This window comes from Vicia villosa, linkage group LG7, assembly GCF_029867415.1.
Source record: "Vicia villosa cultivar HV-30 ecotype Madison, WI linkage group LG7, Vvil1.0, whole genome shotgun sequence".
Taxonomy (NCBI): domain Eukaryota; kingdom Viridiplantae; phylum Streptophyta; class Magnoliopsida; order Fabales; family Fabaceae; genus Vicia; species Vicia villosa.
This window is the reverse complement of record NC_081186.1, coordinates 84,669,707-84,731,360: the sequence shown is the minus strand read 5'-3', so window position 1 is coordinate 84,731,360 and position 61,654 is coordinate 84,669,707. Positions and strand designations below refer to the sequence as shown.

Sequence of the window (61,654 nt, the reverse complement as noted above, 5' to 3'; positions counted from 1 at the left end):
TAATTTTTAAAAAATTAAAAGCATAGCTTTCATCTATTTCATTATAAGTGTCAATTTATAATATATTTTTATATATTTATAATATCTCTAAACTTTCTAATATCTCTAATTATTTGCTATATAGAAAAAAATAAAGTAAGAAAAAATAAATAATTAAGAATACTATAAAATAAATGAATAAGAATTAAAAAAAACACATTTTAAAAATACAGAAAATAGCGATTAAATGGCGATTTTAATTTATATGCTGAAATATGTGTTAAAAAATATAATAACAAAATTAAATGCATAGCTTTCATCTATTTTATTATAAGTATCAAGTTTATAATATTTATTTGTTATGTTGAAAAAATAGATAAATTAATAAATCATAAATAATTAAAATATTATAAAAATAAATAAGTAAGACTTTTAAAAAATAACATAATTTATTTATTATGTTATTTTAATTTAAATTCTAAAATGCATGTTGAAAAATTATAAATTTTATTAAAATATAGGTTCTAAAATTAAAGACAAAAAAAATAAATACTCAATTTGTGAAACAAACCCTATACATGACATAAATTAACATTTTTCATAATTAAAAAGAAACACAACCTTATAATATAATACTATGTGAATTAGTGTGAGAGACTAACCAAACAAGACCTTATAATAATATGTGAATTAGAAAAACAAAGAAATTACAGAAGTTCCCACCAAAGCAATGCATTAATGAGATTCCTGACATGCATTTAATTTGTAGGGATTATTATAAATGAAACTAATTTCGATATTGAAACACTCTATGTTAACCTATCTTCGCATTAACTACCTCACATGATTCAAATTCAAACCTTCCTTTTCATCTCTTTCAAAATAAAACAACTCCCCTTTCATGCTTTGACCGTAGGAATAGTATCTTTGTGTTTTCTAATGTTTCCTTCAACTTTCAACCCTAGGTATGGAAGCTGAGAGACTGATAAATTAATTTGTCGTTTGGTTTTTCAAAAATCACAAATTTTGAAGGTAATAAAATATGGCTGAAGAACAGACATCTCACCATGTTGGAAGAAAAACATGAGCCCTTCAACGTGAGAAAATTTAATGAGCATCGATGTCATGAAGATTCATTTTCGAGATGCATGTTGTTGAATTTTTTACGGATGCTTATACATTTTGATTATTATTTTTAGTTATAGGTACTAGTATTACATTAATATTTAGGGTTTGATCTTTAAACTATCAAATTAAAACTTTAGGAGTATTATCAAATCGAGATTCAAATTAGAAGATGTATTTTCTAAATTGTGATCAAGTCTTATTTTAAATTGTAGAGTCTATTAGAAATAAAAATGTATAATTTGTAAATTATTATATAATCTATTAACTTCTAAATAATTTTGTTAACCATTTAAGTTATAAATCAGAGGAAAAAAAATCATCGATATACGAATTTGAAAAAGAAAACGGTTAAACTAAAATTAGGTAATGATTTTTATATAATGAAATATGATTTATCATTGTACTCTCTGTCCTATAATGAGTGGTTCATTTAGAATAAAATAATGTCTCAAAATGAATGATTCATTTTAATTTCGAATACATTTTTTTTCAATTCTAACTCTAATTAATTAAACTGTCATCATTTCCAACACATGATTAGAGGTACTATAGTAAAAACATTATTCTCTTTCTTACATTTTTGTATTTTCCTTAATATGTACTCCCTCCGTTCCTTTTTAAGTGTCGTCTTAGGAGAATTTTTTTTCCTATTTAAGTGTCGTTTTATAATTTAATGTTATAATTTGTCATTTATACCCTTATTTTTTTAATAACTCCACCTCAAATTTTTCAATTAGTTATTGGAAAAATAGAGTGTATGATTGAATTTATTTAGAAAGAGAAAAATAAATAAGGGTATAATAGGAAAAGTAACTCTAATAATCCACTATCTTGGTTGAAGAGTTTTTTGCTAAAACGACACTTAAAAAGAAACGGAGGGAGTATGAAATAATGGGTTGAATCACTCATAGTAGAATGAAGGGAGTAAATCGAGAATAATCACAATGCACGCAGTCAGAGGGACTCCCTTCTACAATGACGTATACTTACATGTATCATAATTATAGTATGGTTATGTCTAATTAATTAATACTCTACAAAATATATAAAATATAACTCTTTTTAATTATATAATATTGATTTGGCTCATGTTTTAATGTTATTACGAAGGTGTCTTCTATCTCCTCTACCATCCTTGACAATCTTAACATATTATTTGGTTAAGGCATTGTGATGTCAATATTGTGTTGTGGGGCAGAACAACTAACTTTCGTGCTTATCACCCAAAGCAACTTTCTCAACTATGTCTAACTGATTTAAAATTTGGTGGATGAGTACACCCATCGATTTCAATTGCTCCATCACTAAAACAACAACAACATAATACATAAATATAAATACACAAATAACAACACGAAACAAAAAATTTTAAACCAAACATATATTCACCTCAATCACAACTCGGGTACACTTCTCTCGCATCTCCTCAGTCAACTTCTCTCGCTCTTCCTCGGTCAACATATTTCGCTCCTCTTGATGCACCATTTCCCACACTTTCAGGATCAACATCTCTCGCACCTCATGGATCAACCTATTTCGCTCCTCCTAGTTCACCATCTCTCACACCTCCTAAGTCACTCTCTTCTTTTCTAATGCTTTTTGTATCCTCTCATCAACCCTTTGATCATCAACTACCTCTTCAATTTCTTTCTTGCGCATTTCTTTGGTGATGATCTAAACAATATCCTCAAGCCGACGTCTCTTCCAAGGCCACAGACATGCCCTCCATGATCCTCGGTTTCAATCGCTTCTACTAATGTGTCATAATATTATTGTGAAACAAAGGTACCATCTTTGGATTTTCAACCAGTAAAACCTATAACACAAATAAAAGTTCATTTTTACCAAATTGAATTAACTAAAATAAGTAACGTTGAAAAAAGTATATACTTACGATCTTTTCAAAAAAATTGCATGAAGCCTTTGTTGTGAACTCACCTCTTTGTCTTTGGCATGCTCTCTTCCATTTCTCATGGCGTGATGGTGGAGTTGAGTTGTGATTAATGTAACACCCCGAATTTAATTAAATTGGTTAATTAAATTATTGAAGGATTTAAATACTTGATTTAGTCGAATTTGGGTTGTCGATGTTATTTAAGGGCGTATTTGGAATTATAAAAATCGAAGTCGGATAATAAGAAAATAATATTAAGAATAATATTATTTATAAGTCGGAATTATTATATTGAAGGAATTATTATTAAAGGTGATATAATTGATTATTTGAGTTATATATTTTATTGGGCCTAAAGTGATTTTGGAGGATATTAAATAAAGAGAAAGTTTAAACTCTAAGCCCAAATTGGATTTTATATTAGGGTTTTAGAGAATTGGAAAGAGGAGAGTTGTCACAATGAAGAGAACAAGAAGAGAGGAGAAAGAGGCAAGGCTATGGAGAAGAAGAAGGGGCTTGAAGATTTTTCATATATGGTGTCAATTGAAGATGCAATTAGAGACCCATTGAGTTGCTTCCATTTATAAGGTAAGGGTGGGGTTCTCTTCCTATAATGGGGCTTATGAAACTTTATATGAGGGGATTTGGGTTTGTAAATTTATTGCATTGGTTGTGTTAAATTGTTGTTTCTGGAAATGAAAATTTGTGTTGTTGTTATTCGTATTAATATATAAATGATTATGAAACTATGCTATTAATTGTGATTCTGGAATAACAAATTAATATGAGCCATGCCGGTGCGAATAGGCCGCGACAGACGACCCAGCAGCACCTAGCCATTGACGTCGGCAACAAGATGTTGTACCATGATTTTTTTACATTTCGTTCCATGTATGTTTGTTTCATTTTGTGTGGTTTGATTATTAGTATAATATAACATTATTTTAATAACATTATTTTAATTACAAGTATAATATATAAAGTATGACATAAAGGTTAGTTAATCATATAATATGTTTGTTAATTTAGCAAACTGAGGAATAATTAGTAGAATTGTTTAACAAATGTAAAACAGTCCCGTTCGATTAAAATAGTCGAATTAAGCGGTATATTTAGTTGTCCGGAATTTGATGAAAATTGACGTAGTAGCTAAGTTTAATTAGTAGATTAACATGGTGGTGTTATTTTGTTGAAATTGTGATATTTTACGAATCGACTGAAATTGTGTTTGGTTTAAATATTCTTTATAAATAAATTATAATAATTTAATAGAATTGTCAATAGAGTTGTAAGAATTGTCAATAGAGTTGTTAGAGTCGACAATAAGTTGTCAGAGTTGTTTTGAATTATTAAGAGTCATATTTTTATTTGTCTTGAGTAATTCTGACATGTTTAGAGTTGTCAGTGTATAACGTTGGTGTTTGTTTTTTTCATTGGAACCTTAACAATTCATATCTTTTGAACCGTAACTCCGTTTGAGTCTCCGTTTGAGGCGTTAGAAAGCTAGCGTGATATTCTTTTCAATAAAAATGGTTTTGAGCAATAGAATGCTAGAAATTGGAAATGGAGTAGAAATTGAAGTGAATTAAATTAATATAGTGTGATTATTAATTGGTTGATTAAATTAATAGTTGAATTAATTTCAATGTGTTTAACTGATTGGAATATAATTTGGAATTAGATCAACTATTCGGTTTGTCGGTAAATTACGATATTTTGAGAAATTATCCGTAATTGTGTTTTGGCGTGAATATGTATGTTGAGAAATATATATTATTATGTCAATGATGTTGTTTTGATATTGATTCTCTGTGGGTAGTTGGATAGCATTAATTTTAATGATTAATTGCTTGATTTTAAATGTGTATGTTCATATATAATTGGCAAAATGAGAATTAACATGAGATAGTATGGTTACTAGTGTTAATTGGATTTTGTGAATCGTAATTGATTAATTGACCTTTTATATGTGAATGATATGTATGTGTTGTGAATGTTGTGTACAATTGGTGGATAATTCATCGAGTTGAATTATTGTGATATGCTAAATATTAAGATGGTAGAGATGATCTTAATTGCATATGTTTGATTAACATTGTACATACATTCATATCATGGATGCCTTGAAACAAAGGTGGTTTGCTTTGAAACATAAGCGAGGCTTAGATTCTAAAGTGAATCGGAAGCGGTAAACTATATGTTTACATTTGGTGGCTTTGATCTTGTCCGGATCTGAAGCGTGGCTGGATTCTATATGAATCGGAAGCGGTGGAACTTTGGGTCCACATTGGGTACCACATGCATAGAGTCACATATCTTGCATTGAGTCACATTGAGGTTAAGTGATGTTTGAATATATGTATTTATGTGATTGTCATGTGTACATGAGATGTGATAATTGAAATTGGTGATGTTTTGATATATAATTGGTTAAACGTGTGAATATGTGATAATGATGGATTGTGTATATAGTTGGGATAATAGTATTGAATCTTTTGAGTATTATACTATTGAATTTTGTGCTTACTTGAATATGTGAAATTTATTAAATGATACTATTTACATGATTATGGCTTGTTGGGTGATGAAAAGTATGTGAGATTAATGAACTGTAGAAGTATGATGTGTATAGTAACTATTGATACTTGTGATGTGATGATTTTATATGTCTGTATCCTAATATACAATTTATCATACGCCCACTTATATGATTTGATATCTCACCCTTTTCTCTTGTTTCGCCGTTGCCTTTATATTGGCAACGTGCAGGTATTCAAGTATGAAGATTTATTTGCCGTTACTCGAGTCGGTTGTCACTCTGATACGTAGCACTCTGGGGGGAACGATTTATATTATTTATGATGTTGCTATTTAATTGTTTCATTTTGGTTGGACAAAATAATAAGTTACTCTGTTTCAAAGGTGCTATGTATCCGCTTTATGCGACGAGTTGATTTGTTTTGTTTTGATCATGTGACGCCTCATTTGTTTATTGAGAAATTTTAAAAACTCTGATTTATATATATTTATCGGGTAGAAATGGGGTGTTACAATTAAGGCTTATAAAAGGATCTCCCAACTCTAATTCTCTTTGTTTTCTTTTTTTCTTTAATCATTATATGTTCTAGTTTTCTTTCTCTATTCTCTTTTCTTCTTTGCCTCTAAGCCTAAAATTCATGAGTGCTGGGAGACTTGACCAACTTCTCTCAAGTGTCATTCCCAATAAATTTATACATCTTATATGATAGATGTATCAAAATAAATAGTAACTATAATAATCTCATGTTATCGTTAAATACTTTGAGCCCATAATAGTATTTCTTGAGTTAGAAATAACTACAAAGAAATATATAAAAATCATTTTAACAAATAAATACATAAAATTCAAGTGATCAATGTATCAAATATAATTAAATATACCTATGTAATGGTAAACACTCTGTAAAGTCCCCCAAAAGTTCCAAACATTTTTGTTCCATCTTTTTATATAATTCCAACAAACAAAAGCTCATATTATAAATATCGCTTATTTAAGGGGTCAGGGAGAAAAATGTGGTATACCACATATATCACAAATTAGGTATACGTCATATTTCACAAATGCGGAATATATCACAATTAAAAAACAAAATAATAATAATAATAATAATAATAATAATAATAATAATAATAATAATAATAATAATAATAATAATAATAATAATAATAATAATAATAATAATAATATGTACCACGACTTTTACTTTACATGAAATATGCAAAGATAAAATTTCAATTGATTTTGAAGATTAAAGGAAATGCACTGTCGGAATAAAATAGTTTTTATCACCCAGTAAAATTTATCATGCATCCATATCATGTCAATATTTTACAAATCAATGTGTGATTTAGTGAGATGCACGTCTCTCATTAGTTGACATTATAAGAATATGTTAGTATCTGTACATATTTTTTTTCTCTTTATTTTGATCACAATTAATTCTCTTTATTTTGATCACAACTAATTCTACTGCATTTTTGTAGTGTATTCCAGATTTTTGGATGTCTTGAGAGGTTTCGACAATAAATATTTTTAAAAAGTCTTAAAATATTTAACGATGAATTTTAAAAAGATATACTAATTTTAGTGGCTAAGGTGCTAACTAGATTTCGAGAAGTTTACTTTTCACTCACAATTTTAATTTTATCTGACACCTCTACAATTCTCCATAATACCTAAATTACTTTTGTCAAATTTTTATCAAAAAAGAGTGAACAAAAAATATGTAGTACAAGTTAATAAAGCGGTATAAACTGAAAAATCCATTAGTATATTTAAAAAGTCCGATATACATTTTATCGGTTTAAAAAAAATGAATTTAACAATACATGTTTATTTTATAGACCAGACATGTTTTGTAATTTTTTGGATTTTTGAAAAATTCGATCATTCATATTTGATTGACCAAAAATCCGGTATGCTTTTTACACATGTATTTTAGAAGTCCAGTCAAAACTCATAGACTGTTGAAAAAATCCGATAAAAATTCATGTAATTCCCCAAAAATCTCAAAAATTTAATAAATGTGAAAATTTTCCAAAATATGTAAAATTCACGAAGGATATTAAAATAAAAAGCACAGTTAATATGGAGGTGCCAGGTTAAATTATGGGGATGGCAGGTTAAATCTTAGATTTCTTAACTTTTAAAAAAGTGAATCCTAATTAAAAGATAAAAGGCCCAAAAGAAAATCAAAAGTCCAAAGTGCAAGCTTGATAATCTTTTAGTCCCACCCCATTGCTTGGAAATTAAAATTTGTTTTTCCAACAACACTTTTGTCTCATTAATCCTAGGTCATAGACTTAACAATAAAAACTAATTGCTTCCGGATGTTGGCACTCCGAGGACTAAGAATATTCTAGAATGTTCTCTTTATGGACTTGCAAAATGATCTTGATGAAATATGCAATAGTGTCACACTACACTACACTTGAAGGTGATGCAAAGTCTGTTTATTATCTCCAGGATTGCTACCAGTTTGTGGGGTTTTGGTTGCTTCTGTCTCCAAATATTGAAGGAAATCAATTACTAAAGGATCAGTCCAAGGGGCTCCAAGTGGAGTGACCACCTTTAGATATCACTATTAACAAGCAGTTTGGATTTTCCTGACATAATAACAAGGATATTTCTTGAATATAGAATAATACAAATGAACTTGTTAATAAAGACTAACTTTGGAGAAATGAACTTGTTAATAAAGACTAACTTTGGAGAAATGAACTTGTTAATAAAGACTAACTTTGGAGGTTGGATAGTTCGATTAGTTTGATGTAAGGGTTAGAGGAGATGATACTAACATTTCGGAAAAAGAAGAAAAAAAAAGACTAACCCTACTTATATATAGATAGACATGGGAGAGAATTAGCAGAATCATAGCTTAGTTAATCAGCCAGCATTAATAGTTAGTTCATCTTTTACAAAAGAAAAAATGTCGGTAACTATCTTCATATGATCACAACTGTTTGTTATATGAAGATCAGACAGCTCACATTTTGACTCCATGTACTAAATCGTGACTGCATCATAAGCTGATGTTGAATATGGGTCAGCTGATCTTTATCCAACAACAACTACAAGATTATAACTGCAGTGACTGCATCATAACACGATTCATTGCCATCAGTGGCAGAGCCAAGAATTTTAAGCAGTATGGGCAAAAAATTTATATTATTGGTTATTGATCTGTTTTCATTTTCACACCATATTTTTACTAATTTTGCCCCTAATTATATCCCTGATTTTGTCTAAAAATCGACTATAAAATTGGAGGGAGTACAAAGAAAATAGGGTTGAGCCCGGGCCCGTGCCCAGACTCGCTGGGCCTTGGAACCACCCATGTTTGCCATGAACCCAACCCTATCTTATCAATAGAGTGAGGTGCCATAAAATAATCCACTAAATCAGTTGTCAGTGATATGTCCAACCGAAGAGTGTGCTTGGTACTCATGAAAATGAGATGGTTGAAAAATTGTGATAACATGCTTGGTATTTGGTAATATAACAGAGGATGGCTTAAAAGAAAATAGTAACAAAAATAGTGTTGTAAGCATTTGAATTTCAAAAACGGAAATTTTGTAAAAGTTACGAAATCACGTATCATCTTATCTATACCATGTCTCAATAAATTAAATAAAAAAAATCATTGGCTATATTCAATATTTATACTCCATCTCATTTACAGTTACGAAATACATTTTAGTCGAGAATGATAAGACTATATTCCTTGATTTAAAATATTGCATACCTTGATATCTTCACGAGGAATTCCCCTAGAAGGAGCAATCGGATCATTGGCTTCCTGGAAAAAAGGAAGTGATCAGAGTATATATTATTGTGTTTTATACAATACATGGTGCAAAGTTCTAACCAGTTCATTAGATTCGGGCTATTACCAGTTGGGTAACAAGTAACAACATAATAGCTCGATAGCTTTATCTATATTAACTAATATTAGTCCCATTTGGGGATTTACTTCACATATAATTCAATACACTTTCTTCTTCCATTATCCCATTTAAACTTCCCTCTTATGCAGCACAAATAGCATATGTAAGAATGAAATCATTACCAAATCTTTTAAATGGCATAGGTCAAACATGTACAATTCAAGTATTTTGCTTTTATCGTTATCACCTTTTGATTAAATTCAAGTCAACAATTTATATATAATTGAAAATTGAAAATTGAAAAATTCAGATTAAAAGCCGTAGTGCAATTTCCTCAGGATTAGTTATATCTTATTGTAACATCCTCCTCCCTACCAAACACATACACATACACAACAAGTGAATTTTCATTATGAAGCAATCAAAAGGAGTTTATTATGAATTCTTTCTTGCTTAAAGAAAATCTGTTTCTGGAAATAAAATCGGTGTTTATATATGTTAAAGAAATGTCCTTCAGCCTAACTCATCTCTTCAAAACCGGCTAATAGGGTGAAGATTGTCCTTAATTATAAAGACATGTTCAGACCATATATTGTCTAATATGGGACTCTTTAACAATATATATGTTTCTTAAAATTAAATCTAACCCTTAGGCTATGTTTGTGAGTTTGGAGGGAAAGCGAGGGGAGGGCTTTTAAAAGATAAAAGTATTGAGAGGAAAGAATTGAATGATTTTGGTTGGAAGGGTTTTATAGGGTTTGCTTTTATTCATAACACCAAAAAAAACCCTAATATGAGGGAACTCAAAATTTGTATTGAAAAGGGACTTTGGAGGGTTTTGTAGGATTTACATAAATTTTCAAAATGTCTTTTATGTTGTTATAGTATTCGAAAAATTAAAAATATAGTAATAATATATCTTCCCCTCTCCTCCATACTCCCAAACATAACCTTAATTTATAAAATAAAGATAACATTATTATTATTTAAGAATATAGAGTGTATAATTGAATGAATAAATGAACATTGCAAATGACATTTGACAGTTGTTGATTTGTTTTCAAGTTTATGCAAGTACATATGAAGAGAAATATATATAAGAATTTTGTACCTGGATGCAGAGCAAAGGTGTTTGAACATGTTTAATGGAATCTGAACTGCTTGAATTAAAGTAGTATTCATCGACAGAGTTGAATCCAAAAGAAACTGCAAAGTCTCACAGAATAATATATACGAGCATATAATAGGTGAAAATTTGGATGTATCTAGGACACGACGGGTTAGAATGACCACCACGGGTTAGTCCGTCGTCAAATTCCCTAACAGACTTAGCATTGGCGACTAGTGGAATGTTATATTGGGCACCAATATCTTGAAAGAGTAAAGCATGTTTGTGAAAAATGTTGCGGAGATCCTTAGAAAGAGCCTTGTCATAAATTTTATTAAAGCCCTTACGAAAGTCTTGATCTGAAAGAACCAAATTGAATGGATTGCACAAAGATACAGCGCCAGAAAGAGGAGAATTGTGTGACTCCTGACCCAAGTATCGAACAAGAATATTTGCACCAAGTGACCAACCAACTGCATATAAATTAGCCTTGGGGTATCTAGCAGAGACATGGGAAACAACTTGGCACATATCTCCTAAAAAGGAAGCAGAATAGAACTGCAGAACAAAACGAAACATATATATTAGTAAAAAGGAAGAAAAGATATTAAAAAGAAGAAGAAAATGAAGGAACTGACCTGAGGAGTAGTGACGGGGCTATCTCCACATCCACGACTATTGAAGACAACAACACGCCAACCTTTAGTTGCAGCTCTAACTAACATGTTTCTAACATAAGATTCCTGACTACCTCAAGTTAAGCCTGGCTGCGTGCACAGTCATTAAACAAACAAAATCAATAAATGAATTTGACTAATAATAAGTGTAAACCAACAAGCAAAATGAATTTGACTAATAATAAGTGCGTGTAAAGGAACCAGCAAAATGAATTAAACAAACAAAGGAACGAACCAGCAAAATGACAAGAGGAGCGTCCGGAGGCAAGCGTCGGTCGTCACCAGAAACCCAATCGAGAGCTACGGAGCCACCATCTTCAGTTCTGAGGCACTCACATCGGAGCTTCACGTCTGGGGTTGATCGGAAAAAACCGCAAAGATGGTTTCCACGTGGCAGTTCTATCCGAGCAAGAGGAAAGGTTTGTATGGGCGACTGAGTTGAGTGAGAGATGGGAGGAAACGGTCACGTGCGCCTCCCATGATTTCTAGCGAGGGATGCTCGGCGAACATTCTCGCGTCAACGGAGGAGTGGAAGGATTTGATTTCTGCATTCTTGTATGGAGAGCAAACAAGAGGAAACGGCGTGGGTCCCACCAACCACCTTGTTGTTGCTACACTCATTACACTAGTAGTACAACTCACTCTGATAGGCATCCTGTGTATATTTAATAAACCACATTCAACTTTTATCATGTAAGAAATTATATAAATAATTAAGTTTCAAAAATGAAGAAAAAAAAGGTACACTCCATTTGAGATGATGGAGCATGCACCTAATTTATGAAGGATGTGCAATCCATTTAATATATGCACGGTATACAAACCATCTCAACTAGTGCATAACGTTCACGTCTCTTCCACATCCGACACCATTCTGGAGCGTATTTTTCCATTGACATAAGCCCGTTGGGCGTCGACTCTAAGGAGATGCCATGGTGATAAACACATTGGGTTGGCCGGGATTTCCCAATGCATGTCGAACTGCATTTTCACCCGGTCACTATGGTGTATCTCCACAATGTTGAATCAGATGATCATAAGTTTTGTAGTTCAAATTGTTTCATCCTTGGGATCAGTTGATGGTTTAATCCCATATAGGATTCTTGCTGTAATTCCTCCCTCGTACACAATGTTAGACAACAACATCGTATCTAGAGGGGGTGAATAGATCTCTAAGGTAAAAACACTAAATAAAATTTGGTATTGAAAGTTAATAGAAAATAGTGCTCGCGAAAGGTTTACTATAAATCGATTAAATCGTCTATACAAACCTGAAGGATAGAAAAACACTTAGAAAGGGGGGGTTTGAATAAATGTAGCTTTAAAACTTGTAAGATAAAAACAATTTGCACAATGATTTTTATCCGGGTTCATTGTTAACTAAACTACTCCAGTCCACCCCTTTGGAGTGATTTACCTCACCTGAGGATTTAATCCACTAATCACACTTGATTACAATGGTTTTCCACTTAGACAACTGCTAAGTCTTCTAGAGTATCCTGATCACAACCTGATCACTCTAGGAACAAACTGCTTAGACAACTTCTAAGACTTGCTAGAGTATACTGATCAACAACCTGATCACTCTATAACTTACAACTTAATGTAAACAAATTCTTTTAAGAGTTAAAATGCTTCTTATAAAGCTATTATCACAACTGTGATTTTCTCTTAAGTTTAAGCTTAAATCTCACTAAAATATTACAACAGCAATGTAGTGAGCTTGATGATGAAGTTTGAGAGCTTTTGAATTTTGACAGCGTTTCTGTATAATGCGCAAGTGTTATGTTAAGCTTCTCATCAGAACTTCATATATATAGGCACTTGAGAAGATGACCGTTGGGAGCATTTAATGCTTTGTGTATTCCGTACAGCATTGCATTTAATGTTTCACTCTTTTGTCAACTACCTCGAGCCTTGTTTTCGCGGTGTCTACTGACGTTGCCTTTAATAGCTTCTAACATTCCTTTTGTCAGTCAGCGTAGCCTGCCATCTAGTACTTGTTTCTGATCTGATGTTTGTGTAAACAACGTTTGAATATCATCAGAGTCAAACAGCTTGGTGCAGCGCATCTTCTTGTCTTCTGACCTTGAAGTGTTTATGAGCGTGATACCATGAGAACTTCAGTGCTTCTACTTCTGATCTCAAGTTCTTCTGATGCTTCCATAGACCCATGTTATGATTCTGCTTGAACATCTTCTGATGTCTTGCCATACCATGTTCTGATGTTGCATGTTGAACCTTCTGAGTCAGTGCTTCTTGCGCTGATTTTGTGCATACTCTTTGTATAATTCCTGAAACGGAAATTGCATAGTATTAGAGTACCACATTATCTCATACAAAATTCATATCCTTGTTATCATCAAAACTAAGAATACGGATCAGAACAAATCTTGTTCTAACAATCTCCCCCTTTTTGATGATGACAAAAACATTCATAAATGATATGAATTTGCGATCAGAAAGAACAGACGGCTAAAGACAATTACACAGCTATAGCATAAGCATATCGACAACGTGTGAATATGTTTTCCCCTGAGATTGACAATCTCCCCCTGAGATGAATAATATCCCCCTGAAATAAATAATAGAAGAATTTTATGCATAAAAGATTTCCCTGAGTATTTCAGTAGAGACGTTCACATATGCTTAGGTCTTCAGAACATTCGCAGCTTCTGATTCTTGCTTCCATAGGACAGCTTCAGAACTTGAATTTCCTAGATCTTCAGAATATTCGTAGCTTCTGATTCATGCTTCCATTGGACAGCTTCAGAGTTTGAATTTCTTCTTGAATCATTGCATGCTAGATTGTATCAGAACATTGTTGAATGTACCAAAAACTTCATCTTTGATGTAACCGTTCTAAAACACACTTTTTACATCCACTTGGAAGAGTTTAAAATTCATAATGCATGAGAGAGAAAGCAAGAAGTGTCATTATGGCTTCTAATCGAGCAACAGGGGCAAATACCAATCACTTGATTAGTTGAAACTTTGGGAACGAATTCTCAAACATTATTTCAATCACATTGCTTTTAACTCTTCTTATAAAAAGAGACTTATGTATGTCGATGAAAGTTTTATCATCTCCTTTGGATCAATTTGGGAAATAAAAGCCATAAAATTGCATGTCTTACTAAAGGAGGAGAAATTAACTTCCCAAACACCCCCCCCCCCCTCCCTCCCCCAATATTTTTTTAATCCAATTTTGAGATACAAAGAATTTCCAGTACATACCCGAAATTTCTAATTTATGACCTGTACATCAGACCGGAAATTTTAGTTAATTTGAAATTTTTGGTATCACAATTTTTCTTTTGCAAAAAATACTGGAAATTTCAAAAAATCCGGTAAAAACTCACGGAAATTTTTTAAAATATGATATTTTTTCGAAATTTTCGGTAGAAACGTATATTATATGAAAATTAGTGACTTTAAGCAAGAGTATAATGGTAAAAGCATACTTTTGAGGAGTGTTAGGTATAATTTTGGGGATGGCAAGTTAAATTCTCCTAAAGGAGTAACAACTTAAGCTGCAATACATAATAGTCATGAAGAATAACCCAAGTTGCAATTCATAATAGTCATGAAGAACCTTTGAAAGTACATTTCTGTCATTTAACCCAAAACAGAATTCTAACTCTGCTAAAGTATAAATTTTCATGTTTTTTATTTTATGATGCTAAATAAACTGCTGCAATGTTTGGCCAAGTAGCCTTTCACATTGTATAATATATAGGATGACTAGAAATCCAGTAACTACAAAGCGCAAATAAAATCATTTTAAAAATGTACCAATAAAATATAAATGATAAAAATTTAAAAATACAAAATAAATTAAAGTCATGAATGTTTAAAGAATGAGAAATGCTAAGTGTACACCACATTTGACACATACACGGTATCTTTATACTATCTTATCTATTTTTTCTTTTTTTTATTATATATATATATATATATATATATATATATATATATATATATATATATATATATATATATATATATATATATATATATATATATATATATATATATATATATATATAGGGCATATCATATGAGAATGACATATTTATATGAGAATATGAGAATGAATCCGAACCATTGGATTTTAAAATAAATGGTGGAGATTATTAGTGAATCTTTTTTCTCTCTCTCCTACTTCATTTATTTCAAGATACAGGAGAGAGAAAAAAAAGATTCACTCATAATCTCCACTATTTATTCTAAAATCCAATGGTTCAGATTCATTCTCACATTCTCTATAAATATGTCATTCTCATATGATATGGCATATATATATATATATATATATATATATATATATATATATATATATATATATATATATATATATATATATATTTGGCATATCATATGAGAATGTGAGAATGAGTCTGAACCAATGAATTTTAAAATAAATGGTAGAGATTATGAATGAATCTTTTTTACTCTCTCCTATATTTTGAAATAAACGATGTAGGATATGGGAAAAAATTCATCCATAATCTCCACCATTTATTTTAAAATTCAATGATTCATACTCATTCTCACATTCTCACATAAAATAGACATTCTCATATGATATGCTATATATATATATATATATATATATATATATATATATATATATATATATATATATATATATATATATATATATATATATATATATATATATATGCATTGGAATTTGTGTCTGCTTTACAATGAAGCTTAATAACTACGGTGTAAATCTTACGGTGTTATATTATTGGTGTATATATAGCACAACTCTTAAAGAATTATAGTACAGATTAATTATAAATTATATACTTTCTATAGCTATTCATTAAATGGTATTCAACATGCTTTGCTAGAGTAGGAAGGAGAGTGTAATTGCTTCCGGATGTTGGCACTCCGGGGACTAAGAATATTCTAGAATGTTCTCTTTATGGACTTGCAAAATGATCTTGATGAAATATGCAATAGTGTCACACTACACTACACTTGAAGGTGATGCAAAGTCTGTTTATTATCTCCAGGATTGCTGCCAGTTTGTGGGGTTTTGGCTGCTTTTGTCTCCAAATATTGAAGGAAATCAATTACCAAAGGATCAGTCCAAGGGGCTCCAAGTGGAGCTTCATCGCCAGCAACCCATCCCAGGTGACCACCTTTAGATGTCACTATTAACAAGCAGTTTGGATTTTCCTGACAAAATAACAAGGATATTTCTTGAATATAGAATAATACAAATGAAGTTGTTAATAAAGACTAACTTTGGAGAAATGAACTTGTTAATAAAGACTAACTTTGGAGGTTGAATAGTTTGATTAGTTTGGTGTAAGGGTTAGAGGAGATGATACTAACATTTCGGAAAAAGGAAAAAAAAAAAGACTAACCCTACTTATATATAGATAGACATGGGAGAGAATTAGCATAATCATAGCTTAGTTAATCAGCCAGCATTAATAGTTAGTTCATCTTTTACAAAAGAAAAATTGTCGGCAACTATCTTCATATGATCACAACTGTTTGTTATATGAAGATCAGACAGCTCACATTCTGACTCCATGTACTAAATCGTGACTGCATCATAAGCTGATGTTGAATATGGGTCAGCTGATCTTTATCCAACAACAACTACAAGATTATAATTGTATTGACTGCATCATAACACGATTCATTGCCATCAGTGGCAGAGCCAAGAATTTTAAGCAGTCTGGGCAAAAAAATTATATTATTGGTTATTCATCGATTTTCATTTTCACACCCTATTTTTACTAATTTTACCCCTAATTTTTTCTCTGATTTTGTCTAAAAATCGACTATTAAATTGGAGGGAGTACAACGAAAATAGGGTTGAGCCCGGGCCCGTGCCCGGACTCGCTGGGCCTTGGAACCGCCCATGTTTGCCATGAACCCAACACTATCTTATCAACAGAGTGAGGTGCCATAAAATAATCCACTAAATCAGTTGTCAGTGATATGTCCAACCGAAGAGTGTGCTTGGTACTCATGAAAATGAGATGGTTGAAAAATTGTGATAACATGCTTGGTATTTGGTAATATAACAGAGGATGGCTTAAAAGAAAATAGTAACAAAAATAGTGTTGTAAGCATTTGAATTTCAAAAACGGAAATTTTGTAAAAGTTACGAAATCACGTATCATCTTATCTATACCATGTCTCAATAAATTAAATAAAAAAATCATTGGCTATATTCAATATCTATACTCCATCTCATTTACAGTTACGAAATACATTTTAGTCGAGAATGATAAGACTATACTCCTTGATTTAAAATATTGCATACCTTGATATCTTCACGAGGAATTCCCCTAGAAGGAGCAATCGGATCATTGGCTGCCTGGAAAAAAGGAAGTGATCAGAGTATATATTATTGTGTTTTATACAATACATGGTGCAAAGTTCTAACCAGTTCATTAGATTCGGGCTATTACCAGTTGGGTAACAAGTAACAACATAATAGCTCGATAGCTTTATCTATATTAACTAATATTAGTCCCATTTGGGGATTTACTTCACATATAATTCAATACACTTTCTTCTTCCATTATCCCATTTAAACTTCCCTCTTATGCAGCACAAATAGCATATGTAAGAATGAAATCATTACCAATTCTTTTAAATGGCATAGGTCAACCATGTACAATTCAGGTATTTTGCTTTTATCGTTATCACCTTTTGATTAAATTCAACTCAACAATTTATATATAATTGAAAATTGAAAAATTCAGATTAAAAGTCGTATTGCAATTTCCTCAGGATTAGTTGTATCTTATTGTAACATCCTCCTCCCTACCAAACACATACACATACACAACAAGTGAATTTTCATTATGAAGCAATCAAAAGGAGTTTATTAGGAAATCTTTCTTGCTTAAAGAAAATCTGTTTCTGGAAATAAAATCGGTGTTTATATATGTTAAAGAAATGTCCTTCAGCCTAACTCATCTCTTCAAAACTGGCTAATAGGGTGAAGATTGTCCTCATTTATAAAGACATGTTCAGACCATATATTGTCTAATATGGGGACTCTTTAACAATATATATGTTTCTTAAAATCAGATCTAACCCTTAGGCTATGTTTGTGAGTTTGGAGGGAAAGCGAGGGGAGGGCTTTGAAAAGATAAAAGTATTGAGAGGAAAGAATTGAATGATTTTGGTTGGAAGGGTTTTATAGGGTTTGCTTTTATTCATAACACCAAAAAAACCCTAATATGAGGGAACTCAAAATTTGTATTGAAAAGGGACTTTGGAGGGTTTTGTAGGATTTACATAAATTTTCAAAATGTCTTTTATGTTGTTATAGTATTCGAAAAATTAAAAATATAGTAATAATATACATTCTTTTATCATTCTATACAAAATCAATTTTTCAAAAAATGTCAAATATTTTCTTGTATTTTTAAAAAAATTCGTTTTGGGAAACCTTCCCCTCTCCTCCATACTCCCAAACATAACCTTAATTTATAAAATAAAGATAACATTATTATTATTTAAGAATATAGAGTGTATAATTGAATGAATAAATGAACATTGCAAATGACATTTGACAGTTGTTGATTTGTTTTCAAGTTTATGCAAGTACATATGAAGAGAAATATATATAAGAATTTTGTACCTGGATGCAGAGCAAAGGTGTTTGAACATGTTTAATGGAATCTGAACTGCTTGAATTAAAGTAGTATTCATCGACAGAGTTGAATCCAAAAGAAACTGCAAAGTCTCACAGAAGAATATATACGAGCATATAATAGGTGAAAATTTGGATGTATCTAGGACACGAAGGGTTAGAATGACGTACCACGGGTTAGTCCGTCATCAAATTCCCTAACAGACTTAGCATTGGCGACTAGTGGAATGTTATATTGGGCACCAATATCTTGAAAGAGTAAAGCATGTTTGTGAAAAATGTTGCGGAGAGCCTTAGAAAGAGCCTTGTCATAAATTTTATTAAAGCCCTTACGAAAGTCTTGATCTGAAAGAACCAAATTGAATGGATTGCACAAAGATACAGCGCCAGAAAGAGGAGAATTGTGTGACTCCTGACCCAAGTATCGAACAAGAATATTTGCACCAAGTGACCAACCAACTGCATATAAATTAGCCTTGGGGTATCTAGCAGAGACATGGGAAACAACTTGGCACATATCTCCTAAAAAGGAAGCTGAATAGAACTGCAGAACAAAACGAAACATATATATTAGTAAAAAGGAAGAAAAGATATTAAAAAGAAGAAGAAATGAAGGAACTGACCTGAGGAGTAGTGACGGGGCTATCTCCACATCCACGACTATTGAAGACAACAACACGCCAACCATTAGTTGCAGCTCTAACTAACATGTGTCTAACATAAGAATCCTGACTACCTCCAGTTAAGCCTGGCTGCGTGCACAATTATTAAACAAACAAAATCAATAAATGAATTTGACTAATAATAAGTGTAAACCAACAAGCAAAATGAATTTGACTAATAATAAGTGCGTGTAAAGGAACCAGCAAAATGAGTTAAACAAACAAAGGAACGAACCAGCAAAATGACAAGAGGAGCGTCCGGAGGCAAGCGTCGGTCGTCACCAGAAACCCAATCGAGAGCTACGGAGCCACCATCTTCAGTTCTGAGGCACTCACGTCGGAGCTTCACGTCTGGGGTTGATCGGAAAAAAGCCGCGAAGATGGTTTCCACGTGGCAGTTCCATCCGAGCAAGGGGAAAGGTTTGTATGGGCGACTGAGTTGAGTGAGAGATGGGAGGAAACGGTCACGTGCGCCTCCCATGATTTCTAGCGAGGGATGCTCGGCGGACATTCTCGCGTCAACGGAGGAGTGGAAGGATTTGATTACTGCATTCTTGTATGGAGAGCAAACAAGAGGAAATGGCGTGGGTCCCACCAACCACCTTGTTGTTGCTACACTCATTACACTAGTAGTACAACTCACTCTGATAGGCATCCTGTGTATATTTAATAAACCACATTCAACTTTTATCATGTAAGAAATTATATAAATAATTAAGTTTTAAAAATGAAGAAAAAAAAGGTACACTCCATTTGAGATGATGGAGCATGCACTTAATTTAAGGAGGATGTGCAATCCATTTAATATATGCACGGTATACAAATCATCTCAACTAGTGCATAGGGGTGTTTCAGTATTTTTTTAAACAACAAAAAAACATTTAAAAATAAACTAAAAAAAACTAATAATATTAATTTAAATAAATGATTACATAGTGAGAATATAAATTCCAGCAAAACCTAATTTCTCCGTCTCCGTCCTCTCCTAGTAACTCGTCTCTTATGAATTTTATGTGTGGTTGGGTCGAGGGCCCCGCAAAGTCAATACAACATGAGTCTATGAAATCCGTCAATTCAGCATATCCATAAGACCCACTTTCAAAAAGTCGGTTACCCATGTTATTAAAGTTTGGTCGTGTTGGTTGGGAGTATGGGCTCGATGAGTGGTCGGTAGCACTGGTCGTTTGAATAATTTGGGTAAAAAGGAAATTGGTCTTGTGGAGTTTGGTAGCTATATGTGTATTCGGTCGGTTGTGTACTTCGGTGATGGGATGGTTGTGTGTATGTTGGGTTGGTTGGGGAATATTCTATATATTCGCATAGGTCGAGGATAAGATGAGTAATGGATCAACTCACATGGGATTGTTGGTTGTATGGTACATATTCTTGGTATTGAGTTTGAGTATGTGGAATTTGTTGGTCTTGGTATTGGTCATGGTGATGTGGTTAGGTGCTTGTGGATCGATTTCGTCGTTGTGTTGGTTAAGTGGTGGAAGTGTGTTGGATTTGTTATTGGAGGGTGTATGTTTGTTGGTAATGTTTTTATGTATTCGATGACAACGCGGCTCCAATGTGTGGGTCGATCAAATATCTTGAGTCGGACACAAACATTTGAGGCGTAGTAACCGATCTGTACCAACTCATATTTTCAGACGTGTGTCTCATTATTAGGTTCTCGGTGCGACAAGAAATTGTAGGACATAACGTTCACGTCTCTTCCACATCCGACGCCATTCTAGAGCGTATTTTTCCATTTGACATAAGCCCGTTGGGCGTCGACTCTAAGGAGATGCCATGGTGATAAACACATTGGGTTGGCCGGGATTTCCCAATGCATGTCGAACTGCATTTTCACCTGGTCATTATGGTGTATCTCCCCAATGTTGAATCAGGTGATCATAAGTTTTGTAGTTCAAATTGTTTCATCCCTGGGATCGGTTGATGGTTCAATCCCATATAGGATTCTTGCTGTAATTCCTCCCTCGTACACAATGTTAGACAACAACATCGTATCTAGAGGGGGTGAATAGATCTCTAAGGTAAAAACACTAAATAAAATTTGGTTTTGAAAGTTAATAGAAAATAGTGCTCGCGAAAGGTTTACTATAAATCAATTAAATCGTCTATACAAACCTGAAGGATAGAAAAACACTTAGAAAGGGGGGTTTGAATAAATGTAGCTTTAAAACTTGTAAGATAAAAACAATTTGCAGAATGATTTTTATCCGGGTTCATTGTTAACTAAACTACTCCAGTCAACCCCTTTGGAGTGATTTACTTCACCTGAGGATTTAATCCACTAATCACACTTGATTACAATGGTTTTCCACTTAGACAATTGCTAAGTCTTCTAGAGTATCCTGATCACAACCTGATCACTCTAGGAACAAACTGCTTAGACAACTTCTAAGACTTGCTAGAGTATACTGATCAACAACCTGATCACTCTAGAACTTACAACTTAATGTAAACAAATTCTTTTAAGAGTTACAATGCTTCTTATAAAGTTATTATCACAACTGTGATTTTCTCTTAAGTTTAAGCTTAAATCTCACTAAGATATTACAACAGCAATGTAGTGAGCTTGATGATGAAGTTTGAGAGCTTTTGAACTTTGACAGCGTTTCTGTATAATGCGCAAGTGTTGTGTTAAGCTTCTCATCAGAACTTCATATATATAGGCACTTGAGAAGATGACCGTTGGGAGCATTTAATGCTTTGCGTATTCCGCACAGCATTGCATTTAATGTTTCACTCTTTTGTCAACTACCTCGAGCCTTGTTTCCGCGGTGTCTACTGACATTGCCTTTAATAGCTTCTAACGATCCTTTTGTCAGTCAGCGTAGCCTGCCACCTAGTACTTGCTTCTGATCTGATGTTTGTGTAAACAACGTTTGAATATCATCAGAGTCAAACAGCTTGGTGCAGAGCATCTTCTTGTCTTTTGACCTTGAAGTGCTTCTGAGCGTGATACCATGAGAACTTCAGTGCTTCTGCTTCTGATCTCAAGTTCTTCTGATGCTTCCATAGGCCCATGTTCTGATTCTGCTTGACCATCTTCTGATGTCTTGCCATACCATGTTCTGATGTTGCATGCTGAACCTTCTGAGTCAGTGCTTCTTGCGCTAATTTTGTGCATACTCTTTGTATAATTCCTGAAACGGAAATTGCATAGTATTAGAGTACCACATTATCTCATACAAAATTCATATCCTTGTTATCATCAAAACTAAGAATACGGATCAGAACAAATCTTGTTCTAACAATCTCCCCCTTTTTGATGATGACAAAAACATTCATAAATGATATGAATTTGCGATCAAAAAGAACAGACGGCTAAAGACAATTACACAGCTATAACATAAGCATATCGACAACGTGTGAATATGTTTCCTCCTGAGATTGACAATCTCCCCCTGAGATGAATAATCTCCCCCTGAAATAAATAATAGAAGAATTTTATGCATAAAAGACTTCCCTGAGTATTTCAGTAGAGACGTTCACATATGCTTAGGTCTTCAGAACATTCACAGCTTCTGATTCTTGCTTTCATATGACAGCTTCAGAACTTGAATTTCCTAGATCTTCAGAATATTCGTAGCTTCTAATTCCCGCTTCCATTGGACAACTTCAGAGCTTGAATTTCTTCTTGAATCATTGCATGCTAGATTGTATCAGAACATTGTTGAATGTACCAGAGCACCATCAGAGCATCTCTACATCCTGAAATGTTACAGAACAAACTAAACGACAACAGTCAGCATGAATGAGTCAGAACATATAGTATGTATCAGAACAAACAAACATAATGTTTCATAGCATATTTTGTCACTAAAACATGCATCAGAACATATCAAGGATAAGAATGAAGAGAGTATTCTATCATTAGAATATCAGAACATTCTTCCTTCTTGCTTTAGGTCTTGAAGCTTTATAGCACTCAGCTTGCTTCAATTTTCAAAAGCTTGATTCTTTATAAAATTGTTTTTCCTCATCTCTTTGCTTCTCATGTTGAGCTTTAAAGAGGATCTTCAATTTCTGCAAGACAACACTTAAAAACATAGAACTTTGCAAGTTCTGTTAGAAATGTGGAGCCTTTTTCCAAGCAACTGATAAAATAAATCAGATCATTTATCACATTTTTCTCCCCCTTTTTGTCATAACATCAAAAACATAAAAGATTCAGATGAAAAACAAGACAAAAACATAGAAGAGAAGGATATTCATCATTAAGCTCAGGAAAACAGAAGTTTAGGAGTACAAGAGAAAGGGCAAAAGAAGATGCAAAAAACAGATGCAACAAAGCAAAAGAAAAACAGTTTAAGACTCAATCTAAGATGACCCTAGTTTTGACATGATCTTGGCCAGCATATCATGAATCCCACTGTTGCTCTCATTCTGCCTTTCCATGAAAGCACGAAATTCAGCATTGATAGATCTCTGCTCCTCCTGGTTCTTCTGAATAACTTCCAGAGTCCTTGCAAGACGAGAAGGTTCATCAGAAGAAGCTTCACAACTTCTATTCACAGGAATGGCATTGTGATCCGCAGCTTCCATGGTTAGATCATTTGCAGGATTTTCCTCATCAGGAATTGGTTCAGCAACATGATCATCAGCATCTGCTTCCAGCATTGAAGCATCTCCATACTCTGCAGCAGGAATCTCAGAGTCTCCATTCTCAAGTGCCTGAATAATGGCAGCCAGATTCCTAGGAGCAGAAGGACCTTCAACTTCTGGTGGGTCAACAACTTCTAGAATGACCAAGCTTGGGTCTTCCACAGAAGGATTTTCCCTCAGAAAGTCAAATAGAGTCCTGAAGTCTCCCAGCAGAACAGGGTATTGAGGTTCTGAACGTAAAGCAGGAACAGAATCAGGTTCAGAGAGATGTATACCTTTGGATAGCTTCTGAACAGCTTCGAACACCGCCTCAAGCTTCTTCTGCTTCTTACTCTTCTGCTCTTCAATAATTTTTGCTTTTCCACGAGAAATATCTCTCCTTCTGGCAGATTCCAGAGCTTCCTTCTCTTTTTCAACAACATTCTGACCTTCAACTGCTTGAGTTGTTGGTCCTTGCACGATTTCTTCCTGCTGATTCACAGCTTCTGCTTGAACATCCCCTTCTTCATCGGAGTCATTAATTATCAGTTACCTTTTTCTGATTTTCTTCTTCTCAGCAACTCTATCAGTCTCAGCATTGTTATTTGACTTCTTCTTCTTTTTCTCAGCAGCCTCCTTCTTATTCTTTTCAAATTCAATCGAAACAGCCGAACAACTTCAGCAATGACTTCTTCTGGAACAACTTCTTTAGTAGCAGCAGCTACGTTCTGAACTACCTTCACCTGATTATCAGAAGGATGATCAAATTTTCTTTTGGTCCTTCTTTCCTTCTTTTCAGCAGCTTCTGAAACATCTTCGGAGGCAGCAGCCCTAGAAGTTTTCTTGCGACCTACTTTAGCAGGAGCACCTTTTTCTTGATCTTTTACTCCTTCATCTTTCTCCAGTGACTTCAAGTACCTAGATCTGACTCCTGGTACCTCACTTCTGAAGAAGGTTTCAAAGTCAGCTAGAATAGGTTCTCTTCTGCTTCTTGTTCCATAAAGAGGTTGAGGGGTTTTGATGATAGTATCAATCACCTTCATCTTTCTCAGAGTGAGAGCATTCAAGCAGCTCCCAGTGGTAACAACAAGGTCTTTGATAGCACCTTCAGCTTCCAGATTCTCAACAATCTTGGAGTGAACAAGAAGGTTTGTAATGATTCTTCCAAAAGGAATAATGGTACAATTTTTCACTCTGAAGGCATTTCTGGAATCCCTCACAGCATTCCACATGTGATTGAAGATTATGTAGATAACATCAACCTTCTTCTTAGTGGCAATGCAATACATAATGTATTTTTGCTCATTGTTGATAAAGTTTGTTGCGTGTGTTCCTTTCCTGTGATAGAAACACCCTAGAAGAATCTTGGTCCAGATTTTGTAAAGATCTCTCATGTCCTTGACATTCTTTGTCTTCTTTACATCTGTATAGAGAGTAGACAACACAACATCCCAATCAGCCCTTTGATCAATTTCAAAAGCACCCTCAGGGTTTCTCAGATCAAACATCATTCTTAGGATGTTCTCAGTCACTACTACAAACTTTCCATGGACGAAAGACAAGATGGATTTAGGAGCAACAACTGCATGTACCCAAAACTCCTTAACAAGATCTGGGTAGACCGGCCCACAAAACTCAGCAAACAGTGAAGTCCATCCTTGAAAAATGATATCTTCTTTGAGATGATATTCATGCTCTCCGATGCTGTCAAAATCAACCATAAGTTCACAGATAACTTCCAAGTCCTTCTTAGGAATGGAACAAGCAACAACCGGAGTGATTTGCTGATTTTCTTCTTCTTGGAGATGAAGAGTGACAGATGAGGCAACGTTGTGAGATGATGAAGCGGCCATTGAAACAAAACAGAAATTAGAAGAACAATTTCTGAGTTTGCGCTTAGGGTTTGAGAAGAAACTGAAAAGATTGCAAAAGTACATGCAAGAAGAAAGAGAGAATGGGAGCGAAAAAGATAAACGTTATGATTTGAAATGTATTTATAGAGACGGATTTGAAAAAGAATGCAATAAAATTTTGAGAATGAACAGTTACATAATCAAAAGAAATCAATTGCATTAAATGATGAGTGACGTTAAGTGAGAGAACGTGGTTAATGAAATAATTTAACACAATTACCTAGGACGGCGTCCCATCAGATTCTTCACGCTTTTTACTAACCGTACAGACACGTGTTCACCATCAGAAACTAATTGATGACAGTTGTGTTGTTTTGAATAAACTTTACACATTCTGATTCTGATCACTGCTTATGATTGTCATTCTTTAGAAATGATCTAGTTCTGATAGGATCATCTTTCTTTCCAAGGATTACACCTTCTGAATGAGCTGATGAAAGTCTAGATGATCTTCTAACTATTGGTTCTTCAGAAATCCTGAGATTCTCTAAAGATGCAGCAACTTGATCTTCTGATCCATTGCTTCTGAGACTATCAGCTTCTGGAGCTTTGCTTCTTGGTTCTACAGCTTCTAATATGTCAATATCTATATCTGCAAAATTCTCAAACTGCTTTGGTTTTTCAAGACCAAACTTATCATCAAACCTAATATTGATTGATTCTTCTACAACCAATGTTTCAGTATTGTATACTTTATAGCCTTTAGAGCGTTCAGTATATATAAGAAGAAAACATTTTTGTGCCTTAGAATCAAACTTACCAAGATGATCTTTAGTATTCAGAATAAAACACACACATCCAAAAGAATGAAAATATGAAATGTTGGGTTTTCTGTTCTTCCACAATTCATAAGGAGTCTTATTTAGAATAGGTCTTATAGAGATTATATTCTGAATATAACATGTAGTGTTTATTGCCTCTGCCCAGAAGTGCTTAGCCATATTGGTCTCATTGATCATGGTTCTGGCCATTTCTTGCAGAGTCCTATTCTTTTGCTCTACAACTCCATTTTGCTGTGGAGTTCTAGGGCAAGAGAAATCATGGGCAATACCATTTTATTTGAAGAACTCCTCAAAGAATCTGTTCTCAAATTCGCCACCATGATCACTTCTGACTTTTATGATCTTGCACTCCTTCCCAGATTGGATCTGAGTGCAGAATTCAAAGAACATTGAATGAGACTCATCCTTGTGTTTTAAGAACTTTACCCATGTCTGAAGCAACTGGAAAAACTCATCGGAAAAACAATGAAGTCGCCATCGAGTGTTTATTTATCCCAAGAGAAGAGAAAGGAAAACATCGACTAAAACCTATAAACAAACAAACAAACAAAGGTCTACGACCTAGAGAAAAGGGTAAGGGAGTCGGTTACGCAAGGGAAAGAGATTAGCACCCCTCACGTCCGTCGTACTCGACGGTATCCACTCTTGTTAGTTGTAATCTATGGGTGTTAAGAGTCTAAAGCTTAAAGTTAAATGCAATGCATGACAAAAGAAAGAAAACAAAACACGGGGAAAAGAAGGAATTTTTACAAAGTGTGCTCGTTTGAACCCCGCGATCCAATGCCTACGTATCCCTTAAAGGAATTAGAGCAGCCGTAGTTCAGCTGAAAAGTTTCTGTATGTTTTTGTGTTTTTTAGGTGGGCAGAGGTTAAGATCACATCTCAACGTTGCTCGACCTTTGGAGACTCACACGCCTAGGTATGGGAAGGACTTAACATATCCTTAAAAGAAAAAGAAAATTGGTTTGTGTTTTTTGATGTAGACAGAGGTGATCTAGAGCCCAATGCAAGGATGCCCACCTTTCTCTACGTTTTTTAAGTTTGAACCTTTATTAGGTGTTTTGAAGTGTTTTATTGCTTGGTGTTTTTTTAGGGGAAATATGGATAGTGGTGAATTAAATCCCAATGCAAGGATACTCACCCTTCTCCACTTATTTGATATTTATTAAGTGTTTTAAAGGTTGAAAAGAAAAAGAAGATGCCTTAAACTAAAGGGAGACTAAAAAAAGTCCTAGAAGTTATCATGCTTGGATAAGATCCTAAGGTCTAATGACTTTGAAAAGTCAAGTCCTAAGGGAGCATGACAAAAAAGAGACAAGCAAGGATAAACACAAGCAAACTCAAGATAAACAAAGTGTATTCAAGATACACCAAGACATACACAAGTAATAAAAGAGACAATGTAGACATACACTCAAACAATGTCAATAAACAATCAGCACAAATCATTAAGAAGACAAGCAAGGATACACACAAGCAATGTCAAGAAACAATCAACACAAATCATTAAGAAGACATACAAGGATACACACAAGCAATGTCAAGAAACAATCAACACAAATCATAAAGAAGACATGCAAGGATACGCACAAGCAATGTCAAGAAATAATCAACACAAATCATAAAGAAGACATGCAAGGATACACACAAGCAATGTCAATAAACAATCAACACAAATCATAAAGAAGACATGCAAGGATACACACAAGCAATGTCAACAAACAATTAACACAAATCATCAAGAAGACATGCAAGGATACACACAAGCAATGTCAAGAGACAAGATATCACAAAAAATAGAGAAGACATGCAAGGATACACATAAGCAATGTCAAAAGACAATCAACACAAATCATAAAGAAGACATGCAAGGATACACACAAGCAATGTCAATAGAAAAGATATCATAATAAGAAAAAGGCACACAAGCCACATTAAATAAACCACATAAGGAAATACTTATCAATCAAACAATGGCTCATTGATCCCTCAAAAGATCTCACCTCACAACAAAATTAATCAAAACAAGCTATCACTAATTAAGTAAGAAGCAAATAGCACCTAAATGGCCAACAAAAATGAAAAGCCAACAAGCATATACAAACAAGAAGTAAACACTTCAAGAACATGAGATAACCATCTCAAAATAAAAGAAATACTACTTAAACAAGTAATGAAATCAAGAGAAAGAGGTGAAATAAAATCAAATACGAGAATTAAAATACTAACTAATATTTTTGAGTTTTTTGAATAAGCAAAACAAATTAGAGATCAAAAGGAAATAAATTCCTATTATAATATTTTTGTATTTTTGAATATGAAAACAAAATCTAAACATAAAACATACTTTTGGATTTTTGATTTATGAAACAAATAAAAATTGAGGCTAAACAAAAAAAACAAATATTAAAAGAAGTTAACAAATACTAATTATGGGCAAACAAGAACATAAAAAATGAGGGGTGTACTACTGAAAATTGCTGGGCTGATAACAAGTAAAGAGGCGTTGGGCTATCAGATGAAATTGAATATCTAGTTGGACTTAAAGCCCTTTAGCCCAAATCCATTGAGCAAAAGCCAAGGCAGAGGGGAGGTACGGATAGAGATGGCGGTGATCAAAAGAAATTCGGATTGGGCCAAGCCCAAACCCCATGAACCGAATCCAGAAAACCCTAAAAAAATTCCTCTCACCCTGTTTCACGATAAAACCTCTGCTTCCATGGCCAAAATCTTCTCTCTCTCTCAAATTATCTCGGCTTCCCTTATCCCTCTATCAATCAAACGAAAAACGCCCTCCTCTTTTAACCTCACGATTCTCTCAACAACAACAAAAACTTTCAATCATTCTAAAACAACAATAACAACAACTCTCATCTCTCAGATTCAAAACTCAATCTCAAAACTTGTAATCGGTTTTTAGTAAAAGAAGCACACGGTTCAAACAATATTACCACGTTAGCAACTAGTTTCAGCAACAAAAATCATGGCAAAGCAATAACAATCAACATGACTCAAGCAGCAACAACAATTCATAATCCAAGAACAAGGAAAGAAGAATACCGCCCGGATGTTACCAGGGGAAGAAATCCACTCAAATCAAATAAATCTCGTCGACGATGTTGTCAGACTTGCAGTTGCTCAGGTGCGAGCTGTTGATGTTGTGACGGCGTTGAAAGGAGATGTGATGAATTTGTGAACACTCGGCGCCGTTGTTGTCCAACAAAACTGAGCACTATATCAGTGCAGTGCTTAACTCTGTAATCTGAAGCTTATCAGTGTTGACGTCTCGGCAAATGATGCGGTGACGTTGCAGTCGGAGCTTGTATGCGTGATGAGCGTGATGGACTTGTGGTGGTGTCACGTTGCTACGCTAAGGAGGATATGAAGTTGAAGGATGAAGGTTATGTATGATTTTACAGGCGGAAGTTTCTTGTTGTCACTGATGAGGATCGGTATTTTTCTTCCTCCCCTTTTCAGTGTAATGAGAGCATACTTATATAGAGATTGAGAGGTGAGGGCAAAATGGAAATTGGTGAGGAGAGGATAAGATCAAATGAGAGTGGAGAGAAAAAAGTTATCAAAGTTTGTTATCCTTTTGTCTTATATGGTGAAATAATGTCTTTTGCTATTTCTTCCGACCATATAATATTTTCAGTGGGCCAACGACAACATAAAAGTAGATTAAATATAATTCATTCCCTTTGCCCATTATTATGATTTACTTTTTAGCTGACTACTTTTCTCCTCTTCACAATAAAAGTCTGCCCCAAAGCCTAGGATTATGGTCACATGTACACGCTACTTCATCTATTGTCTTTTCATTAGCTAGAGAAGTATTCAAAAACTGAAGAGGCTAGAGAAGTATTCAAAAACTGAAGAGGCTAAAGTAGAGGAGCTCATCAAGGCTGTAGTTGATTCTGGTGCCAATTCAAAGTGGTTGTAAGTGGAGGGCAGTAGGAGACATGGCTTTACATTTTTGCGAGCGTTATAAGTGAGTGAATTTTCATGTAATTTGGTGTTTTTTAATTGCCTCATGATACCTGTACATGAAAAAATGAACTATGAAATCATCATTTTCAATTTGAATTTTGAAGTCATTTTCAATTTTATAAGTGTGTGGTTTTCTTAGAGAATCTTCTTTTACTGTACCTTCCTAATTTATTTATGCAGGTTTGCATTTTTTGGCAGAGGTCGGTTATAATGTCGTCTGCGAAGAAGCTATTTCCTTTTATGGTGTAAGCCATCTAACTGGTTTTGTTAGCTGTCTACTGTCATGGAATATCTTTTAGTCGTTTTGCTTAAGAGGGTGAGCACACTATCTTAATCGAGATTTAACAATTATTAGTTTCAAAGACTTTCATCCCCTGAAAAGTCTAACTCTATTGAAAGAGGGATGATGTTAGATGACACATTCTTTGTTTTTTATGCGCCACGTGATAGTGGAATTAAGGTGAGTTTCATAATTTTCTTTGATATCTACTCTATTGTTCTGTTCTTTTTGACACATTACAAATGCTTACACAACTTAACTATCCCTTGATGCTTAATTTCACTGATTTGATTTGGATAATGTTTACCCAACCTTTATTTAGAAAATTCATTCAGAAGTTTTTGGTAATATCTTATACATATAATTTACTAACGAAGTCCAGTAAGTTAGTTTTATAATTGTTTCATGTATTCCATGTGAGGTAATAGTTAACACTTTGCCATGCAAAATAATGTCATGTTCAGTAAATTTCTTCAATCTTCACTTTACTCTACAAACAACAACCAAGTATTTTTCAGCCCCTACAACATGTTATGTGAATTTCTCTATTTTCTTCTTTGTAGCTTCATTACCAATAATTTGATTTCCTTGACTTTAAGATATAATATAAAAGATTGACGTTGTTCTCATTTCCTGACAGATTTGACATTAAGACGGTTCGAGCTATTGGAATGTCATATGCTTTTATTTAAGACCTATAATATGCATACCTTCTGAAAAAAACAATGTGTATCTTTGATTTTGCAATATGTGTAATGTTCTTAGAATTTGAATTATTGAGATTTAGAATTAGATTTAATTGAATATTGCTGTATTGATTTCAAATAATTGAAATTCTTAATGTCCTTTGCTTGAAAACCAACCCACTTCTTGCATTAGTAGCTATTAAGTACTTGAACTATTTCAGTATCTGGATTCTCTAACGTTTTGTGAATCTTTATTTATGCAGCATTTGTTTTGATGGAAAATCTCAAAACAGATGTAAAAGACACTTCACTTGTACCAGACACGGTAAAATCTACCGCCTTCTTAGATGCGTGCAACTTACTTAAATATAGTAATGAGGTTTCTGCAACTATTGAAAAGCTTAGTAAAACTGTTGGGGCTGATATTCAACCAATTATAACAAGGTACCTATGCCAAACTCTAATGTTTTTAGGAATGAACTAAATATACGATTACTGTCTGATTGAGTTCAAATTATTTTCCATGGTTAGAACTTGAGCTTTATTACAAATAGATTCTAGCAGCTATAAAGGTCTATCCTTGATCGGTTGTGTCACACTTCGAATGTTTGGTCCTGAGTAAGAGAGGTGTGTTAAGTGCTCTACATTAGATGAGATATGACCTGAAAATGTGTTTATAAATGGGAGGTATCCCTCATCTTATAAATTAATTTATTAAAATTTAATGATGTTATTCTCTGCACTTGAGCTGTTTTTAATATTTTTATTTACGTTTTGTTTACGGTTCGCTGCCGCCAACTTCCACACGAAAGAAGCGGAAAGTTGGAAGTAAAGAATAAAAGATTTTGTCTTGGGAGGACCGGAAACTTATTCTCCTTATTTCAGTGTCTTTGCTTGTGCTGTGAAAAACACTGATTTTGAGTGTTTCTATTGGCTTTAATGTAGATGTAAGTTCACCTCTCATTTTTATCTTGGTCCCCAATTAATGATTTTATTATTTTCTTGAGAATAATTATAAGTCAAACCATATGAAAAGAATGAAAGCAATGGCAACATGAGTCTGCCAGAAGAAAATGTTGTTCAAGAGAAGAAAGCTCCATAAGATGAAAACAATGGTGGTGATGGTGGCGAGTCTTCTGATCAAGTGGGGCCTGCATGTTGGTAGTGTCACTATATGCAGCAGGCTCATCATGGACATGAGAAACTTTTTATGCAATATCTTCTTTGGACATGACAAACTTTTTATGCATGTATACTTTCTTTGGATTGTGATTATAATCTGTTTTCATTTTCATTGATTTGTAGATTTTCAATGACATATAATAAATACAACATTTTTATTTATTTCTTCAGCATTAGTTGTTTTTTAATAAAAAATTGTTGTCAGTAATAATATGTTATTTAAGCATATAGCAATAATTATTTTATTTTTATTTTTCTATTATTATTATAGTAAATTAAATGAATTTGAATTTTTTAGCACCGACAGTTTGAGGAATGAGGACAATAATAGTTGTTTTCTTGTGTAAGTGCAATTTTTATAGATTCTATGTTTTCTTTATTTTTTTTGTGTCAATGTTCTCCATATATTTTTCATAAGAAAGAGATTGAGCCTTTGAAAACTAAAGAAGGGAAAGTAAAATATTCTTTAGGACATTCTCCAGTTTAATATATAGTCAGAGACTGGAACTAATACAAAAGGTTAGAAGACTTATCAACTTTTCTTTCAAAGTACACACTGAAAACAGACGTTTAATATTTAAGCAGATATTTGGATTCATTTATTTTGAGAAATAATTTGATACGTTTAAAATTGAATTTAGTTGGGTATTTTAGCATGTAAAATGAGATTTTCTTCATGAATAAATTTTATTTTAAATTGAAATTTTTAATTTTTATGTTTAAACATATTCTAGACTTTATAATTTAAATCATTTTTAAAGGGTTTCTTATATCACATATTTATAGTACAAGTGGAAGGTTAACATAAGAGCAAAAATGCTATAATTTAATATAAGAGAAAAATGTTATTCATTATAAATAAAATTGTTATGCATTATTTATTTTAAATGTTAAGGCAAAATTTAACTGACAATTGAATTTCACCAATAGCTATATTAATTTGATATTTAAGTTTCAAGAAATAATTTATATTCCAACCATTCAATTCATCTATATGAATTGGAAAATTTTAAAACACTGTTAATGTGGACTAAATATTTTAACAAATAGTTTTTTTTTTTTTACGGGGGAAAATGTATTATTGATTCAAATAGTTTTATAAATCATATTAAAATAAAAAAATAATTTACAGTTAATTCTAATATTTTTGTAAATGATATTATTTTTATATACAGAAAAAATATACTATTTATTCAAATATTTTTATAAATGATGTCAAAACCAAAATATTTCTGTTTTATTAATTTCTTAATTTGTGTACAAATGCGCGTAACAAATCAGTACTCGTGTATCGTAATTTTATTTTTAAAAAACCGCTTATAATTTACTTTGAATAAAAATATATTTGTATTTCAAATATTTATTTTGTTCTCATTAATGTATTTTTTTTATAAACAATAATGACTATTTGTAAAAATAATGCACGTGTCCGACCAGAACCCGTGCGTACGCACGGGTTTGTTACTAGTATGTGATGAAGCAAAATGTGAAAATGCTACCATTATGGTCCCACAATAATTGCCTTGCTTGAAATCGGTTTAATGGGTCAACATGACAATGGGCCTTAGGATTCTTGAATTAGCTTGGACTTCCAACATTTGCACCTACAAAAATAAGATGAAAAACACACAAACAAAATAATAATAAAAGAAAAATTGATTTTAAACTTTAATAAAAATTCAATTTAAAGGATTAAATCGAATTAAGATTAAAATTGTAAAATCGTATAAGGTTAGTAGAAAAACTATAAACTACAAGACAAATATGTACATGATTTTTTTTTTTTAGTTTTTTTTTTGTATGAATGCAAAATGCAACATGAAGATATATATTTTTTCGACTTTTCTTCAATGAGATGCAAATGTGCTAATGTTCTAATGAAAGTATGCAAATGGTATGCAAAGCCTTATGCTGCTGAAATACGAAAAAATAAGCCAGATAGCAGCGACATAGGAGGGCAAATTTTGGGGTGCAACAATGTGCAGCGGCTATAATTATCTACGATGACTAATCCATGTTTCTTCCCTCTGATAGATGCTGTTTTGACTGGTCCAAACAGATCAATATGCAGAAGTTCTAACGGCCTTGAGGAAGAGACAACATTCTTAGATTTGAATGCAGGTTTAGAGAACTTGCCTTTCTGACATGCTTCACAAAGAGCATCTGATTTATATTTCAGATTTGGGAGACCTCTGACCAAATTTAGTTTGTTAATCTGAGAAATCTTTCTCAAACTAGCATGTCCTAATCTTCTGTGCCAGACCCATTGCTCTTCAGAAACAGACATAAGGCAAGTCACCTTCTGCTTCTCAAGATCTGAAAGATCAATCTTATAGATGTTGTTCTTTCTCTTGCCTGTAAATAGGATTGAGCCATCCTTCTGACTTACAGCCTTGCAAGAATTTTGATTGGAGATTATATCATAACCATTGTCACTTAATTGACTTATGGACAATAAATTATGCGTTAATCCTTCTATAAGAAGTACATTAGTTATGGAAGGAGAGTTACCAAGACTTATGGTTCCAGAGCCAATAATTTTGCCCTTCTGATCTCCTCCAAACTTGACTTCTCCATCTGGTTTAAGCACCAGGTCTTGGAATGGAGACCTTCTTCCCGTCATGTGTCGCGAGCACCCAGAGTCCAGGTACCATGACATTTTGTGCTTTGTCCTCTTTGCAGCTAAGGATATCTGCAACAGAAATTATCTTCTCCTTAGGTACCCACAATTTCTTGGGTCCTTTCTTGTTAGTTTTCCTCAAGTTCTGATTGAACTTGGGTTTAGCATAATAGTTAACAGGAGGAACAACATGATATTCTTTAGGTTTAACAGCATGATATTTCTTAGGTTGTGTCACATGCTTCTTGGAGTGTACAGTGTTAAAACTCTGTGCATGTGAAGTGAGCCTAATATCACGTGCATGGCCATATTTGAACTGATCATACAAAGGCTTGTATGTGATTTTCAGATCATCAACAGGTTCAAATTTATGTGAGGTATCACCCTCATAGCCAAAACCAAACCTTTTGTTTCCAGAAACATCATATATCATAGAAGCAAGATGACTTCTGCCAATGCTTCTAGATAGGAACTTTCTGAAGCTCGAGTCATATTCTTTCAGAATATGATTGAGACTAGGAATGGATTTTTCTGATTCAGAAGGAGATCCACTATCTTTGGATAATTTTAAAACTTTTTCCTTCAGTTCAGAATTTTCCACTTCCAGCTTCTTAGTTTCAAATTCAAATTGCTTTTTCAGCTTTTTGTATTTGATACTAAGATGAGCCTTGAGTTCCAGAAGTTCAGTCAAACTGGAAACTAACTCATCTCTAGATAGTTCAGAAAATACCTCTTCAGAATCGGATTCTGATGTAGATTCCGATCCATCATCCACTGTGGCCATCAGTGCAAAGTTGGCTTGCTCTCCTTCAGAGTCTGATTCTGATTCTGATTCAGAATCGTCCCATGTTGCCATAAGACCTTTCTTCTTATGAAACTTCTTCTTGGGATTCTCCTTCTGAAGTTTTGGACATTCATTCTTGAAGTGTCCAGGCTCATTGCACTCATAGCAGACAACTTTCTTCTTGTCAGATCTTCTGCCGCCAGAAGATTCTCCTCGTTCAAATTTCTTTGAGCTTCTAAAGCTCTTGAACTTCCTTTGCTTGTTCTTCCAGAGTTGGTTTACCCTTCTGGAGATCATGGACAGTTCATCTTTTTCTTCTGATTCTGATTCCTCAGAATCTACTTCTTCTGCCTGAAAAGCATTAGTGCATTTTTTAAAATTAGATTTTAATGCAATAGACTTACCTTTCTTTTGAGGCTCGTTTGCATCCATTTCTATCTCATGGCTTCTCAAGGCACTCATTAGCTCTTCCAAAGAAACCTCATTCAGATTCTTTGCAATCTTGAATGCAGTCTGTAAGTTTAAGAGTGCGCCTAAGAGGGGGGGTGAATTAGGACTTTGAAAATTTATCCGGTTTTATGAGAATGCTTGTACTTATTTTTCTGGTTAAGTGTTTGAAGGTTCTTGAATAGTTCTTTTCTTTTCTTGATAATAGTGATGGAAGCGGTAAAATGCGGAAAAGTAAAGAACACAACGATATATACTGGTTCCCCTCACAATCCGAGAGTACTCCAGTCCCCTTTCAAACACGAAAGAGATTTTACTATTGTTAGATCTTTGTACAAGCCTATACTAAGACTCCTCCTACAATCTTCTAACAAAACCACCAAGAACAATCCTCTTGGATTTCAATAAGTCCTTAAGAGAACACCCTCCCTAAGGATACCTCTTGTTTCCAAAACTATGGACAACAAGGTTACAACTACCAAGAACAATCCTCTTGGATTTACCAACTTGATTATGAGAACAATCCTCTCACTAATCAAAGATCCTTGCTTCCAACAATCCTGGATAGCAAATCAATAATAACAAAATATATTTTGAGTAGAAGTTTTGATACAATGAATCAATCACTTGATTGATCTTCCCTTTCAAGTAAACAAATCTTTTAATGTAACACAAGTGTTTATGAATGGTATGAAATGTTTCTTTGCAATATTAAAAGAAAATATATGCAAGAGGTTTCAATGAAATTTGAAGTATATGACACTTGGTGTTTATATGAAGATTTCTTGATGTATAAGATTTGTATGAATTTTTGAATGAAAGAGGTGATTTGATAAATCTGAAATTCTGTGTTTTATAGCCTCTAAAACACCCCTACAAAAGATCATAATCCATGGAAGGTTGCAAATACAAAGGGTGAAGAGGTATGTCATAAAAGCTGTTGGAAAAGATATAATTTTTCAAACTGCGCACAGAGGAACCGGTTCCCAGAATATGGAACCCGGGTTCCCTAACCCAACGTTAAGAAGAAATTCAAATTTTGAACTGGGGAACCGGTTCCCAAAAACTGGAACTCGGTTCCTGACTCTTTTAGTGCAAATAAAAGTTGGCAGAAGTCTTGGGGAACCGGTTCCTCCAATTTGGAACCCGGTTCCTAAGAATGAAAAACTCAAAAAACTTTATGGAAAGGTTTGAAATGATTCTAGGATGTATGTAAGATTTATAGATGATGTATATATCTTTGAAAACACTTGTTATGCATTAATAGACTTGCTTTGCCATAAATCTTAATACCTTAGATCAACCAAGCTTGAAATCATTGAGAGAATCTTGAATCTTGATTCTTTTTAAAATACTTGATCCATTGCTTATTTGATCTTTTTGCTCATCCTTTATTGATGCATACTTATGATAGTTGTCTTCATCAAAACATAGTGTTGTAGAAGCTTGCCTTCACATTCTCCCCCTTTTTGATGATGACAACATTTGAAATATGAAGTGTAATGCTCTTATGTGAATGCTCCCCCTAAATTTGATAACTCCCCCTTGATCAAAGCTCTCCCTTGATTCTTGAGAAATATTATTTCTTTGTGGCTGCAAATGTTAGAGACAAGCAAGCATACACATATACACAAATATCTTCTCCCCCTTTGTCATTATCAAAAAGGATGGGAAAAAGATAAATTATTATAAAATATGAACACAAATAATTCTTTACCCATGAGTTTTACCTCATTGGTGACTTCATCAATGATCAAGCATTCTTCCTTAGTGAATTTGATCTTGAAGCCTTTGTCACAAAGTTGACTTTTGCTTAGAAGATTTTGCTTTAGTCTTTCAACATAAAGTAAGTCTTCAATTGATGTGAAATTTAGTACTTCAACTTTGACAATGCCAAGAATTCTTCCTTTAAGGTATTCCCCATATTTGAAATAACTCTTGGATTTTAGAACTGGATTTGAAAGTTAGTATATGTCTCCCATCAAATGCTTAGAACCACCACTTGATAAAAACACCATAGATTTTAAGTGGTCCTCAAGCAAACCTACAAAACAAATTAAGTTTTATTTGGTACCCAAGTGGCTTTGGGTCCATCATAGTTAGTTCCTTTCTTCACCCATACATAATGTCCACTAGGAATACTAAAGTTCCTTACATAACAAGCATTGGGTGTGTGACCAATAATACCACAATAAAAACAAGTAGGTTCAAAGTTACTTCTATATCTAGGAACATATGGTTTCTTTTTAGGAAACCTTTTAGGATGATGATGAACCTTTTGTGCTTTATCCAACTTGTTGATTTGTTCACTTGCCTTCACAAAGATAGTTTTACTAGTACTTGGTTTAGACTTTGCATATCCAAGACCACTTTTATCATTAAGGAATCTTTGTTGCCTAAGGACACCTTCCAACCCAATTTGTCCTTTTTCATACCTTTCAAGGACTCTCTTTATTTGAACAATTTGAAAAGAAAGTGATTCACAATTCTTGCATGCAACACTATCTTCTTGAACACTAATCATTTTTTCTTTGTCATCTTTTTCTTCTATTATCTTAACCTTCTCTTCTAAAGATGATATTATTTTCTTTTGAGATGAGATAGTTTTATAGAGAATTTTGCACTCATTTAACAATTCATTTATAGCATCTTGAACATCATTATCAAAAAGAGAAAATTCATTACTAACCTCATTGTCTTCATCATCAGAATGGTGTGTTGCTACCAATGCAAGATTCACATGTTCTTCATCTGAAGATGAACTTATTTCATTGTCATCCCATGCTACATATGCTTTCTTTGATTTTTTATCTTTATTTTTCTTGAAGTATTTGTCCTTCTTTTCAAGTTTAGGGCATTCACTTTTGACATGTCCTCTTTCTCCACATTCGAAGCATTTAATCTTCCTTGTTGGTGCTTCCTCTTTAATGATCTCCTTTTTCTTTTCTTTTCTTAGAAATTTTTCAAACTTTTTGATAAACTCATTATCTTCTTCACTAGTGGATTCATCCTCTTGATTGCTATCATGATGCTTGACTCTTGTCTTCAAGGCAATATCTTTTGAATCTTTCATTTGAATTTCATGCGTTTCAAGTCTTCCGAGTTCTGTTTCATATTCTTGAAGTTTACCGAACAAGGTTGCGGAAGTCATCTTTGATAGATTCTTTTTCTCGGATATCGCCGTTACTTTCGGTTGCCATTCTCTTGTTAAAGATCTGAGCACCTTTAAATTTAGTTCTTCGGTAGGGAGAGTCTTACCGAGTGCCTTCAAGTGATTTGTCAAATGAACGAATCGTTTTTGCAATTCGAGAATAGTTTCTCTGGGCTTCATTCTAAATAGTTCGTACTCTTGGCTTAAGGTATTCAATCTTGATCTTTTAACTTCAGCGGTACCTTCATGAGTTTCTACAAGAGTATCCCAAATTTCCTTTGATGTTGTACATGTTGATATTCGGAAGAATTCATCCATACTAAGAGCACCATGAAGAAGACTGATCGCCTTTTTGTCAGCAAGAACTTTCCTTCTATCATCATCGTTCCATGAAACTTTAAGCTTTGTTGATTCAACACCATCGACGATAGTTGTAGGAACAAAGGGACCATTTTGGACTGCTTCCCATACTTCTTCTCCTTTTGCCTCTAAATGAGCCTTCATTTGGATTTTCCAAAAGTCAAAGTATTCACCACAAAATAATGGAGGCTTGTTGTTACTACCACCATCTCTAAAAACTGGATTCTGATTTGCGGAAGCCATTCTGGATCTTTAGGAACAAGTTACCTATAACTTGCTCTGATGCCAATTGTAAGTTTAAGAGTGCGCCTAAGAGGGGGGGTGAATTAGGACTTTGAAAATTTATCCGGTTTTATGAGAATGCTTGTACTTATTTTTCTGGTTAAGTGTTTGAAGGTTCTTGAATAGTTCTTTTCTTTTCTTGATAATAGTGATGGAAGCGGTAAAATGCGGAAAAGTAAAGAACACAACGATATATACTGGTTCCCCTCACAATCCGAGAGTACTCCAGTCCCCTTTCAAACACGAAAGAGATTTTACTATTGTTAGATCTTTGTACAAGCCTATACTAAGACTCCTCCTACAATCTTCTAACAAAACCACCAAGAACAATCCTCTTGGATTTCAATAAGTCCTTAAGAGAACACCCTCCCTAAGGATACCTCTTGTTTCCAAAACTATGGACAACAAGGTTACAACTACCAAGAACAATCCTCTTGGATTTACCAACTTGATTATGAGAACAATCCTCTCACTAATCAAAGATCCTTGCTTCCAACAATCCTGGATAGCAAATCAATAATAACAAAATATATTTTGAGTAGAAGTTTTGATACAATGAATCAATCACTTGATTGATCTTCCCTTTCAAGTAAACAAATCTTTTAATGTAACACAAGTGTTTATGAATGGTATGAAATGTTTCTTTGCAATATTAAAAGAAAATATATGCAAGAGGTTTCAATGAAATTTGAAGTATATGACACTTGGTGTTTATATGAAGATTTCTTGATGTATAAGATTTGTATGAATTTTTGAATGAAAGAGGTGATTTGATAAATCTGAAATTCTGTGTTTTATAGCCTCTAAAACACCCCTACAAAAGATCATAATCCATGGAAGGTTGCAAATACAAAGGGTGAAGAGGTATGTCATAAAAGCTGTTGGAAAAGATATAATTTTTCAAACTGCGCACAGAGGAACCGGTTCCCAGAATATGGAACCCGGGTTCCCTAACCCAACGTTAAGAAGAAATTCAAATTTTGAACTGGGGAACCGGTTCCCAAAAACTGGAACTCGGTTCCTGACTCTTTTAGTGCAAATAAAAGTTGGCAGAAGTCTTAGGGAACCGGTTCCTCCAATTTGGAACCCGGTTCCTAAGAATGAAAAACTCAAAAAACTTTATGGAAAGGTTTGAAATGATTCTAGGATGTATGTAAGATTTATAGATGATGTATATATCTTTGAAAACACTTGTTATGCATTAATAGACTTGCTTTGCCATAAATCTTAATACCTTAGATCAACCAAGCTTGAAATCATTGAGAGAATCTTGAATCTTGATTCTTTTTAAAATACTTGATCCATTGCTTATTTGATCTTTTTGCTCATCCTTTATTGATGCATACTTATGATAGTTGTCTTCATCAAAACATAGTGTTGTAGAAGCTTGCCTTCACACAGTCACCATTGGACCCCATCTTATGGGCAAGCTTCTGATGATCTTCTTTACATGATCAGCCTTGGTGTAGCCTTTATCCAGAACTCTCAATCCAGCAGTTAGCGTTTGAAATCTTGAGAACATCTTCTTAATATCTTCATCATCCTCCATCTTGAAGGCTTCATATTTCTGGATTAGAGCACGAGCTTTAGTCTCCTTGACTTGAGCATTTCCCTCATGGGTCATTTTCAATGACTCATATATATCATAGGCAGTTTCCCCGTTAGATATCTTCTCATACTCTTCATGAGAGATAGCATTCAGCAAAACAGTCCTACATTTATGATGATTCCTGAAAAGCTTCTTTTGATCATCATCCATTTCTTGTCTGGTAAGTCTTACGCCTGTGGCTTTTACTGGATGTTTGTAACCATCCATCAGAAGATCCCATAGTTCACCATCTAGACCAAGGAAATAACTTTCCAGTTTATCTTTCCAGTATTCAAAGTTTTCACCATCAAATACTGGTGGTCTAGTGTAACCATTGTTACCATTGTATTGCTCAGTAGAGCCAGATGTAGATGTGTTTGTTGGAATTTCACCAGCCATCTTTTACAGAAGCGTTTTTCTCTTCCTAAATATTTTCTAAACACGGTTAAGTGCTTGCACCTTAGAACCGGCGCTCTGATGCCAATTGAAGGATAGAAAAACACTTAGAAATGGGGGGTTTGAATAAATGTAGCTTTAAAACTTGTAAGATAAAATCAATTTGCACAATGATTTTTATCCTAGTTCGTTGTTGTAATACGGTGAACTGACTTTTATTATCGAAATGTCGCGGATAGCAAGAGTCGCCACCGACTTTTATTTTATCCAATTAGGAAAGGCTAAAAGAACAGAAAAATACCTTTTAAAACGATTTTGAGTTCGGGGGGTAAGTTATACAAAGGGAAGGTGTAAGGCACCCTTTGCATCCATGGTTATCCATGGGCTCTTAATTGCTTAGCCCACTTTGTTTGTTTGAATTGTTTGAAAAGCAGTGTGCGAATAGTAAAAGATTTCGTTAAGGACTTTAGCTTGTAAATAAGCGTAGCCTTGTTTTGAAAGTATTTTGAAAGGAGGTGTGAAAAGTAGTGTATTAAAAAATTCGGATAATAACTTTAGCTTGTAAATAAGCGTAGTCTTTTTGAAAAGGTATTTGAAAATTAATGGAAAAAGAGTTTGAACTTTGAATTTGAATTGAGCAAGCAATTAAAAGCTACTTACCCTAAGTTTAAAAATTTGTTCTTTTAGCTTTTCGAGGCGAAAGGATCTATCCATGCCATAAGAGGGCAGGAAGCCTTTCAATTGGATTTGAAGGGTCATCGAGAATAATCGTTCGCCATAAGACTGTCCCATGCCATAAAGAGGGCAGATAGTCTAAGGGAAGGATATAATAGTCATTAATCTTTTTAGGCATCATGCGAGGATACCTTAGCAATTAGGACAATCATTTTATAAGGCAACATCGAGGGACAGAATTGATGATAATGAACTGAGGGCAACGTTTGTTTTGCTTAGGTATCCTTGGAATCGAGGGACTTTGACTATTTAGTACAATTAAAGGCAACAGGCAACAGTAATAAGGCAACAAGAAGGGTTACCCTAAAGGTGTGTGGGTGCAACAATCACGTGGTTAACTTCGATTACATTTATCTTGTAGTTAGGTGATCTATGTTCAGTTCATGGTTTGCACTCCCTAAATTACTAACCACGCAGTAAGATAATATAACAGTTTTAAGTGCCTTTAAGGCCACACAATACAACCAGGGAACAATTACATAATAATATGGGGAAGGGAACAATGAAACCAGCGGGTTTGACATAAGTAACAATAAAGACAAATAGGGTTTTAGGGTTACCAATGTAGCTTTGGCAATTTGACAAACCTTTAACTTCGATTGATGAAGGTTGATGGGCAGAGGTTTGCCTTGAGCATGAAGCATTGACCCTGACCATTAAAGAGTTGACAAAAGAAAAAGAAAGCAGTGAGTGCATGGCTAATTCCATAGCTTTTAAGAACAAATCTTAATTTAATCTATGAAACATAAATTAAAAATAGAATAATATTTAAATAAATAAATGAAATAAAGATTGAGACTTAGCTTTTTGATTGGTATAGCGTAGTCGGAAGGTATCTGAAGATTAACCCTGAAAAGGACATAGGAAAACATTTTTAGTGTAGGCACGTTCTTCGTAAACCCTCATTTAGGGTTCAAGAGTTAATAACAGTGATTAGTTATCATGCTAAAATAAAATCAGGGTTTAAAGTCCTGGGTTAAACATGTAAAGTGAATTAATATATAAAATAAAAATAATCGAAGGTTCGATTTAATAAGTCAAATATCCATGAAAATATTTATTTGATTTTAAAAGTAACATGTTTAAAAACAACTTTCAAATTAACAAAGAATAATAGAAGAAAAAATAGATAAGAACAAAAGGTTTATGTAATTAAAAATAATTAAATAAATTAAGAAAACTTAGCTGCAATTGGATGTGGTGCGCTGGTGAAGGTGTATGATACACCTGCTTTCCCGGAGACGTTGGATTTGCACCAGGCATGATCTGAAGGCTGAAGGACTGGAGGCGTATGCTGCGCGCGCGAAGCAAGGATGCACCGGATCTGGGGTAGCTGTTGAAGATAAAAAGGAGTTGGCGACACCAAGGGTCGAACTCGTGACCTTCCCTTTGCCAAGAAATCCTTCACCAACCCAGCTGCGTGCATGTTTTAATTAATAATGAAAAGAAACAATGATAAAGGAAATAAACCAAACCCGTTAGTGGAATGCACGCGTGGCGCGTTGACCAGCCAATAGCAAAGAGAGAGAAGCTGGAAACACTGACTAGCCACTCAGGAAGCTACACGCGCGAGGGAGAGGGAGATGAGACTTGCTGACCAACAAATGCGTGGTCGACACGCATGATGAGAGATTCAAATCTCTTTCTAGCCACTAAGATGAGGCCGTGTGTGTGGTTCAAACACTATTCATCATCTTCTTTCTGCGGTGCTGCGGAATTTATCGCGGAATTTGTTACAAATTTACCTGCAGATTTTTCCGCAGGTACTCCTTCTTCCCACCTGCAATTTGAACACGACACAAGACAACATGGAAATCAAAACTATTAACCCAGATCACCTAATTAAGGTCTTCTGAGTTCAAATATGTGGCCCGTTGAGCCTGAAACGCCTTAGATCATGGAGGTCGAAGGCTTTTCATTACTATGCCCTAGCCATGGCTTCTCGTGACTTGGGCTCTAAAGCTTCATCCCGATGGTTCATTCCTGCTCTAATCATCATCAGAACCTCGCACATGTAATTAGATTCCAATTAAACACACCAAATCGTAAAATACAAGAATCAAGAAAGTATGTAAATATGGAGATCATGGCATATTACTTTCTAGGTGCATTCAAACGTATGTAACAAACCAAACCTTCTTTATATCACCGTAGAGGATGAATGGAAGGGTTGGAAGACTTTGAAACTTGCTGGAAGAGGCAATGCGATCTTGTCTTGTTTCTTGATTTTTTTTGTCACGTTTTTGCAAGTCCTTGGAGGTTGGAATTCGTGTCCCCTTATACTGAGTATGTTGTGCTTATATAGTTCAAGCAATTAGGGTTGAAAATAAAGGCTTGAATCATGAGATTGGTGAGAAAAATATTTGAAGAAAATTTTATTGGAAAATCAACATAAAACTTCTATAATTGGCTCAATCTTCTTTTAAGAAAATATTATATTCACTTGAGTCCCAAGAATAACTTTTGTGATTGAAAAAAATTGAATCACTCATTAATATGAATTTATATTATTTTCCTTTGATTTTTATTGGATAAAAATAAAAGAATAAATAAAATAAAAATTCAATTCCTTCACCAACGAAATCCCATGGTTTCTAAGTGCTTCTTGGGTTTTTATATGATCCAAAATCGAGTCCCACGATTTAGTTCATTATTTTTGGTATTTTATTTGATTTATTTGCAATTTAAATGAATAGAATTCAAGCAAAATATAAATAAAAACACCAAAGGTATAAGAATGGTTTTATAGGCCCTTTTATGGATCATATGTTTGCTTGGAACCCAAAACTTAGGCCCATTTATCCAAAAAGCCCATTTTGCTCAATTGGTTCTTTGTAGATTTCTTGAAATTTGCTCGACTTCGTCAATTCATAACTCCTTCAATTTTTGTGGTATGAAGGTGTTCTATGACTTTTAGAAAGCTTATAGAGTCCTTTAAAAGATGCTTTTGGTTTCATATCGATTAAATATTCCATGCTCCAGTTATGAGCTTTGACCCAAAAGGTGTTTTCGTCGACCTTTCTCGATGACCTGTAATGTTTTGGCTTATATCTTCCAAATGAAGCATTTTTGGACTTGGCGTGTGAGACACAAATTTGTAGAGAATTCAATTTCCTTCAAAATAAGATTTGGATGGAAAATTTCTGATGTTCCATGTGAGAGTTATGGCTGGTCAAAGTTTAGTTGACTTTTCCCATAAAAACCCTAATTTAGAAACTCAGGTTCTTGATGATTCTGGAGCTTTTCTTGATGAATCATGATCAATACTTGATCAAATAATGAATGAAACTTCATAATGAGGATGTTGACAAAAAATTAGAAGTTTTGATTGTGGTTTGACCATAGTTTGACTTTTAGGTCAACTAGTCGATTATTGATCGTTCGGGCCATTGATTGGGCAATCTTTTGAATCGAGGCTTGAAACTTGGAATAGAGATGATGTGAGAGGTATTGAGACATATGGGATGCCTTGGAGTTATTGATTCACTGATTTCTCTTTGAACAGACCAGACAGTTGTTAACTAAACTACTCCAGTCCACCCCCTTGGAGTGATTTACCTCACCTAAGGATTTAATCCACTAATCACACTTGATTACAATGGTTTTCCACTTAGACAACTGCTAAGTCTTCTAGAGTATCCTGATCACAATCTGATCACTCTAGGAACAAACTGCTTAGACAACTTCTAAGACTTGCTAGAGTATACTGATCAACAACCTGATCACTCTAGAACTTACAACTTAATGTAAACAAATTCTTTTAAGAGTTACAATGCTTCTTATAAATCTATTATCGCAACTGTGATTTTCTCTTAAGTTTAAGCTTAAATCTCACTAAGATATTACAACAGCAATGTAGTGAGCTTGATGATGAAGTTTGAGAGCTTTTGAACTTTGACAGCGTTTCTGTATAATGCGCAAGTGTTGTGTTAAGCTTCTCATCAGAACTTCATATATATAGGCACTTGAGAAGATGACCGTTGGGAGCATTTAATGCTTTGCGTATTCCGTACAGCATTGCATTTAATGTTTCACTCTTTTGTCAACTACCTCGAGCCTTGTTTCTGCTGTGTCTACTGACGTTGCCTTTAATAGCTTCTAACGATCCTTTTGTCAGTCAACGTAGCCTGCCACCTAGTACTTGCTTCTGATCTGATGTTTGTGTAAACAACGTTTGAATATCATCAGAGTCAAACAGCTTGGTGGAGAGCATCTTCATGTCTTCTGACCTTGAAGTGCTTCTGAGCCTGATACCATGAGAACTTCAGTGCTTCTGCTTCTGATCTCAAGTTCTTCTGATGCTTCCATAGACCGATGTTCTGATTCTGCTTGACCATCTTCTGATGTCTTGCCATACCATGTTCTGATGTTACATGCTGAACCTTCTGAGTCAGTGCTTCTTGCGCTAATTTTGTGCATACTATTTGTATAGTTCCTGAAACGGAAATTGCATAGTATTAGAGTACCACATTATCTCATACAAAATTCATATCCTTGTTATCATCAAAACTAAGAATATGGATCAGAACAAATCTTGTTCTAACAAAACCAAGTTATTGGAACTCTAAAATGCAAAAGTTATATGAAATGAACCACACAATAAAATTAATTAATTGTCTCGAATCAAGCAACACAATATTATTCGTTTATACTAAGTTATTTGCGAGGAAATTTCCAATGCTAACAAGCAAAAATGTTGAGCTATGCAATTTATCAAACACTTGATGTGCGAACGAATTTTCAAAATTTTTCCTTTGAGTTGTGTTGATATCATAATCACTTATAATCAAAGTGATTATAAGCTAATCAACACACCACTTTAAACAAAAATAATTGCAGAAAAAGTCTTACGAGTGATCGATTAAACAATGTTATTCGGCAAATTACGTAATGAAAATAAAGCAAGTAAAGAGATAAGAGAGAGATTGATACAAGGATTTGTTTAGGAAGTTCCCTACTTCGTCCTCGCGTGTGGGTATGTCTGCCCCTAATTCAGATTTTGGAATTAAGAAATTTCTTACTATGCAAAAAGTTGATTACAAGAGAAGTGTTTCAAAAGTAACACTACAAACCCAATTGTTTGATGTTAATTAAACCCTTTCTCTTCTTTTGATCTTGAGCAAGACGAAGACACAATAGCTACTAATTGCTTATTCGACTATTGCTACTCCTTTGCGCTCTTTATCTACAAAGCTTTCGCGCACGATTAATTACACCTATTGTGACACAAACTTTTGATTTGATTTGTCGTTCTCTCGCTACTTCCTTTGTGTTCTTTATATCCAAAGGCTTTTCACTTGGTTGCAATCCTCTCTTGAAAGACTTGCACAAAAACCCCCAAATCTACCAAAGATCTTGTAGGAAAAAGTCGCGGTTTTTCCATATGAAACCCCCTACAATTCTCAGTCCAAAATTCTCGGCTACACCACAACCTAATTAGACGCTACCAAACCCTGTCTATCTGGCACCCCAATAAAAGATGATTATGTGTGATTTCTTAGTGTGTATGCATAAGTTGGAGGTTAGGGGTGAAGAGCAAATGCATTGAGTGTTTATAGTTTTATCAAGTTGAAATGATGCATGAATGATGTATTCACAATTGTGGAAGTTTGGTGGCAAAAGGAGGAAATTGAGAATTAAAAGAAATTAAAGAAAATGATTCATAAGATAGTATGTGCCCGCCTATAGGTTGAATGTGTCGACACATTGTGTTAAAAACAACAGCATGTGTCGACCTATATGACGTATATACCGACACATAAGAATAATTCTTTCAGTATGTGCCGACCTGCAATCATGTATGTGTTGGCCTATGGAAAAGAGGCTATTGACTTGTTATTGAGTTGCATGTGTCGTCCTGAAGGTCGTATGTGTCAGCACATAAAACTGAAGTTATAGTATGTATTGGCATGGAAGGCTTATGTATCGACTAGACTTTGCAAGAAGCTACAGGATTCAATATTGAGTTACATGTGTCGGCCTGAAAAGCGTATGCGCTGGCACATGCAATGCATTTTTGTGCAAAAAACTGTTTTTTATGATTTTGGTCAAATTCAAAGTGGTTTTTGATGATTCCTCAGACCTCTAATACAAGGGTGCCACACAAACTCAAAGATATCATCCAATATGCCGAAATGTTAAGTTTTCATATAATTTTGATTAGGGGTGGAAAAACGGGCCATGGCCCGCCAGGTCAGCCTGTGCACCCGCCAAAAAAGGTGAGTTGGGTTGACATTTTAGGCCCGCCGTCTGCCATAGCCCGCCCCAGCAAAGCCCGTCGCCCGCCAAAACCCGTCCTCCGTCAAAATTCGCTGTTTTTTAAGTTAATTATACTAATTCTTATTCTTGATGTTTTTATTTTATACATTTATTTGTGAATATATGCAATATTTTTAAGTAAAATTTGTTTTAAAAAATGCTTTATAAAAGGTTGTTCTAAAAACTATGTGAAAAATCTAATTAAAATGTAAAAAAATATATTAAAAAAATGTTAAATAATAAATAAAAAATAGGCGGGCAAGCCTGCCGCCCGATAACTCGCCGCCACCTTGGCGGGGCGGGCTAGATTTTTATGTCCATTTCAATTTGCGGGCTTGCTCGCCCCGCTTTTTTTTTTGCGGGCATATGATAGGGCGGGCGGGGCGGGTCGCCCGCTTTGCCACCCCTAGTTTTGACATCATGCAAAACGTCTGATACTGAAGTTGCACTCACATACTCGCCCTTTTTTATGATGGCAAAACTTGCGATGAGGCACTTCATGTTGTTACCAAAGGCTCCCCCTGACTCTGTGCTTCCCAACTTCATCTTTGCACATGCCTACCCCCTTTGACAACACCAAAAAGAAAGATAACAAATTATGAGAAGTATCATATTCCAATACAAATACTAATATATCACTTAGAGGTGTTTTTGCATAGAAGAGCAACAATCACATATTCCCATATACATATATATATATATAAATATATATATATATATATATATATATATATATATATATATATATATATATATATATGTATGTATGTAATGATGCAAAATTGATAAATAACATGTATAAAGCATTGACAATCAAGTAATATAAAGCAAGATTAATAAAGAAAGCGATGTGTCATATCCCAAAATTTTCCCATCTCATTTCTCCTATTCAAGCTCATACCAAAGTTCAAGGCTCAAAGATACATCCTCCTAGACAATGGCTCAATGAACTAGGGTTTTGACTTCCCTGAAGAAAATCAATGAATCAAAGTCTCCAATGGATCTCATATGGCTTATGATGTTTCAAACTATCTCTATGGCAAATTACAAGCTTCAATTCAAAGGACTGGTCAGTCAATTGCTCAGAAAGTCAACAGTCGACTAGTTTGACCTAAAAGTCAACTGTGGTCAAAGTACAGTCAAAATTCCTGATTTTTGGTCAACATCCTTATTTTAAAGTATCATTCATCATTTGATCAAGGATTGATCATGACTCATCAAGAAAAGTTCAGAAATCAACAAAATCCAAAGTTTCTAAATTAGGGTTTTTTGGACTAAAAGTCAACTGAACTTTGACCAGCCATAACTTTCACATGGAACATCAAAAGTTTCCCATTCAAAGCTTAATTTTAAGGAAATTGAATTCTCTACAACTTTGTCTCTCACATTCCAAGTCTAAAAATGTTTCATTTGAGAGATATGGATCAAAAGATTATAGGTCCTTTTTGAAAGTCAACCAAAAGCAGTTTTTTGTCAAAGCCCATATCATGAAGATAAAATCATCAAATGTAAAAAATCTTCCAAAGTGGCTTATAAAGGACATATTGAGGTTTCTAAAAGTCCTAGAACTCTTCCATATCTTAAAAATTGAGGGAGATATGCCTTGTCAAAGTTGGGCAATTTTAAAAGGAAAAATGTGAAAGAAAAGGCCTCAAAATGGATTTCTTTGAAAAGAGGCCCAACTTTTTATGATCCATTCTTGATCCTCAAGTTATCCAAAGCCCCAAATCTGATTGACACGAATTTTTAACATTTATTTGATTTTATATGAATTTTTAATCATTTAAAAAGTGATTTTAATCAAATAAAAATCCAATATTTGTTAGAAATCATATAATCATCAAATATAATCACCATTTATACCTAAATATCAATCAAATTTCGTGCACTTATTAATTGGGAAGAGATTGGATCATTCAAGGCCAGAATTAGAAGCTTTTATAACTAATTTTCAATCAAATTTTCTTAAATTGCAAATCAAGGATTCAATTGGATTTGGTTCAAATTAGTTGAACTAATTCACTCTATTATATATACATGACAAGATCAGACCTAGAGGGGACGAATTTTTCTGCAAAAAAGAACCCTACCCGAGCTCTCTCAAAACTAAGAAAATCTCCAAATCGTTTTTGTAGGTTGAGGCCGATTCAAGTCTTTTCAAGCATTCCAAAAGACTTCTAGGGGTTCTCTGAAGCAATCTCAGTCATCACCAGCGATTGAAGCGTGCATAACTATCACCAAAACCCCACGGTTTGTCCAAAACTTAATTTGAATCGAATCCATACATACACACATCTTTGATTTGTTTTGAGTGCATATTTATGTTTATTAATGTGTTTAGATGGATTCTGGATGTTTGATTGTATTTTCGTGCTTGAATGAGTAATATGCCATAATTAGGGTTCGTAAGCTCAAAAGAGGGCTTTTCTATTAAGGTGAAATTAGGTTAAATCTCAGGTACCAGTTAGTTCGTGGCCTCTGGACGATCGTTCCTGCATGGTCGCGAAAGATTTTTGCTTCGTTTTGTGGTTCCTTTGATTTTGCAGGTATAATAAGGTAGGAACTTTCATGGCGCTTCTGTAAAAAGCGCTGTAAAAAGCGTATTCTGAATTTTGTGTGAAGAAGACGGAGACGTGTCCATCTCTCATTGGCCAATTCAAACAAAAAAAAGGCGCGTGCGTGGAGGGAGAGCTTTGGGATTCGGTGCGTCATGACTCATGTACTTATGGTGATCTCTCATTGTTCAACCTTCAGATCATCTTCCCGACCTATCCAATGCATGTGAGCCCGCGGGTGTATCATATACTCCCCAACCATGTCACACAGAATCCTAGCTAAGTTTTTCTAATTTTTTTTAGTTTTAATTATATAAACCTATTTTGTTTTATTTTCTTATTATTCTTTTCTTTAACTATTATTATTTAAAATTTTTATAAATTATTTTTATAGGAAAATTATAATTGTTTTTTTTATCGAAAGTTCAATTTTTTTAATAATCCTATTGATAACTATTTTTATATTCAATTCTTTTTTTTGTACAAAAAATCTTTTAATCAATTAAATAATTAGGATTTAATCCAATAATTATTTAAGTGATACATATTAAATCGAACTCTCGACTTTTCGTTATTCTTTAATGATTATCAAGAATATTAAAATTATTTTGTGTTTTTTTACAATTAGGGTTTGTATTTTTAGGGTTTGTATTTTTAGGGTTTGTGGAACTATAATGCACTAACAATTCTCTTCTTCGTACCAAATTTCTAGGGTTAACCAGGATCCATCAGCCACGCGCCACACTAGATCAAAAAGGTTAACCAGATCGATTAAAGCTCAAACCTTGTTGTAGCCCTAAGCTATCATCTATTTAATTATTTATTTTCCTGTGGTTTGCCCACAAGCTGTTTTTTGCCTTATTATGTAACTACTCTGAGGTTGTAATAGTAATTAGGGTTTAATTTTGCTGCTTTATTCTCTGTATTATTACTGCATGGTTAGTAATTTAGGGCGTGAAAACCTTAAATTGAATTTAGAATAACTAATTTACAAGATAATATATCTGAATCAACCACATACACACCTTTAATGGTAACCCCTCTTGTTGCTTGTTGCCTTGTTATTTGCTGCCTGGTTACCTTGTTTATAACAGAATAGTCAAGTCCCTCGGATACGAGGATACCTCATCAAATGTTTCCCTCGATTCATTATTATTACTGAAGATCATAAGTACCTTCGATGTTACCTCCGGTTATATGATCTCGTCCCTCAAAGTTGCCTACAATATGATATGATAGTCCCTTTCGATTGCTGAGGTGTCCTCATTGGTTGCCTAAAATGACTATTCTATCCTTCCCTAAAGACTACCTACCTCTACATGGTGGGGACAATTTTATGGCGAATGATATCTTGATGACCCTTCAACCTCCAATAAAAGGACTTCCTACCCTCTTATGGTATGGATAGCCTGAAAGGCTAAAAGAACCTTTTTATATTTTTAAGGGTAATTACCTCCTAATTGCTTGCTCTGGTTTAAATATATTTTACCCTCTTATAAAAAAAACTTCAAAAAGGCTACTCTTATTTACAAGCTAAAGTCCTTATTCAAATGCTTTTTTTCCATACATTGCTAAAATTTTGAAAACAAGTGAGCCAAGCAATTAAGAGCCCATGGAAAACCACAGATTCAAAGGGTGCCTTAAACCTTCCCTTTGTATAAATTACCCCCCAAACTCAAAATCTTTTTAAAAGGTCTTTTTCTGTTCTTTTAGCCTTTCTATTAAATTGGATAAAATAAAAGTCGGTGGCGATTCTTGCTTACCGCGGCATTTTCTTTAAAGTCAGTTCACCGTATTATAGAACTGGCGACTCTGCTAGGGATGCTTTCGAATAAAAGAGGGGTTACCTTAAAGTTTAGGATTCAGTTAAATGTTTTCACTTGTTTGATTTAATTGCTTTATTTTTTAAAGGTTGTTTTGGGTATTCTGCTGTGTGAAAGATCCTACACCCAGATCTAGTGTACCTTAGGTATGTGGCAATAGACCAGGGAGGTTGTACAACATGTATCGTTATGGTTGAGCTGGTGGCCACCGTTAGTGTGATGCTTTGGTTTGTCCTAACGACCCTTGAATCTGATCGAGGAGACGTTTGGCTACCGCGTGGTGTCATAAGCACTAATTCGCCCTTAGAACCTTAGTTGAACTTGACTCTGGCTTATAAGAAGTAGCGAGATTGCTGGCTTTGGATTCCTGGCTGAAGTCGGTTGATCCTCGATGCTACACTCATTGAGATTGGACTCTAGGGATGCTTTTCGCTGGCCGATCGAGTGCCATGTTGAGACAATACCCGCGAGAAAGATCAGGGATATGAGCACCATAGAACCCAGATACTCTTTTAGGATAGGTTGAACCAATTAAACGCGAGGAAGGAGGGTATGCACCTATGGACTTCATGCAAGCCTAACCCTAAGGCAATTGTGTGACTTGTTTGTGTTTGTTATCTACTTGACATCATAACATCATAACATCATGACATATCATATCCACTAACGATTTCAAGGACCAAGAAATTTATCTTTGTTTTGTTTTGTAGGACATGGCTTTCGCTACTAGGGATTGCATACGACTCAACTTCATGGGGATACCTTCTGAGGTTAAGGAACTTGTTTTAAAGGTTCCTGGAGATTCTTAGTTTGCTGAAAGACATGGTTATCTGCTCTGACTGGTCACCTCTAAATTTGAAGAAGATATGATGAGAGTCCTATGTCAGTTCTTTGATCCTGAGCATCATTGCTTCACGTTCCCAGATTACCAATTGGTACCTACCTTGGAGGAGTTCTCGGATTTACTTGGTATACCCATCCTTGATCAGTTGCCATTCACCGGTATGGAGGATACTTCGAAACCCGAGACTATTGTTGCTGCACTACACCTAAAGAGATCAAACATTACTTCCAACTGGGACGACACAAAAAATGGGGTTGAAGGTCTCTCGGCCAAGTTCTTATTTGGGAAAGCTCGATAATTCTTGAAAGCTATGAGTTACCATGCCTTTGAAGATATTCTAGCTTTATTAATATACAGTTTGATATTGTTTTCTAATCCTGATCAGTTCATAGATGTGCACGCCATCAAGATATTTCTGATACGTAACCCGATGCCTACTTTACTTGGAGATATTTTGCACTCACTCCACACCCGTACCATGAAGAAGCAAGGAACCCTCATGTGTTGTACGCCTCTACTAGCCAAGTGGTTTATTTCGCACCTCCCTCGTTCAGTGTTAAGAAATGATCAAAAGATGCAATGGTCGCGAAGGGTTATGTCACTTTCTCATTCAGATATCCGTTGGCACATCATATCTCAGGAGTATGTCACTATTATTGACCATTGTGGGAAATTCCCTAATGTGCCACTCCTTGGCATTAGAGGGGGAATCACCTACAATCCTTCATTAGCCCTACGGCAATTTGGGTATGCTCGTAGGGATGGTCCTCATCACATGATTATCAAAGGGGTTGTCTTCAACTACGAAGAAAATGTTCAAAACCAGCATCGAGAGTTTATATGCGCTTGGAAAAAAGTGTACAAGGTTGATAGCAAGAGTTGGGGTCAAAAGAACTCCATTCCTTCAGAGCCTTATCTCAGATGGGTGCGCACTCGTGCTCAGCATTTTGGCATGCCATATCCCTATGTCAGACATGTGATTGTGGAACCAGAGTGTGAAGAAAAGGTTCCTCTGGTTATTCTCCATCCGGACATGCCTACTGATTTAGAAGAGCTACAAAGGTCATGGGTTCAGTTGAAATAATAAAGAGATACTTTTGAGGCCCAATTCCGTGCTAAAGAAAAGCAAGTGCTAGAGCTCACGAAACAACTTCATGCAGAGCAAAGCATCAACAACTTCATCGGGTCAAAGAGAAAGCGTCTATGGAAAACTTGAAGAAGTTTATTTTATTATTATTATTATTATTTAATTGTTTCTTTTTCTTCCTTTGTAAGCCTAAAAATGGCAAAGAACAATAATTGCAATTTAATTTTTACTAATAAAAGTTATTTTCTTTTCTTTTGTTTAAACAAATTTAAATTTCAAGGTCCTTGACAACATTGCATACGCATAAACATATCATCCATAACATATCATCACAAGTTTTTATAAGCAGGTCTCTCATCAGTTTGCTGTTTATTTCAGTAAGAAAATCGATCTTGAACAATCTGTTAGAAATCTTCAGGCTCAGAATAATCAGTTCCAAGAGATGATCCTTAACTTGGCCAAGGGGCAAGAAGAATTGAAGACACGAAGCTACATTTCTTATCACATTAGTCCCTTGGCGGTGATACGAAGCTACATTTCTTTGGCGCGTTAGTCCCCGAGCAGCTACCAAAATCTCTTCTCATCATGTTAGTCCCCTGGCAGTGATGACTACATTCGTTTATCACATCAGCCCCCTGGCGGTGATATCTACATCTATTTGTTACATTGGTCCCCGAGCAGTAAAATAGCTTTCTTTGGTACGTTAGTCCCTCGGTAGTGATCTTCTTCGAAAATACAAAGGGTTTAACAACAAGGTTTTATAAAGGGTTCTCCAATCGGGTTTATGCATCACGTTAGTCCCTCGGCGGTGATCTTCTTCAAAACTTCATTGTTAACAAACAAAGGTTTTATCTTTCTTTTCCAAAGTTACTAACATACTTCAACTAACACAACTAACAGTCATGCACCATTCAATTAACATACCTTATTCATACATAGTGCATATACATTGCTCTCATTTATTTTGAGAAATCTCACTACATCATACATCACATGCATCATGACATCGCAAAAAATTAAGGTTGCCTCTTCAGGCCATGCTACAATCAAAACACGCGGCTCCTTCCAAAAAGCATTTGCTTCACATTCAAAAAAAGGGGTATTTACCTTGGATGGCATCTTTAAGTCCATCTCCCATGGAACGTTTTCCCAACAGATGCAAATTTCAGGGCATTTTAGTGTTCAATCATGACGTGCCTATTTGACTCTTCGGGCTTAAGAAGATTGAACAGGGGCAGCTGTCATACCCCAAAATTTGCCCTTCTCATTTTATCTTCAAGGACTCGAGGCATTCTCTTAATCAAGGACCTCCTGAATTAGGATTTTGGGATTTGCTGAAGAGAAAAGGTGTATCAAGGGTTCCAATAGATTTCATATGGTTTATTAGGGTTCAAGCTATCTCCATGTCAAAAGTCAAGCTTTAATTCCAAGGATTTCTCATTCAATTGCTCAGATGATCCACAGTCGTCTAGTTTGATCTAAAAGTCAACTATAGTCAAAATAAAGTCAAACTTCAAGACTTTTGGTCAACATCAAGTTTTTGAGGTTATATCAATCATTTGATCAAAGGTTGATCATAACTCAATAATAAAAACTCAGAAATGAACAAAGTCAAAAGGTTCAAATTAGGGTTTTTTTTATAGGAAAAGTCAACTCAACTTTGACTGGTCATAACTTCCACATGGAGTATAAATGTTTTTCCAACCATAGCCTATTCTGAAGGAAATTGGATTCTCTACAACTTTTTCTCTCACAAGCCAATGCCAGAAATGCTTCATTTGAGAGATATAGTGCAAAAGATTATAGGTCCTCCAAAAGGTCAACAAAAACACCTTTTGGGTCAAAGCTCATAACTTGAGCATGGAAGCTTCAATTGAGATGAAACCAAAAGGAGTGATTAGAAGACTCTTTGAGCTTTCCAAAAAGTCTAGATCATCTAAATGTGATAAAAATTGGAAGAGTTATGCTTGACAGAAGTTGGAGAAATTTTGGAATGTGTATGAAACTCTAAATGAGCAAAATCAAACTTTTTGATAATGGGCCTATAACATTGAAGGATCTACGTGATTTTTAGCCCATAGGAGGCCCATAAATCCATTCACCTATATTTTGTGATTTATTCATTTAAATTTCAAATTAAAATAAATAAATCATGATTTAAAGGTAAAGAATCACATGATTGATATCTTTTATATTCAATCAATCCAAATTGATCTTTAAAGGAAGAAATATATGGAAAAAAGGTTGGAAAATATATGGAATAAAAAATAGAAGCTTTTGGTTCAAGAAAATTAAATAATATTTTCTCATTCAAAGCTTGATTCCTTCTCTCATATTTTAACCTAAATGATTCATATATATATATATATATATATATATATATATATATATATATATATATATATATATATATATATACATAAGATATTGCCAGCCCCCAGGGGGAGGAAAAATCGGATCAGAAACTAGGGTTTCCAAAGAACCAAATATTGAAGAAACTAGGATTCACGATTTTCTAAAAAGAACATCCACGTCCCAAGCCAGGTATTGATCTTACTCGACTCTTGAAGATCCCAGGAGGTCAACTATATGGTTCTTGAAGCTTGAAGCGTCCTCGACTACTCCCTCGAACTCACATTGGTTTGCACACGTTCTAAAATTCAAAACTAATAATTCATGCAATTTAAATGATTCATACGCATATATTCATGTTCATAACATTATTTGGAACAAGTTTGACGTGTTGTATGTGAGCTGCAGTGCCCAGATCGCGGAGTGCCATTGTTAGGGCATAGAATCCTTAAGCTTTCGTTTTCGTTCATGCGTGGGGTTTAAGACCGAAATAAACCCTTCATTGAGTTCGTGGGGGTCCATTTAGTAGAACTGGATGTTTGGTTTTTCCTGTTTAAACGTTTTTATGGCAGATTTGAGATCGAATGTTTTGCTGGAGAAACGTTCGCAACAAAATCCGCAGGTAATCCAAGAAAATTCTGCAACAACGCTTTGGTAGGGAAGATGAACCGTGGTGAGGAATTCTGGGCACACGCGTGGCTAATCATGGTTGGATGGTCAACGATCTCGTTCCTCTCTCCGCATCTCATTGGGTGGTCAAAAATTTCAATGTTCTCTCTCTTTTCCAATTGGCCGAAGGCGTGACCAGGGGTCCCACTGCTGACTGAGTTTAAATTCTTCTATCTAGTTTATGTTTTATATTTAATTACTTTGATCTGTCTTGATAACAAAAAACGCTCTCAGCCCAATTGGTTAGCGCAATGGTTGCTTCTCTCCAAGAACCTGGGTTCGATCCCAGCATTTTGTCTTTATTTTTAATTACTTCATCTCATTTGCTTGCTAAGCCTTGCCTTCAGATCCGGTGCACTAACTGAAGTAAGACTTACATTGCGCCTCCAGCCATCAACCATAGGATCTCCAATAATCCTGATCTAACATACAGAGACTGCACCTCCACCATGCACCTTCAAAAGCCAACCACACAGGATTGGTGCCAGGTTTTATTTATTTATTTTATTATTTAACTATTTAGATTAAAATGATAATTAATATTTTTTGTTTTAATTTATTTATTTTAATTAGGATTAGGATATAAAATTAGGATTAGGTTAATGACTAGGGTTAGGATTTCCCCGATTATTCGATTGTTTCGATTATTAGACTTCATTGATTTAACTAATTTTATTTGTTAAAAATCATAAAAAACCCTAGAAAGGTTATCAATGCATTAGGGTTTGTCCAATCCCACTGGCCATTTGGCAAAAACATTAATCCTTAATCAATTTTCTCTTCGATCCGATTATATCTAATAGTCACATTGGTGAGAAATAATATAATTCAAATATATTTATTTTGCTAAATGGTTTTAACCAAATCTATTAGTTACAATGATTAGCATATTCAATTCGTTATCATGTAATAATCAAATCTATTGATTATGAGGGGTAACGATAAAATTAATAATTTAAATTATTTAAAACACACTCATTTTCTATTCGTGATAATCGAATTTATCGATCAGAATGGTTAGCAATCCTTCATTCAATCCATTAACTATGGTGATCAAACCTATTGATCATTGCAACTAACGGTGACATATTAAACCAGGGTTGTACGCCCAAATCTTAAAACACTCCCACAAACTACGGATTTTCATCACATCGATAAGGTAATTCAAAATACCTTGCAAACCACAAGTTTCAAAACTACGATAGGTAACTCAAAATACCTTTAAATAAACATATCAAATCTAAGCGTACAACCCTGCCCCGAACTACGTAGACTCTGATCTTCCATAAGGTGGTACGTAGGCACTCGGCAACAAGGCGAGTCCCCTTCCCCAAAACCTCAATCAGGTTTTAAAACCTCACTTTCGCCATATTCATTTAATTAGCTATAAACCTTAATAATTTTAGCCATAAAATCTTTGCCTTAAACTCAAAACCTTAGGAAAGGGTTGAGGGTGCCTAACACCTTCCCCCGACTTGAATATAATATCTTACCCGAATGTCTTAACTGCGTAGGGTTTCCTATTCGTCCTGGTAGAATAGGTGGCGACTATAAAACTTTAATTTTTAGGGCAGGTTGCTACACACATGCCTTTGTCTCAAATTCTACAACAACTGCTCAATCAAAACTTGATAACCCTATTGCCTCCATATTCAATTCCTTCAAATCCTTCTCCTGGGTACAAGTATCATGCGAGATGTGCTTATCATTCAAATAGTCCTGATCATGATACAGAGGAATTTAGACCATTGAAGCATAAGATCCAAGAATTAATCGATGACAAGATCATTGATTTTGATTCACCTGAGGAACCTCATATGGCTAATGATGTGTATAATCTGAAAGGTGTAATGAACGCAACCAATCCGTGGGGACAATTCTGATCTCTACACCAGTTCCACAGCAACGACGCAAGCTAGATGCACCTAAGCGTCAATTCACAAAGATTAATATGTCACTGGCTCAGGCATTACAATACTTGTTGAAGTCAGGGTTGTTAGAACAAGATTTGTTCTGATCAATATTCTTAGTTTTGATGATAACAAGGATATGAATTTTGTATGAGATAATGTGGTACTCTAATACTATGCAATTTCCATTTCAGGAATTATATAAAGAGTATGCACAAAATCAGCACAAGAAGCACTGTCTCAGAAGGTTCAGCATGCAACATCAGAACATGGTCTGGCAAGACATCAGAAGATGGTCAAGCAGAATCAGAACATGGGTCTATGAAAGCATCAGAAGAATTTGAGATCAGAAGCAGAAGCACTGAAGTTCTCATGGTATCACGCTCAGAAGCACTACAAGGTCAGAAGACAAGAAGATGCACTGCACCAAGTTGTTTGACTCTGATGATATTCAAACGTTGTTTACACAAACATCAGATCAGAAGCAAGTACAAGATGGCAGGCTACGCTGACTGACAAAAGGAACGTTAGAAGCTATTAAAGGCAACGTCAGTAGACACAGCATAAACAAGGCTCGAGGTAGTTGACAAAAGAGTGAAACATTAAATGAAATGCTGTACGGATTACGCAAAGCATTAAATGCTCCCAACGGTCATCTTCTCAAGTGCCTATAAATATGAAGTTCTGATGAGAAGTTATGTAACCAACTCTGAACCAACTTGCTGAAACACTGTCAAATTCAAAAGCTCTCAAACTTCATCATCAATCTCACTACATTGTTGTTGTAATATCTTAGTGAGATTTAAGCTTAAACTTAAGAGAAAATCACAGTTGTGATAATAGCTTTA

At 34.4% G+C, this 61,654-nt stretch overlaps 1 protein-coding gene across 1 annotated transcript; it reads right to left on the bottom strand.

The window, feature by feature from the left end:
- Positions 1-7,852: 7,852 nt before the first annotated feature.
- Positions 7,853-30,399, bottom strand: LOC131621036 (uncharacterized). Its single transcript, XM_058892239.1, is given in 14 exon segments — positions 7,853-8,101; positions 8,103-8,146; positions 9,286-9,339; positions 10,539-10,633; positions 10,721-11,093; positions 11,174-11,302; positions 11,448-11,584; positions 11,587-11,867; positions 17,511-17,560; positions 18,843-18,937; positions 19,026-19,398; positions 19,478-19,606; positions 19,752-20,172; positions 26,246-30,399. Coding segments are annotated over 14 exon segments (2,430 nt in total). The 5' UTR covers positions 26,359-30,399; the 3' UTR covers positions 7,853-7,965.
- Between the last annotated feature and the right edge of the window lie 31,255 nt (positions 30,400-61,654).